Source organism: Humulus lupulus, chromosome 4 (assembly GCF_963169125.1).
Source record: "Humulus lupulus chromosome 4, drHumLupu1.1, whole genome shotgun sequence".
In the NCBI taxonomy this organism is placed as follows: Eukaryota; Viridiplantae; Streptophyta; class Magnoliopsida; order Rosales; family Cannabaceae; genus Humulus; species Humulus lupulus.
This window is the reverse complement of record NC_084796.1, coordinates 242,574,425-242,646,513: the sequence shown is the minus strand read 5'-3', so window position 1 is coordinate 242,646,513 and position 72,089 is coordinate 242,574,425. Positions and strand designations below refer to the sequence as shown.

The 72,089-nt window shown below is 37.1% G+C and overlaps 2 protein-coding genes across 4 annotated transcripts; both read right to left on the bottom strand.

Moving 5' to 3' along the window:
- Window positions 1–33,810: 33,810 nt before the first annotated feature.
- On the bottom strand, window positions 33,811–36,070 carry LOC133833086 (exopolygalacturonase-like). The gene is made up of 4 exons (XM_062263344.1): window positions 35,933–36,070; window positions 35,528–35,839; window positions 34,288–34,803; window positions 33,811–34,166 (listed from the first exon to the last, which is right to left on the bottom strand). Exons 1-4 carry the CDS (start codon window positions 36,068–36,070, stop codon window positions 33,939–33,941), a joined length of 1,194 nt encoding a protein of 397 aa, XP_062119328.1. The 3' UTR covers window positions 33,811–33,938.
- A 754-nt stretch (window positions 36,071–36,824) lies between these two features.
- LOC133831459 (pentatricopeptide repeat-containing protein At2g41720) lies at window positions 36,825–47,557 on the bottom strand. 3 transcript variants are annotated; one of them, XM_062261759.1, is made up of 10 exons: window positions 47,123–47,557; window positions 46,880–47,052; window positions 46,232–46,337; window positions 44,476–45,585; window positions 44,285–44,390; window positions 43,989–44,193; window positions 43,728–43,860; window positions 43,422–43,526; window positions 37,857–37,977; window positions 36,825–37,692 (listed from the first exon to the last, which is right to left on the bottom strand). In XM_062261759.1, the coding sequence occupies exons 1-10, from the start codon at window positions 47,471–47,473 to the stop codon at window positions 37,610–37,612; spliced, it is 2,493 nt and encodes an 830-aa protein (XP_062117743.1). In that variant the 5' UTR covers window positions 47,474–47,557; the 3' UTR covers window positions 36,825–37,609. The 3 variants fall into 3 exon arrangements, with proteins under 3 accessions (XP_062117743.1, XP_062117744.1, XP_062117745.1); XM_062261760.1 differs by lacking the exons at window positions 46,880–47,052; window positions 47,123–47,557 and adding an exon at window positions 46,489–46,836 and having other exon boundaries at window positions 46,186–46,337; XM_062261761.1 differs by lacking the exons at window positions 46,880–47,052; window positions 47,123–47,557 and adding an exon at window positions 46,489–46,836 and having other exon boundaries at window positions 46,222–46,337.
- Window positions 47,558–72,089: the final 24,532 nt, after the last annotated feature.

The following is a 72,089-nucleotide window of genomic DNA, read 5'->3' as shown; positions in this document are numbered from 1 at the left end:
CACATGTCCATATAAAGAACATGTTGTACGAGTAGGTTGAAAAAGAATCCATGTCGTAGCATTTTCCTAAAAAGTATTTTAAAATATGTATATTTTTTAATAATTACAAAATACTGCGCGAAGCGCGGTTATGTTTTCTAGTTTTTTAAATAAATGAGAGCTTTAAGGAGATGATGTGACACTCTAAAATTACTCCAAACTATTTTTTCTATTTTCTCATTTAATCTAATTTTTTTTATTCATTTTTAATATTAATTATTTAAACTTTATTTTTTTAAATATTTAAATAAGATACTTTTTAATTAAATACCTAATAAACTAACAAAAAATAAAATAAAACAACAACTACATTAAACGTTATTTTTTTTAGATATTTAAATAAGATATTTTTTGAATTAAATACCTAATAAACTAACAAAAAATAAAATAATAAAAAAAACTACAAATATATACTATATAATATACTAATAAAATAAAATCTTTGAAGCGATATATAAAAGATTATATGGTGTGGTGATATATAATTAGTTTGGAAAAAACAATAGACACTCTATTATGTTAATCTATATCTATATATTATGCGTAATGATCTATATATATATAAATGAGAGCTTTAAGGAGATGATGTGGCATTCTAAAATTACTCAAAACTATTTTTTCTATTTTCTCCTTTAATCTAATTTTTTTTATTCATTTTTAATGTTAATTATTTAAACTTTATTTTTTTTAAATATTTAAATAAGATATTTTTTAAATAAATGAGAGCTTTAAGGAGATGATGTGGCACTCTAAAATTACTCCAAACTATTTTTTCTATTTTCTCCTTTAATCTAATTTTTTTATTCATTTTTAATATTAATTATTTAAACTTTATTTTTTTAAATATTTAAATAAGATATTTTTTAATTAAATACCTAATAAACTAACAAAAAATAAAATAAAACAACAACTACATTAAACGTTATTTTTTTAGATATTTAAATAAGATATTTTTTTAATTAAATACCTAATAAACTAACAAAAAATAAAATAATAAAAAAAAACTACAAATATATACTATATAATATACTAATAAAATAAAATATTTGAAGCGGTATATAAAATATTATATGGTGTGGTGATATATAATTAGTTTGAAAAAAAAATAGACACTCTATTATGTTAATCTATATCTATATATTATGCATAATGATCTATATATATATATAAATGAGAGCTTTAAGGAGATGATGTGGCATTCTAAAATTACTCAAAACTATTTTTTCTATTTTCTCCTTTAATCTAATTTTTTTTATTCATTTTTAATGTTAATTATTTAAACTTTATTTTTTAAAAATATTTAAATAAGATATTTTTTAAATAAAGGAGAGCTTTAAGGAGATGATGTGGCACTCTAAAATTACTCCAAATTATTTTTTCTATTTTCTCCTTTAATCTAATTTTTTTATTCATTTTTAATATTAATAATTTAAACTTTATTTTTTTAAATATTTAAATAAGATATTTTTTAATTAAATACCTAATAAACTAACAAAAAATAAAATAAAACAACAACTACATTAAACGTTATTTTTTTAGATATTTAAATAAGATATTTTTTGAATTAAATACCTAATAAACTAACAAAAAATAAAATAATAAAAAAAAACTACAAATATATACTATATAATATACTAATAAAATAAAATCTTTGAAGCGGTATATAAAAGATTATATGGTGTGGTGATATATAATTAGTTTGAAAAAAAAATAGACACTCTATTATGTTAATCTATATCTATATATTATGCGTAATGATTGGAACACACTTAAATTGCACACAATTTTTACACACAATGATATATATTTAATCTCAACCACATAATCAAAAGTGATGCGTCCCCACTTAAGAATATCTATGACTAAAATTGAATATACATCATAGTGTGTAAAAAGTGTGTGCAATTAGAGTGTATATATAACATTACTTGTATATTATATAAGGGAGAGCTTCAATGAGATAATGTGGCACTCTAAAATTTGTTTTAAAATACTCTATCTATTTTATCATTTAATCTAATTTTATATTCATTTTATAGATTATAATAATCTATATATTATATAAATGAGAGCTTCAAGGAGATGATGTGACACTCTAAAATTGCTCTAAAACACTCTATCTATTTTCTCTTTTAATCTAAATTATATTCATTTTATAGATTATAATAATATAGTAATTTAAAAAATTGTAAGTAGTTACATATTTTTTAATTTTAAATAAGATATTTACAAGATATTATTATTAACTCTATCTATTTTACACATTTAGAAAACTAAAATTGCTCCAAAACACTTTATCTATTTTCTCATTTGATTTAATTTTTTATTCATTTTATAGATTATAATAATATAGTAATTCAAAAAAATTGTAAGTAGTTACATCTTTTTTAAAATTTAAATAAGATATTTACAAGATATTATTATTTACTATATATTTTAATCGTTTAAAAAACTAAAATTGCTCCAAAGCACTCTATTTATTTTCTCATTTAATCTAATTTTTTATTCATTTTATAGATTATAATAATGTAGTAATTTAAAAAATAATGTACCATGCACGTTTTAAAAATTATGTAGTTACATATTTTTTTAAATTTAAATAAGATATTTACACGATATATTATTTACTCTATCTATTTTACACATTTAAAAAATATAGTAATAAAAAAAACATAACTACTAACTACGCCTATATATAAATTAATACATTAATAAATTAATGAAGTAATGTATTTTACGTAAATATTGTTTTATTTTAGATATATGTGTTTTAAAAATGTAGTTTAAAAATAGCATATATCTATAGATAAAAAAAACATAAAGAACTATTAATTAATACTTAAATATCTAAGTTTTAAAAAAATTAAAAAACAAAAAGGTAAAATTTCAAATTCCAAACCAAAATATATTAACAATTAAAAATATCAATAAATATACACATCAATATATATATACATGATATTAATTTGATTAAAAATTTATTTAAAGAGCTGTTAAAACGTAAAAAAATTCAAATTCAAAACCAAAATATATTAACAATTAAAAATATCAATACATATTTACATAATATTAATTTGCTTAAGCATTTATTTAGCTTCATGACTTGGCTCTCAATTAGTCAAGTGAGTAATAATCAATCATTTAAGTTTCAAGGTATTCAATCTCACACTCTCTCTCTATATATATATGAATATATGTGTATATATATAAATTGTATATCTAAAATTGTTAGTTTATGTATATATATATCATATTAGTATATATAAACAAATATAGAATTACGTTAAATATATATAGTTAAATTACAAAATGTATAAATTCAAATTATAATATTTATCAAACAAATATAAAATTATCTTAAATATATATTTAAAATTATTATAAAAAAAATTACGTGAAGGCGGGAATATTTTCTAATATATTTATATGATGTGACATTCTAAAATTGCTCTAAAGTGCACTTTCTATTTTCTTAGTTTTTCACATTTTTTAATTTGAATTCAAATTTTATTAGATATTTAGTTACAACAACTGTTTAATTAAATTATAAATATAAATAACTGTGAACTTTTCTTATTTTTTATTTTAATTTCCTAATTTATGGCTATTAATTAATTAATAAAAAAACTTTATCTATTTTCCCTCTTTTTTCTCATTTTTATTTTAATAATAATAAAAATAGATGTCAATTAAAAATATCTATATATAATAATAAATAAATAATCTATCTATTTTTATTTATAACTTGTTGACAAAATATGAGATCCAAATGTCAATTTTTAACAATAAATTATCAAAACGAGTAAACACAAGGTCCACGAGTTAATTTTAAAAAATAAAGGGTCCAAACATGTAATCGGCTAAAATACAAAGTTCAAAATGGTGTGAATCCTTAAGTAAAACATAAATTATATATATTTATATAATTTACTTTCTATAAAGAATTTTTAACACTTTGAATAAATACATAATCCAAAGGTTAATTTTTAAAAATAAAGAGTCAAAACGAGTAATCGGCCAAAGTATTGTATTCAGATAATCGATCTATCTATTCATATTTTTAACATTTTGACAAAACTTGAGGTCCACAAGTTAATTTTTAAAAATAAAGGTCCCAACGGGTAATCGGCTAAAATACAAGGTTCAAAATTATGTAAATCCTTACAAAAAACATAAATTATATATAATTTAATTTTTATAAAGAATTTTTAACCTTTTGAATAAATATATGATCCAAATGTTAAATTTTAAAAATAAAGGGTCAAAACGGGCAATCGGCCAAAATATAATGTTCAAATAATCGATCTATCCAATGTTGTATTTAACCTTTTGACAAAATACGAGTTCTAAAAGTTAATTTTTAAAACTAAATGGTTCAAACAGGTAATTGCCCAAAATAAGTCTTACACAAAATATAAATTTCCATATACATAATTTAGATTTTTTATAAAAAAAATCACGCAATGCGTATAATAATGATAATAATAATAAAACATAAAAGCACAAGTACAACAAATTTTTTGAACTTTGTTTTCGGTACTTTAATTATTCAGAATTTTTCAAAAACTTGCAAGAGGTTTGATATACAATGGACACAATTATGGAAAAAAAATTGTGGTCAGTACGCCATTACGTGTCCATATAAAGAACATGTTGTACGAGTATGGTGAAAAAGAATCCATGTCGTAACAATCTCCTAAAAGTATTTTAAAATATGTATATTTTTTAATAATTACAAAAGACTGCGCGAAGCGCGGTTATGTTTTCTAGTATTTAATATTACATTAAACATATAGTATATAATCTCTTGACACTCCCAAATTCAAAAACTAGAACAAACATAAACTTAAACAAAAATAACTAAATTATTTAATTAAAATATGATATTTATTTCAAAATTTATATGACATTAATATAAAATTAATAAATTCTATAAATAAAACTAAGCAAACGTACATATTGCACGTTGCTTGTATCTAGTATATATATATATATTTAGTTATTAATTGGTTGTCAATTTAAAAATAACTTTAATTTTTGTAATACAATTTGAATGCTTAAATATAATATGCTTGGTTGATTTATTCGTTGATAAAAATTAACGATACAAATTCATACATGACTAAAAAATATATATATGAAAAAAAAGATTTAGATTATAAGATTATCTTAAATTTAATAATAAAAGTTGATATTAAAAAGAACAATATATAAGAGGAGTATAGCATGATTTAATTTTTATATTAGATAATAATAAAGTAAGAATATTCATTAAACTTCATTTAAATTGTGTAATACGCAAACATTTAACTTTCTAAGCAAGTATTATAGTTTGCGTGAGCTTGCTTTACACATTGCAGTTATAAGCCTTCTGCTCGCATAAAAGAAAACTAACACACTAAAATATGATTCTAAGGGTATAAAATTGTTTACTTTATCTTAAAAATATATGTAGGATCTATACAAATTATTAATTTCAACTCCAAAAAAATTGAACAAAATATGAGAACTATTTTATAGATTTTCATTCCCACATTCACTTTACCCCATACCAAACACCACTTTTTTGGTTGTGTGAAAGTTTTCTTCTTTCTATTGTTCTTGTTCTTACTGTTTTGAGTTTTTAATTTTCTTCTACATCTTTCTATTATTTATATTTTTAGTAATTAAGTTGTAATATTTATCTTAATCAAACACATTATTTATTGTATTTTTGCATAGAATTGTATTTTGATTTTACTTATTACCATTGAATAATATATATTCTCTAACATTTTTTACGAACACATCCCAAATAGATGAGTCACCCCCATGCAACAGTGTCAAATCATCTCCACACTACTATGCATTTTTTTAGCCACCTTATGTTAAATTTTTTTGCCTCGTTTATAAAAAGTAGGGCATGATTGTAAAGCAAGAACAAAATCCCTATAAATAAGAAAGAATCCCATAGAGGATGGTGTTCGAATTTTGGGAGAAATTGTAAAAGGAATAAATAATTTTTATTGTCTTTCAACTCTTTCTATTATCGTATTTCATATTTATTTTTAAAAGAACATTCCAATCCAAATTAATCTGCTTAACGAAAAATTTGCATTAACCGTTATTAACTAGATCAAAAAAGTATACAATCTTTGGTGTGCATTTATTTTTAAATTTATAATTAAATAATATTTGATGAAAGAAAATTATAAATAAGATAGATGATTAGTTAATTCATCTCATACCTATACTTATTATAGCACATAAGCAACATCTTTCCTTCTCTATTACTACCAAACGATTAGTAAGAAATCTAGCTTGACTATTAACTGTAAAACCTCCAATTACTGCATCCAGAGAAAGGCTCCATGAATACCTATAAGTACATTAATTGTTTCTGATAAGTTTGTAAATAGACAAAGAATATTTGTGAGATAATCAAAAGGAATGCTAGATTTTTATTATGTCAAAAAAGATGATAATAAGAGTACAAAAGCAACAAAATATATAACCAAAATTATAAGAAACTAAAAGACTAAACTACTTTTACAAATTAATAAAACTTATATTATTAACAGTTTCATCTTCAAAGCTACTGCATGTTATAACATACCATTGTTCTATCCACTTTTGCACTAATATGTATTGCATTATAAAAAAATAAAAAATAAAGGAAACTTAAATCAAATTTAAATATTGCTATATTTTATATTGATAAACTAAGAGTGTCTAACATACTAAATGGGCAAATTGAAACAACTTGTCACTTCTTGTACAGATTGTTCATGAAGAATGTTGGATGTTAGTGTGTGTATATTCAAGTAGGTATAACCAACCTAAAGGAAGGTTAATACTTAGATGAATTGCACACATACCTATAATGATTATGAGGTTAACATGAAAATAAAAAGTTAATCCAAAGATAAACTTATTAATCTAACATGAATTATTTGTTAATGTTTGCTCATTACAATAAAAGTACCACTTGCGGTCAATAATATTCACTAATGATATGTGCATACAAAATATGTACCAAAATATTATACTCAATGATATGACATTTCTTTCCAACCAATTATATTTGATAAAAAAGAACCCACAATTTTAACATACAATGCCACGTGTCATTACTTTTGTCTAAACACTACTACAAAAATACTATTTTAGGACACTCACCTAGATGCGAGTCTTAAAAAAATTTATTTTAGGGCTCCCACAACGAGTCCTAAAAACTATGTGTGTCCTAAAAGTTTGATTTTTTTTTAACAAACACCTTCTAGACATTTTAGGACACTCATTGCGAGTCCTTAAATATTTTTTTAGGACATGCGGTGCAAGCTCTAAAAACTTATGTGTGTCCTAAAAGTTTGAATTTTAAAAAATCATAAATTCCCTCCAATCCCTCAATATTATAAAAAAAAAATACAAAAATAACTCAAATCACTCTCTCTCCTCAGTTTTCTCTCTCTCTCCCGAAGCTCCCTCTCTCTCTCTCTCTCAAGCTTGTCTCTACCGTGGCCAAACGGCCGCCTGGTCGTCGCCGTCGAATGCCACGCACCGCCCCCCGAAACCTCTAACCCCCAGAGCTCAGCCCCTCATGCGCCGCCTAAGACCCTCAAAGTGCTCGTCAAAGTTTATGCGATTTTGGGTTTTCCCAAACTTTCCGACCACCTCGAGCCACCACGAGATGAACCACCACCACCACTATATTTCTTGCATCTTGGGCTTCAAAATCCACTAAAAAATTAGACCCAATGGCCACCGTGGAGTGGTGGCGCCACCACTTATTCCGACCATTCTTTTAGGGCTCGCAATGCAAGTCCTAAAAAATCTCAGTTTTTAAGGCTCTCAAATAGAGGACTCGCGTCCCGCGAATCCTAAAAACTTTTTTAGGGCTCGCTAGTGGAATATTTGATAACCTTTGATACCAACCTCCATCATAATTTCTTTGAAAATTATACTTTAAAAACTAGAAAATCTTATTTAAGATTTCATAGCTTACTTACCTCGAGTTTCATTAACTGTTATTATAAGAGAATTTTGTGAAAATGACCTCTTTTTTTAAGTGATTTTGCACTCTGGCCTACTTTTGATAATTTTTTACAAAATGACATCTGTCTAAAATTCAACCAGTTGTCTAAAATTATTGACTGACTGTTTTAATTTTTCGACCACCTGTCTAAATTTTTGACCAGCTATTTAAATTATGAGAGGTCATTTTGCAAATAATTATTAAAACTAGGCTTGAGTACAAAATGACTTTAAAAAATAGATCATTTTACCAAATGACCCATATAATAATAAATAAATAAAAACACCCAAACAAAACTCATAGAGTATGTCTATGTTTGGTCCCCTAAATATCCATAAATACTTAAAATTTATTGTCAAACTTGCATAATAATCTCTATCTTTGGATTGTGAAGATAGTTTGAGATATTTGACCCCAAAATAAATTATTTTTGTTTTCTTCAAGATGGGAAAAAATTATAAGGCAAATCTAATCCACATAAAATAATGGATAAAGAATGTGATAATATTAAGAATACAAGCGCATCAATCGTAGTAATCAATTTCTAAACTAGAGGCATAAGTATGATGTTTAGTGAAAATCGACAGGGCCAAAATAATATTCTTCCTCTAATTTTTGGATAAAATATTGAAATATAAGTAATTAGCCGCTTTTCAGTTTTGGTTTATATAATTGTGTGTGCAATGAAACATGGTGGGGTATGTAGCATATAATAACTTGCAAAAAATATTGCAATATTTAACATATATTAAATATAACATGAGGTAGATCACACTCTAAGAATCATAAATAGAATTATTTTACCTAAAAACTAACGTGATGATATGGCATAAAATATCGACACGAGACAGACAAAGAAGAACAAAACGACATCAACACTGCAGATGCTAGTTGAGCTTCAACCAGATCATATGGAGAAATTAAAGTCTCGACACACATTGATTGATTAGGAATTAGTCAAAGCTACATTTCAAATGGGTAGTGCTGCTCAGCTTGGTGGTAGGATCGAACAGCTTGGCCGGGTGCTTCGACAAAAACACACTGAACGACCAACTTACTTGGATAGAGTTACAGAGTGTACTAATATATCTTAATGTTAATACAGAATTAGTCCTACTTATTGTGTATAGAAAAGTCTAGAATTCAACGTGTCCTAGGCTGTTATAGAGTGACAGGTGCAAACCTTTTGGTTTATAACAACCTTGCTACGTGTCGACATGTGATACGTCTTGGAATATTCTGTACTGTTCTATTGATTCATTAATATACAGAGGGCTCTCTCCAGACTCCAATTGAGCTGGATATTTTTCATTCACACCATCTGCATTTTCTTTACTTGGTATCAGAGCACGCGTTAGGCCCAAGCCATGGCGGACTCAGCTTCAGCTCCTCAGACGATGGAAAGCACAGGTGCGACGCCCACATCGGCAACTCCGACCTTGGTCGCAGTCCCTGCTTCTTCGACTACCTTGATGGCGACTACCGCAGTTAACTCAGTTCCAGCTGCGACACCGTTCAGCACGTTGAGCCAACCATTCGCGATGAAGCTCGACAGAAACAATTACCCACTGTGGAAGACAATGGTGTCCACAATCATTCGTGGGCATCGACTAGAAGGATACATTACTGGTCAGAAAGTGTGTCCTCCAGAATTCTTGAACTCAGGTACTCCTGATTCCTCTGAATCTTCAGTTGTTTTGAACCCTGACTATGAGACTTGGCTAGTTCATGACCAGCTCTTGATGGGCTGGCTGTATGGCTCTATGACTGAGGCCATTGCCTCAGAACTAATGGGATCCCAGACATCTCAAGCTCTCTGGACAGCTCTTGAAAAATTGTATGGGGCATACTCCCAGGCACACACAGATGATTCGAGGAACAAACTACAAACTACCAAGAAGGGTTCAATGAGTATGGCCGATTACCTCAGACAGAAAAGAATGTGGGCCGATACTCTTGCAATTGCAGGGGACCCATATCTTGAAAATTACCTAGTTGCTAACATTCTATCTGGATTAGATAGTACAGACTATCTGTCTATCATTGTGCAGGTTGAGGCAAAACCCAATATAACATGGCAGGAACTGCAGAACTTGCTTCTAAGATTTGATAGTAGGCTTGATAGACTCACAAACACTGGATCTGCAATCAAACAAGCGGCATTAGGTGGTCCATCAGCAAACTTTGCCCAGAAACCACCCAACAATTTTGGATTTCATCGACCTTACTCAAGCTCATTCACTGGACGAGGCCATTCGAACTATTCTGGCCAACCAAGAGGTGGTGGAAATCGATTTAGAGGTCGTGGAGGTCGTGGAAGTGGCTCGAAGCCAACATGCCAGATCTGTGGAAGATATGGTCATTTAGCCACTCACTGTTACAGCAGATATGATGAGTCATATATGGGTCAGCAGCAGACTAAAGATCACACTCAAGACAAACAACTCACAGCAATGGTTGCCACACCAGAGATACTTAATGATGAGAGTTGGTATGTTGATAGTGGTGCGAGCAACCACTTAACTTCAGAAGGGGACAAGATAGCTAACAAAGCTGACTATGGTGGTAAGGAAAAAATTACTATTGGTGATGGTCATCAATTACATATCTCTCATATTGGAACTAGTGCACTAAAAACTAATTCTCATTCTTCGTTTCTATTGAATGATCTGTTATATGTGCCACAAATTACTAAAAATCTGATAAGTGTGTCAAAGCTAACGGCTGACAATAACGTCTCTGTTGAATTCTTTTGTGACTCATGTTATGTGAAGGATCGAACATCAGGAATGGTGGTACTCAGAGGGGAGCTTAAAGATGGTTTATATCGGCTTAACACAACACTTTTGCCTCAGCTAAACTCAACACAAGTAGCAACTGGGAGAACTGTCTTTACTGGAATATCAACTAAGAAGGAGCATAATAAGAGTGCATCATGTGGGTCGTTGATAGATGTTTGGCATAGAAAATTGGGACATCCTTCTGTTAATGTACTCAATCAGATTTTGAAAATGTCTAATGTAAAGACTAGAATGAATGAAAAACTACAGTTTTGTGATGCCTGTCAGTTTGGGAAATCCCACTCTTTGCCATTTAAGAATTCCAATAGTAGAGCCACGGCAGTACTTGATTTAATCCACACGGATCTTTGTGGTCCAGCACCTACAACCTCTCACACAAGCTTCAAATTCTATATTCACTTTCTAGATGATTACAGCAGACATATCTGGTTTTTCCCATTAAAATCTAAATCTGATGCACTAACAGCTTTTACACAGTTCAAGGCACTAGTTGAAAATCGATTTAACAAGAAAATTAAAACACTAAGATCGGATATGGGTGGAGAGTATCAAGCATTTACTGAACTGCTTCATAACAGTGGCATTGAGTTCCAACATTCCTGCCCACACACTTCAGCACAGAATGGAAGAGCGGAGAGAAAGCATCGACATATTGTCGAAACTGGGCTTACGTTACTTGCTCAAGCGCATATGCCTCTTAAATACTGGTCGGATGCATTTCAAACTGCCACATACTTGATTAACAGGTTGCCAACACCAGTATTGCAGGGAAAATCACCATACAAAATTCTAAATAGCAAAGTGCCAGACTGTAGAGAGCTGAAAGTCTTCGGAGCAGCCTGCTTTCCTTGTCTGAGGGCATACCAGCCACTCAAATTCAGCTTTTGTCCATTAAATGTGTAAATCTGGGATTTAGTGAAGTATATAAAGGCTACAAGTGTCTAAGTCCTCATGGGCGAATTTTTATCTCCAGGAATGTAGGTTTTAACGAAAATGAGTTCCCATTCTTAACAGGTTTTTTGAACAACTATGAGGCAGAAAAAGAAGTTGAACTGACTATGCCCCAATCGTGGTTCACACTGCCTGTTGATGTACAGCCAATAATAGATCATCAAATGTCAAGCTCAACACCTTCACAAGTCAATCAGGAGAGTCCAATCTCAACTACTGGATCTGTACAAGCTGAACAAGAGAGTGAGTCAAATAACCTCACAGGCACACCAACAAGTGCAGTGCCTGATATGTCTATTGAAAGCTGCTGTTTTGGAGATCAAATGTCTGAGGTCAGTAAGGATTTTGCGACAGCAGAGGAAAATATTCCACCATAGACAGGCCTTGAAAGTAACACCACAACCTAGGTTGGTGAGATCAATCAACATAATGAACATCACATGATAACTAGATCAAAGGTAGGAGTTTTCAAACCAAAAGCATATGTCAGCATCACACCACCAACTGAGCCATATACAGCTACTGAAGCACTACAACATGAAGGCTGGAAAAGTGCAATGGAAAAGGAATTCATGGCACTAAAAGAGAATGATACATGGGAATTGGTCCCATCATCAGCTGATTATAATATAGTAGGAAGTAAATGGGTGTTTAAAAGGAAGTGCAACTCAGATGGGTCCTTTCAACGGTATAAAGCGATGCTAGTGGCAAAGGGATTTCATCAAAGACCTGAAGTAGATTTCAGTGAGACTTTTAGTCCTGTAATCAAGGCATCAACAGTGAGGGTTGTGTTAACCATTGCAGTGAGTCAAGGTTGGGATATTCGGCAACTCAACATCAACAATGCATTTTTAAATGGCACCTTGGAAGAAGAAGTATATATGCTTCAACCTCAAGGTTTTGAAGACTCAACAAGGCCTCATCACATGTGCAAATTGAAGAAATCAATTTATGGGCTAAGACAAGCTCTGAGATCGTGGTATGACAAATTAAAGAAGACGTTATTGGACTGGAACTTCCAAGGCTCAAAGGCAGATACCTCATTGTTTATGCTCAAGACAACTAAATATGTGATAGTGGTACTCATCTATGTAGATGACATAATCGTGACTGGGAATAAGCCAAATGAAGTCAGAAAGTTCATTGATAAATTGAATGCTGAGTTCACTCTCAAAGATCTTGGACCTCTGCACTACTTCCTTGGGATAGAAGTATATAGAGATGCTTCTGGTGTATACCTCTCACAGGGACGATATGTAGCTGAATTCCTACAAAAAATGAACATGGCAAACCTGAAATCCTGTCCTACACCCATGACAGCAGGCAGACCACTTTCTGCACATGATGGAGTTTTACTGGAGAATCCTACAACCTACAGAAGTGTTATTGGAGCACTACAGTACTTGAACCACACCATACCAGACATCTCTTTCTCAGTTAATAAATTGAGCCAATTTCTCAAAGCACCCACAACAGTGCACTGGAGTGCAGTAAAAAGAATCCTGAGATATCTAAAAGGAACAATGCATCACGGCCTACACATATCACCAAGTAATCATCTAACCTTGACATGTTTTTCTGATGCCGATTGGGCATGTTGCCCAGATGATAGAAGATCCGTGGGAGGTTACTGCGTTTTTCTTGGTGAGACACTCGTGCCATGGTCGTCTAAGAAACAACCAGTTGTGGCAAGGTCTAGTACAGAGTCCGAATACAGGGCTCTAGCACATCTAGCTGCTGAAATCTCTTGGCTGCAGGAACTACTACATGAGATGAGATTCAAAATGCCATCCGTACCAATTATTTGGTGTGACAATATGGGAGCAAGTGCCTTAGCATCTAATCCGGTCTTTCATGCACGAACAAAGCATATAGAGATTGATGTGCACTTTATCAGAGACAAAATAATACAGAAACAGATGGAGATAAGATATGTGCCCTCACATGACCAAATAGCTGACTGTTTAACAAAAGGACTTAGCCACACCAGGTTCAAGTTCTTAACTGACAAGCTCGGAGTGATTACATCCCCCTTTCGCTTGAGGGGAGGAGTTATAGAGTGTACTAATATATCTTAATGTTAATACAGAATTAGTCCTACTCATTGTGTATAGAAAAGTCTAGAATTCAACGTGTCCTAGGCTGTTATAGAGTGACAGGTGCAAACCTTTTGGTTTATAACAACCTTGCTACGTGTCGACATGTGATACGTCTTGGAATATTCTGTACTATTCTATTGATTCATTAATATACAGAGGGCTCTCTCTAGACTCCAATTGAGCTGGATATTTTTCATTCACACCATCTGCATTTTCTTTACTGATAGTTATTATTTAATATGTAATATATATTATTTAGCCATTATTTTATTATTACTTGACAAACAAGCTTCATTATGCCTAAGGTACATCTTGTAAAATCCTTAAGCCTATAAATATAGGGCTTAGCACATCATTATTTCTCATGTGAGCATTTGGTGCATTTACACAGACCAAATTTTGTATTATCTCACATTTACCAAATTTCGTTGGATCTTGTTTATCTGATCGTGTGTTTGGGATTTTTTATACTCAATAAAAGTATAAGTATACGTAAGTCATTACCAATACTTGGGACCGAACTTTTAGTTCAGCTCTTATATTTCATATCATTTATTTGACTTATTATCGTTGGTCAAATATGTGGTCAACAAGAATGAAATCTTCTCTTGTACATAGACCAATAAAAAATAAATAAACAATTTTACCTTTTCTAGTGTGCTTCTTTATCAATTGTCTTTCAAACTATGTATTTAATATTGTTAAGAATATGATTCATACAATACATAATATATTTCTCAATATATTAGAGCGTGTGATTCATCCATACTATTGGTAAGGAAATAATTTACCCAATACATATTATTTTTCTCAACATATTAGGTTGTGTATGATTTATGAATGTTCTAATTATTACTTTTTTTTTAATAAAATTATTACTCTTTTTATATTTATAAAAGAACAAAGTTTTTCTCTCTTTCATTAAGTCACTACCAACTACAATTTAATTTTTAATTAATTATCCAATAATACTATTTTATTGTTAATGTACGCCCTGATTTTCCCACGGGCTGATTAGCAGGTCGAGTTACTGACTAATCACGATTAGTCCATGAACATCCCCAAGACCGGAGCTCCCGTTTCGAGGTCGTACCTTCTTAGCTCGAGCAATCTCTAAGGACACGCCAAGGTTGCCCAGGATTGGGGGAAAGAACCTGAAGGCCGAAGATCGGGTCAAGGGAGCAGCTCGTGGCACGAGCTATGTACGGAGCTCTGACCCTCTGTAAAGTCAACACACGCAAGATAAACGTGCATATATCTGACATCACGTGTCCGATATCCCCTGACTTCTCGGACACGCAGCAGGAACGTGCATGTTCAGAAACTCTCGGCTGGGTTGGGCTGTGCGGCCCATTATCTCCTTACCTATCGATTTGACCATACTTATGTGTCAGGTTTAGGAATTAATCATGAATGTCATAGAGTTGATATGACAAATAATAAGGTCACGGGATGACCTCCTTACCAACTTCAAGGTGCCTTCTCCTATAAATGTGGAGAACCTGGGAGTTGATAAGGGTTGGGAAAAATAGTCTCTGAAGGGATATATGCTTTGTAACCAAATACCCAGAATATATCAATAATATCGACTAGTGGAGTAGAAGGATTGTAACCTTCGAACCACTTAAAAAACGTGTATTGAGTCACCTAGTTCATTCTCTAAGATTCTATATCTGCGACGGTTCTATATTCAGCACTAATCCCTTTCTCTTTTTCTCTTAATTACCTGTTGGCGAAGAACCGCGTCAACAGTTTGGTGCTTTCATTAAGAGCAAGTTCGATTAGTGCTGCTACAAACATCCAACTATGGTGACCACTTGATCCAGGCATGGCAACGAGACAGAACAGCATGATGGGCAGGAGGCTAATCATATCGCCATCCCTGATGAACAAATTCCTGAAGTCCAGCAGCGGCCAGGAAAGCAGCCAGCGGGCCAAGGCGATACTGGTAGTTCGGCGCCCCGGCCACCTAATCCGAACCTGTGTTATTATACTGCGGTGGAGATGGAAAACGCTCAGCTGAGGAGCCAGTTAGCAACTACTAGTCGACAAATCCAGGATATCCTGGCCCGATTACTCCCTCTCACAACCAACACTAACGTCGGAGAGAGGTAAGGTGAGGCTCCTAAGTCTCGCCGGGGTAGTCGGTCCAGGCATAACCGTTCGGATAGACTTCCAGCAGCCAACTCCACCCCTTCATCGCACCATCGAGACGCAAACTTCGGGGAAATGCTTGGGACCAGACAACAACAATACAGCCGCTCGGTTAGGACGTCGACTCCTAGCTCTCAACCATCCACGAGGACGCCCAGGAGAGTTCGAGGAAATTCCCGGAGGAGATCCGAGGAGGGCCAAAGACGTCAGCCCGTCCCCGAAGACCGTCCTGCGCCTCACCCAGTTCGCCCGGCGCGGGACCAGCAAGCTGGCAGGGCCGAAAGGCCCCCACCAAATTTGATCCATCCAGACGGAACCAGGATAGCTTCTCCAGTCAGGCATCCTCCATCTCCGATCAGATATCCGTCTCCTCCTCGGCCCGTCCGAGACATCCCAGCTTACGGGAGTAGTAGGAGAAATCCACCATCAGCGGGACCTTCCGGGCGTAGCAGGGCGCCGGAAGAAAGCCCGGGTCCTCACCACCAAAGACGGACTCCAAGTCTATCCAGCAGGAGTCATTGGACAGGTAGTCTCCGGAGTGATCTCTCGAGAGGAGATCTACGTCAGCGACTAAGTTCGGCACAAAGCCACCAGACCACCCAGGGAGGCGACCTTCGAGATCACCTCAACTCTCACAGAGAGGACCGGGCTAGAGATGGTAGTCAGGCTCGCTCGGGGGGGGGGGGGGGGGGGGCGATCCGAAGTACGTAACGGAGGGAATGTCCCAAATAACCTATCTCAAGATAAGGAGGGGCAATAACCCACCTAATATGTACAATGGATCCGGAGCTGCTGAACAGCCCCGGAATAACCAAGGATCTCAGGATCAAACCCTCGAGCGCCTCACTCAGATGGAGGAACTGATGAAGAAGCTCTTATCAGAAAAGGAAAAAGACGAATATGATTCGGGAGATGAGATGGAACTCTTCACCCCCAACATAGCAGCGACAACATACCCACCTGGTTTCCGTATGCCTCATTTATCAAAGTTCAACGGGGACAGAGATCCGTCGGACCATTTAGGGATGTTCAACACCCTAATGATGGCCCATAATATTGGCCCGGAGCTGAGATGCTTGATCTTCCCCTCCACACTGACCGGACCTGCCCGACAGTGGTTCAAACAAAGTAAAAAACAGTCAATCAGCTCCTGGAAGGCCTTCTCAGCTGACTTCAAAAGGGCATTCCGCGCCTCCCAAGCCGCCCGTGTTCAAGCCGACTCCCTGGCCAATGTGAGACAGCAGCTCGGCGAGACGCTGAAGGCCTACCTGAGCAGATTCGCGAACTTCGCTGCCCGAGCTAGGGACGCGGATGATAGCTCCAAGCTCATGGCCATGAGAACCGGAATCCTTGTCGGAGGAGACCTATGGAAGGATATACAGAGGAAGGGAGTCAGCTTGGTTAACGAATTCCTTAACAGAGCCCAAGAATGGATAAACTTGGAAGAAGCAGAAGCCTCGGCCGCGGGAACCAGCCAGGTTCCCGAGCAGCCCACCGGAGTAGGGACGGAGGTCGTGGCGGCGACCCCAGGCGTCATACAGAACAACCAGCCGGGTGGAGGCAAAAGAAAGGGAAATGGCGAAAACAATCAGCAAGGTCAAAAGAAGAATAAGTCTGCAGACAAGTTTAAGCCCGTGTTCGCGACATATACCGAACTCACCCAGTCCAGGGAAATTATCTTCCTGGCCAACTTTACTCGGGTCCCCTGGAAGAGGCCAGAACCATTGAAACACCACAAGGGAAAGAGAGACACTTCCAAGTTCTGCCGTTTTCATAATGACGTCGACCACAATACCGACGATTGCAGGCATCTCAAAGATGAGATAGAGACTCTCAGCCGAGCCGGCCCCTTGGCTCAATACTCACGGAACAGGGTCCCAGCAAGTCGACCTGCTCCAGACGGCCCAGCCGGTCAGCCTGGGGCTCGGATAGATCAGGACGTCCCTCCTCCCGTGATCGGAGGAGAGATATCCACCATCTCTGGAGGACCGCATATGGCTGGCACGAGCAGAGGTGCCCAGAAGAGATACGTGAACGAACTAAAATCTCACAACGGAGTGGAGTTCGTCCCGGAGCAGCGTCAGTCAAAACAGCAACGATTAGAGAAGCAACCGATCACTTTCACGGAGGAAGATGCAGGCCATGTCCAGCTCCCTCACAATGATCCCTTGGTTGTAACAGTCCCGCTCGCCAATCAGAAAGTCAGAAGGGTGCTGGTGGACAACGGGAGTTCGGTGAACCTTTTATTCTGATCCACCTTAGAGAAGATGGGTCTAACTGTCGCCGATCTAAAGGCAACCTCCATGGTGCTGTATGGCTTTTCGGGAGAAGGATCGACAGCAATAGGGACGATCGAGCTGGTGATCACCCTAGGGGAAGAATCTCGGACAGTCTCTAAACTACTTGAGTTCGTGGTCATTGACTTCTCCGCTGCCTACAATGCCATTTTGGGCCGACCTACGCTCATAGCTTTCGAGGCTATCACTTCCATTCGACATCTCGCCATAAAATTCCCTACTTCAACAGGAATCTGCACCATCAAGGGCGATCAGCTCGCTGCCAGGGAATGCTACAGCATTTCCATGAAGGGAGAATCTAAACCCGGGCAGCTGGCTATGGCCATTATGAGTGAAGAGGAATCCCAGGAGCCCTTGGCGGCTCCTGAGATTGAAAAACCTCAAAACGCCCGAGGGGAAAGTGTCGCCCTAAGTGAGGACATTGACCCCCGAATAGGCGAAGACAGGTCCGAGCTCCAGGCTATTGAGGAGCTCGAGGAGGTGAACCTTGATCCACAAAATCCGTCACGGACGGTCAAGCTCGGGAAAAACCTCTGTAGCAAGAGGAAGGCGGAGCTGATTACTGTAATGCCCCAAATTCCCTAATGAGGTTTAAGACCTTGATTAGGAGGCCGGGAGGGCCATAATTGATTTATTATAGTATTTAATGATTATATGCATGTTTACGTGACTTATATTATTATATGATGGTGAATGCATGCATATGGGAGAATTTATTATTGTGAGGGTATTCTGGTAATTTGGCCGCTGTGGGCGTAATTGCATAATTTGGGTGCATGATTGTGATTAATTAATATAGCCACATTTTAAGGTGGATTGGTTCGAGCTAGTCGACATGAGACGATCATGAGATGCGAGAGTTCGGTCTGGTCATAACAGGTATAAGTTCGGGGCTCGGGGTGAGTCTCGGGGTGAATTTAATGATTAGAGCATTACCGGGAATTAAAGGGTAATGGGATATGGCTTATTGGTGTTTGAGAATATTGGGAATGGCGGGAATTGGAGGATGTTAATTGTGATTAATGAAATAGGTGCGAAAGGACGGTTTTGCCCTTGGTGGTTGCTAAGGTTTTATTTTAGACCTAAGGGTATTTAGGTCTTTTTACCCTAAGAGATATATCAACTTTTAAGTGTTAGAAAGCTGTGGAATTCAGGGGAAAAACAGAGCTTCTCTTCCTTCTCTCCCGATGGATTCTCTTCCTCTTTTCTCTTTGGATTTTCAAGCTTAGTTTGAGGAATTAAGCCAAGGAACCAAGCTTAGCCAAGATAGGGTTGTGCTCCACCATTGAAGAGGGTGTGTTGCCAAGATTGAGGTGAGTTTCTAGCCACTAGAACTCTTGGTTTTGCTCTGTTTTCTATGTTAAGTTTCTGCTGGTTTTTGAGTTGGAAACTTGGGAATTGGTTGGAGTTTTGGCTAGGGTTCTTGGGGTTGTGGTCCTTAGGACATGTGGGGATGGTTTTTGGGTTCATTTGGCACCAAAAATGGTATTTGGAAGCATTGGAATCGAGTTAGAATTGAGGAAGTCGAAGAAGGAAGTTTCTGGGGTGGTGCTGTCTGGGGGTAGTGCTACAGCGCCCATCAGAGGGCGCTATAGCGCTACACAGGGTTTCAGTAGGGCGGTTGTGTTTCTGTCTTGAGCGCTGGGGCGCTAGAAGGGCAGCGCTATAGCGCTACCCTGTTCCTTCAGAACCCTGTTTTGGGTGTTTTTAAGGGTTTTTGACTTGGGGTTTCAATCTTTAAGGCCCGGGATCGAATCTACTCACTATGTGGGCATGTTTCGAGGTCCCGAGAGTGAGATTTAGGTTAAGACCCTATCTTTGGTGATTTTTATTAATTGGAGGTTGTTTTGGTTATGACTAGGTGACCGTCAAAGGATTGAGGATCGATCGTTCTCAGGGGTCGTTCTTACTCTAACTCTCACTCGAACCGGAGGTAAGAAAACTGCACCCTGTGTATATGTGACATGCATGGCTATTATGATGCATGTTGATTGTCTACTGGGCATGACATGCGTGGTTATTATAGATGCATGACATGCGTGGTTATTATAGATGCATGACGGTTGATTATTATGTATGACATGCATGGCTATTCTTGATGCATGTTGGTTGGCTATTAAACGTGACATGCATGGCCGTTGTTGGTGCATGTTGGATTGTTGAATATGTTGCACATGATGCATAAGAAACATGCGATTGGGACATGCTTTATATACTGAGTATGATATTGTTCAGAGCTTGAGCCTCTGTGGTTGCGCATGGTCCTACTTGTACTGGTATCTGTTAGTAAGCATGCTAAATACCTTGTTATGGATATTGGACATGTGATATGTGTTTGGTGGCATGGCTTACTTGTGTATGGCGCTGGCTTATTAGTCAGAATCGACAATAGTGTCAGATCCGTCTGTGAAGCTGTGACTTATTAGTTAAGTTCACCACGGGCTGAGCACTGGTCGTGCTTTACTGACCCAAGGGTCAGAGGTGGCAGTGCGTTGTGAACGCCGGGCCAAATAAAGATTAGATCTAATCGAGGTCGGCATTGAATGACTCATATGGGGTATTAATGCTGGACTGACCGGAAGGTAAATGAGAACTATAAGCGCTTGCCTGGTCTATGACCAGATGTTTATGGCCAAGGTATATGACCCCGGTGACTGTTTGTCACATGGCCAAGGGACGCTGTCCATTGCACGACTCTAGGGTCGGGAGGAAGGTTATGTTGGTGACCATTCACCATGCACCTGTCCTAATCAAACTTATGAAAGGATCACTTGTCGGTTAAGCCCTGGTGACCCTATCGTCACATGGCTAGAAGGAGCGATGCTCATTATTGTGACTTTTGGCTATTGACACCTATCTGGATGGACCGTTGGTTCCAAATGGTTACCATGGTTATAGTTGACATCATATCATGTTATATTGTGTTTTCTTGCTGGGCTTCGGCTCACAGGTGCTATGTGGTGCAGGTAAAGGCAAGAGGAAGCTGGACCATCCTTGAGTTGGAGAGCTTAGGTGATGACGTGTACATATGCAGCTGCTCGTCCGCCACGGCCGAGGTTTAAAGTGGAACTAGGGTTGAACCCTGTTTTGCCGCTTAGAACGGCCTGTTGTAAATATTTTCTGTAATAAACTCTGAAACTTTATTTTCGGGATCCCAATGTAAATGCTAAACGTTCTAGTGAAACGTTACCTCTTAACCAAAATGTTTAATCCCTAAACCGCTAATCATACTTAGTTCACGATTTTGGCCAAATGACTCGGTTAGCGAGTTTAGCACTGTTTACAAGGCACACCGTAACGGTCCCTGGAGTTTGGGGCGTTACAATTACGTTCCTCCGGGCTAGTTTAGATGTATTCGCATGGTCGCACGAAGACATGGTAGGGATCAGCCCGAGTGTCATCATGCACACGCTCCATCTGGACAAAAGCGTTCCTGCCAAGTCTCAGAAGCAAAGACGTCTAGGAACAACCCGAGCTGAAGCCCTTGAAGAAGAAGTGGCCCGACTCAAAAAATGTGGTTTCATCCGAGAAGCGAAATTCCCTATTTGGGTCGCCAACCCCGTGCTAGTTCCAAAGCCCAACGGGAAATGGAGGACCTGCGTTGATTTCTCCGATCTGAATAAAGCCTACCCCAAGGATTGTTTTCCCCTCCCAAGGATCGATCAGCTGGTGGATGCCACGGCGGGACACGAGCTCATGTCCTTTATGGACGCGTATTCAGGCTACAATTAGATCGCGATGAATCCGGCGGACCAGGAACACTATAGCTTCATGACCCCAACTAATGTCTATTGCTACAAGGTCATGCCGTTCGGTCTGAAGAACGCCGGCGCTACCTACCAAAGGCTAGTAAACAGAATGTTTTCGGACCAGATCGGAAAAAACATGGAAGTGTATGTCGATGACATGCTCGTCAAGTCAAAGACTGCCAACAACCATGTTTCCGACCTGGAAGAATGTTTTAAAATACTACGAGAATATGGCATGACGCTCAATCCCCAGAAATGCACTTTTGGTGTCGCATCCGGGAAATTCCTAGGGTTCATAGTTAATACCCGGGGAATCGAAGCAAACCCCGACAAGATCAGGTCATTGTTCGAGCTTCCTTCGCCTAGGTCGCGAAAAGATGTCCAGGGCCAGACAGGAAGAGTGGCCGCGCTGAACCGGTTTATTTCCAAGTCAACCGATAAGTGTTTGCCCTTCTACAACCTGCTCCGCGGAAACAAGAAGTTTGAATGGACAATAGAATGCGAAAGCGCATTCCTCGACTTGAAGGCGCGTCTGGCTGAACCGCCCGTGCTATCCAAGCCCAAGGTGGGAGAGCCTCTTTTCCTCTACCTGGCCGTCACTGAGGACGCGGCTAACGCCGTACTAGTACGAGAAGAGGGCCAAGTTCAGAAGCCAGTCTATTACATCAGCAAGAGACTCCTAGGGGCAGAATCACGATACCCACTGATGGAAAAACTGGCATTCTGCCTAATCACGGCCTCGCGAAAGCTCAGGCCGTACTTCCAATCCCACTCGATACACGTCATGACCGATCAACCATTAAGGCAAGTTTTGCAAAAGCCTGAAGCATCGGGACGTTTGTTAAAGTGGGCAGTCGAACTCAGTCAGTTCGAGATGTTCTATACTCCACGAACTGCCATAAAAAGTCAGGCCTTGGCCGACTTTGTGGCAGAGTGCACGAGATTCCAAGAAAATCCAGCGGAGGATTCATCTCAGCTCACTTCGCTCCAATCATTATGGAAGATCTTTGTAGATGGTTCATCCAACGAAAACGGCTCCGGGGCCGGAATCATCCTGATATCCCTCGAGGGACATAGGTTCCACTCGGTGCTAAGGTTCGGGTTCAAGGCCTCCAACAACGAGGCGGAATACGAAGCTTTGCTGGCTGGCCTAAGGATAGCCAGGGAGTTAAAGGCGAGCTCAGTCCAGTGCTTCAGTGACTCCCAGCTCGTGGTTAACCAGGTCTTGGGCGAATATCAGGCACGAGGACCAAAGATGGCCGCCTATCTGTCGAAGGTAAAAGCCGAGCTGTCCGTGTTTGGGCGAGGATCGATCGAACAGATACCTCGAGAACAGAATACCGATGCAGATGCTCTTGCCAAGCTCGCCACCTCGGGAGAGACAGATACCCTGGGGCTGGTACCAGTAGAATTCTTGGAAAAGCCAAATAGAAGGATATCGGGTAGAGATCGAGATGGTCGACGCCAGGCCGACCTGGATGACCCCTATACTTGAATATCTCGCCGAGGGCAAGCTGCCCAAGGGACTTAACGACGCGCGGTGAGTCCTATATCAAGCTCCGAGATATACGACAATCGATGGAGTGTTGTACCGACGTAGGCACTCTTTACCTCTCCTCCGATGCATTCTTCCAAATGAAGCGAGGGCCATCCTGCAGGAAATTCACGAAGGATTCTGCGGAGATCACACTGGGGGGCAAAGCTTGGCCTTAAAGGTTCTCAGGCAAGGTTATTACTGGCCAACTCTGTCCAAAGACGCGATCTCATACGTGAAGAAGTGCGACAAGTGCTAGCGATTCGCTGCAGTTGCCCGAGCTCCTCCAGTCGAGCTAAGGATGATCTCGGCTCCTTGGCCATTTGCTGTTTGGGGAATAGACCTAGTGGGCGCCCTGCCCACTGGAAAGGGTGGAGTCCGTTATGCCGTAGTAGCCATCGACTACTTTACCAAGTGGGCCGAGGCCGAGCCGTTGGCAACCATCACGTCTAAAAAGGTGCTTGACTTCGTGATTAAAAGCATCATCTGTCGCTTCGGCCTGCCCAAGAAGATCGTCTCCGACAACGGCACTCAGTTCGACAGCGACCTATTCACCGAGTTTTGTGAAAGGCATGGAATTGTGAAAAGCTTCTCCTCCGTGGCCTATCCTCAGACGAACGGCCAGGTCGAGGCTGTCAACAAGACTCTAAAGGCGAGCCTCAAGAAAAGATTAGATGAAGCAAAGGGAGTCTGGCCGGAACAGCTCCCCCAGGTCCTGTGGGCATACCAGACCTCGCATCTGACTCCTACAGGTCATACTCCTTTCTCCCTAACCTTCGGGAGTGAAGCAGTCCTCCCCGTGGAAGTTAAGGTTCTGTCGCATAGAGTCCAGTCCTACGACCAAGATCGGAACTCCGAGCTCCTATGCCATTCCTTAGACCTCGTTGATGAAAGGCGAGAGGATTCGCAACTCCAGCTCGCCCATTATCAGCAGAAGATCACTCGCTATTTCAACTCTAAAGTCAAAAAACGCGCCTTTAGCGTTGGCGACTTGGTCCTAAGGAGAGTTTTCCTAGCCGGGAAAGATCCCAAAGATGGAGTCTTGGGACCGAACTGGGAAGGACCATACCAGGTCATCGAAGTCATCAAGGAAGGAACTTATAAATTATCTCGACCTGATGGAGGGGCGGTCCCGCGGACCTGGAACGCCATCCACTTAAAGAAATATTATCAATGATCCGCTTGTAAGGCCTGGAAGGCCACTTTCTATATATTAATAAAAAATCAGCTTTTTACGCACATTTGCAATTGTAATCTTAAAGTAACCACGAAAGACCCTTTCCCAGTTACTTGGGGGGCATATGGTACCTGGATATAACCAGGTCACCTTAACGACTTAGATGTTGATTTTTATCTATGGATTGATGCTCGTCCTAAAGAGCTCGAGACACGGATAAGGGTTAACGCCAACTAAGTCCTATCCTGGTTTTAACTGGGTCATAAAAAACTTGAAAGTTAACTTAAATTTATTGATCGTGGTTCTTCTTAAAGAGCTCGAGATATGGATAAAAGTTAACACGAACTAAGTTTTCAAAATAAGCTCCTGGTTTTAACTGGGTCATAAAACTTGGAAGTTAACTTAAATTTATTGATCGTGGTTCTTCTTAAAGAGCTCGAAATATGGATAAAAGTTAACACGAACTAAGTTTTCAAAATAAGCTCCTGGTTTTAATTGGGTCATAAAACTTGGAAGTTAACTTAAATTTATTGATCGTGGTTCTTCTTAAAGAGCTCGAGATATGGATAAAAGTTAACACGAACTAAGTTTTCAAAATAAGCTCCTGGTTTTAACTGGGTCATAAAACTTAGAAGTTGATTTAAATCTATTTTTCGTTGTTCTTCTTAAAGAGTGCAAGATATGGATAAAAGTTAACACGAACTAAGTTTTGTCAAAAAAAATATATATATATATATAATGTAGCCAGAAGCATGAAAAAAGCCTAAGTTAAAAAGTGTGAATTAAAGGCAAAGCGTCTCGAGGTGAAAACACCTCATGCAAAGGTTCCACAAAAAACTTAAAAATATCCGAAGGTAAAAAAGGAAAAAGCGTCCTAAGCCCCATCGATTGGCCCCTTGGAGGTCACTGTCTCACCATGCTCCGCCGCGCCAGAGGCTTCCCCAGTCTCCGAGGGCGGTGCCTCTTTGTCGAGGCGAGCTTGGAACTTCACCAGCAGGCGCGCCCAGAGATTCGGTGGCATGAAAGAGAAGTCAGCCTCCGGGTTGTGGGCCCAGCAGTGGTAGAACAAATCATGCATGGACTGCTCCGAGGTGGCCCGTTCAGCTTCCAGGGCGGCCTGGGCCTCAGTTTTCGCTGCCTCGAGGTCTTTCCGCGAGGTGGCAAGGGAGGTCTCGAGCTCTTGGACCTTCGAGCGTGTCCTCTCCAACTCGGCCTTCGAGGTCGCCAACGCATCCTTTGCCGCCTGAGCCTCCTGGAGAGCGGCTTGGTGCTCGGTCCTCATTTCCTCGAGCTGAGCTCTGGCCCTGGTGATGCTCCGGTGAATTGCAGCGACGCCCTACGAGAAATGAAAGATAAATTGGCTGAGTGAAAAAATAAGGCGATATGCAAAGGTAAAAGCTTTAAAAGAACGGGGCAGCTTAACGTTAGGGTCATGCCCATTGAAGACTCTATTACGTCAACCGGGCTCATTGTCTCAATAGCCCGGAGCTCCTTCTCTTTGAACTTGTAAAAATGGCTAACGACGTAGTTCGCCGATTCATACACCGTTCCCCGGAAGGCCTCTGGGATCTTCTCCAGGTCCTGGGGATCGACCGGGATGCGTACCTCGGGGACTACCACGACCGAAGTCCCGATCTCCATTCCTCCGTCCTGGGGAACTCGCTGAGGCGGTGGAGGCATTTGTCCTGCTCCGGCAGCTGGAAGGATCGCCCCTAAGACCTGGGCTGGCGGGGTTTTCTCCTTCTCCTTTGCTGGAGATTTCGTGGAGACCCCGGCAGAGCTCTTGGAACCCCGGAGCCTTTTCAGTCTTGGCCCGGCTGGGGTGTTCCCCCCGAAGACTATGCCCCGCAAGCTATCCTCGGGTTGAGACATCTCTTCTGTCAAACAAAAAACATGGTTATTACAAGTTAGCAATCATACAAAGATAAAGACAAAAGTTTGAAGCTAAAAAGCATGTGAATACTGAGAGAGCCCTACCCCCCGAGCTGGAAGAACCTAAGACGATTATTTCATGAACTGGCGCAGGTTCTAGGTCCGGTTCTGACTCAAGGCTAGACTCTTCTACATAATGCCTAAGCCCCGGAGCATAGATAACCCTCTGGAGTGATGGCCATGTGCGTAGGTTGGTCCCATACTCCTCGAATAAGATCGACCTAAAAGCTAGAGTGTTATCTACTACTACGGTACCCCTAGGTCGGCTCTCTTGGTGATCCAGCACGAGCCGGTCAACACAATGGAGCAGGAGTATGTTCAGGTCCGGGTCCCTTCGGTGACGGTGGACGATCTGCCTAGGATTGAACCTAACCAGCCGGGGGTCTGCAGTGGCCCTATCTAGATGCTTAAGCAAGTAAGGGTTACCTTGGCCGGAAGGACCCCCGGCTGCGCCGGATTGGATCCTCTCCTCGCCCATCCTCTGGGCGACCTCCAAGGTCCTCTTCCTATTCATCACAAGCGGAACTTCGGCCGCCTCGTCCTCCTCGTCTTCCTCTACCGCGACCTCCTCCACGATGATAGGTCTGTTGTCGCGGGCTGGGGGCGGCCCCCGGGGCCTCTTCAGGTTCAGGGTCTGATTTGGGAAAATCAGCTCGCAGAACACCATCGTCTCGTCCGTCACAAGCACGCGATAGTCCTTCTCACTGGGGGGCAAGCCTGCCAGTGTTTCATATTGGCCCCCGAGGGTCGCAGACTTTTCGATCCTCGCGTAGATGGCTGCAAGATTGGCGAAAATCAGAATGGAATACGGGAGGAGCTAAGATAAAGTAACACTTAAAAGGCGAGCTAAGATCGGAGATTACTTACGAGGACGATTGAAGTAGTGGTGGTCGCAGTTCCGGAACCCAGTTGACATGAAGAACTGGTCCTTGAAGTCATTTGGGTGGCTGGGCAGCTCGATGACCGCCGCCGTATTGGGAAAACGGGTTAAATAGTAAAACCCGTCACCTCGCCCCGGCTGATCCGGGCTGGCTTTGAGGCAAAAGAAATATAAAATATCAGCAGGGGTAGGGACCTCCCACTCCTGCTTCTTGAATAAATACCTCAACCCTGCCAGCAGACGGTAGGAGTTGGGGGGGAGCTGAAAAGGGGCCAACCCCACGTAGTTCAGGAAATCAGCGAAGTACTGATCCAGGGGAAGGAAGGCCCCTGCCTTGAAGTGTTCACCGCTCCAGGCCGCGAACGATTCATCGAGCGGCGTGCAGCTCCGCTCGCCATCCGAGGCAGGTCGGGCAGTCACGGAGGCTTTCCCCAGTGGAATATTGTGACTGGGGAAGAGTTTGTTGATCTTCGTCTGGTCGGTTATCTTTGAAACGATTCTCTCCGCCTCAAAAAATGCGTCGGGGGCCACCTCGACCTCCTTCTCCATGGCCGGCCCGAAGCGGGGGATCGGGGAGCTGGGCATCACTGCCTTTCCCTTTTCCTGCTAGGAGGCCGAGCTTCCAACGTTCTTCTGGGGGAGGTTCTTTTTTGGAGCCATCTGGTCGCCTAGCGAACAAAAGAAAACACTTTAGAAAAGGCGACCCAAGCAGGAGAAGGAAGCAAGTATTATTTGCACGAGCTGAGGTAAGCCCAGCTCGTGGAGAGTGGAACCACGCGGTTCAGTGAACACGCGCGTATACTCCCAACAGATCCCAGATTACTCGGAATTCGCGTGTCAGGGGGTTCAGAATAGAATTTGCCTTGGGGGGGAAAGTTTCAATAGGCAGAAAATTACAAAACCGCTTAAAGGCGTGTTCCTTAAGCTACCTGGTTTTGTACCCAAAAATTCTCAAAACTCCTACCCAGAAATTTTTCCAGAAAAAGCATCCTGAAACCCATACTCTAAAGCGATTTCCTACCACAAATGTGCCCTAACCTAAAAAGGGCTGTCACCCCCCATATTCACACAACCCAGAAAACCCTTGCATGCGGCTACAGTGAAATTTTTTACCTAAGCTACAGTAGCATGTTTTCAAAGTGAACAGGGTCAGGAAACTTACAGTGTATGGCTGGGAGGTAGACGAGGGTGTTGCGTTGGTAGGAACTTCATCGGTGTAGTAGCTTCCAAAGCTTCGGAGAAATTCGTGCGCCTAAGCTTCGTGAACGATGAAAATGGCAGCAATAGGGTTGGGGGTTTCGTTCTTCTGAAATATGGAGAGGGAAGAAGAAAGGAGATTTGGAAAATTTCGAATGAAAGGGTGGCCCGTGCGTAGGGTGGCCACCCCCTTTTTATATACGTGAAGGATCACGTGTAGAAGGCTCTTGGATGACCCTGGTGAGGGATCTGAGGCCTTCCACTCGAAATACGAAACGACGGCTGGGCATAGGCTAGGCCATTAAATGCGGTTCTCGTAAGACGTACCGTCACCACCCACGACGTTCCACGTATCAGACGCCTGCGTAAGGAGTGGAATGCGAAGAGTTTATGGGGAAGTCTAAAAGCCCCTACTGTGGTCTTATATACGACGTCATGTACCATGAGCAGGAGCTTGGGGGGCAGATGTACGCCCTGATTTTCCCACGGGCTGATTAGCAGGCCGAGTTACTGACTAATCACGATTAGTCCATGAACATCCCCAAGACCGGAGCTCCCGTTTCGAGTTCGTACCTTCTTAGCTCGAGCAATCTCTAAGGACACGCCAAGGTTGCCCAGGATTGGGGGAAAGAACCTGAAGGCCGAAGATCGGGTCAGGGGAGCAGCTCGTGGCACGAGCTATGTACGGAGCTTTGACCCTCTGTAAAGTCAACACACGCAAGATAAACGTGCATATATCTGAAATCACGTGTCTGATATCCCCCTGACTTCTCGGACACGCAGCAGGAGCGTGCATGTTCAGAAACTCTCGGCTGGGTTGGGCCGTGCGGCCCATTATCTCCTTACCTATCGATTTGACCATACTTGTCAGGTTTAGGAATTAATCATGAATGTCATAGAGTTGATATGACAAATAATAAGGTCACGGGATGACCTCCTTATCAACTTCCAGGTGCCTTCTCCTATAAATGTGGAGAACCTGGGAGTTGATAAGGGTTGGGAAAAATAGTCTCTGAAGGGATATATGCTTTGTAACCAAATACCCATAATATATCAATAATATCGACTAGTGGAGTAGAAGGATTGTAACCTTCGAACCACTTAAAAAACGTGTCTTGAGTCACCTAGTTCATTATCTAAGATTCTATATCTGCGACGGTTCTATATTCAGCACTAATCCCTTTCTCTTCTTCTCTTAATTACCTATTGGCGAAGAACCGCGTCAACAGTTAAATTATTTTTTTAAATAGATATCTATATACTTTTCACTGAGAAAATTTTCAACTAATATTATTTTACAAAAAAAAAAAATATTTTATGTATTTAGAAATAATACAATATTATTTTTATTAACTTATTTGTTAGTATTATCAAGCTAGTTGGGGATAATATGTAATTGTAATTCTAAGCTCCAAAAAATTGATTTGTACTAAAATTCCATAAATGCAATATCAAAATTAGAGTACTATTTGATTAAAATATTTGACTAGAGTTCAAGCTAAGCATTAATATCCGTTAATCATTTTAATTATATTTTTATTATTTAGTAGTATTCATCCTCTAGTGACATTATATCTATAAATAGTTTATAAATAATTAAAAAAAAATCTCAGACTATGTTTACTCTTCGAGTCAACATTAAAATGAATAATTAATGTACTTCATAGCCAGGAATAATGGCTTCTATATATCAGAGTTTTTTTTTTTGAATAAATTTATTTTATTCAAAATGCATAATATAGAAAGTACAAATTAGGAGAGGGATTTCCTCTAGCCAACAAAACTCATTGTCTAGTCAAAGAACATGTAAATATACTCTTGAAAATTAGATAAAAGAATTTTTATATCAAAATGATTAATACCCAAATAATTTAATAGGTTGAACTATTGTTTTAAACCAAAATCAATTGAAGAAAAATCAAAGAAACAGCCGCAAGAAGAATATCAAATGTTGAGCATAGAAAAATCTCTTTCAGTTTCACCAGAACTTATGCTTGAAAAGTTGATAAGTAAACTTGTAACACAAACAAACAAATATAGGTAACTTCTTAAAAGTAAAATAAAAAAAAATCTTTTAAAATATAAGAAATCAAGCCAAAGTTCAATCCTTTGGTTTTCCCTCTATTCAAATTTTAGAAATAAAATTAGTTTTAAAGTTTAGGGGTCTAATACCCCATTAATTTTGTCTAGTGATTGAGAGTAATAAAATAACAAATCAACCACATCCAATAATTAAAAATAATTAATTAAAATAGCTAAAATTCATTTTTACCCAAAGTGAATTGAATGAAATTACTAGCAACCTGATTATAGTTTTATAATAGTCAATCTTATGTGTTGACTACCAATTCATCCAGCCTATAATCAGGCACAACAAGCCTACAAACAGGCACAAAAAACAAGCCTAGTCATCTCCAACCCATAACACCATATATGGTGTTGCACAAACACCAAAACTAATGAATCTTAGCACCATATTTTTTTTTCATTCCAACCACAACACCAAAAAGTATATTATTTATTATTTTACTATTTTATCTTATATATAATATAATATACATATATATTTATTATTAAATACTAATATAAAAAGCAAAATAGTATTGCTTTTTGTTTTTGCAGTTGCTACAGTATCCCACCATATTTGGTGGGGTTTTGTAGCTTGACATCATAATGGTGGGATAAATGGAGTTGGGTTGGATTTGATTTTGTGTATTTTTAGCACTATATTTGTTGTTTTGCAATCTCGTTGGAGCTGCCCTAAACATGCACAAACAAGCTTACAAATAGGCACAAGATATGTGAGAGATATCATATACTTAATTTAGAACTTAAGGAGATACATACATTTTGGCTTTAACAATATCCAAGAGAAAAACTAAGATTCTTGTACAATGTACCTATATAATTGAAATAAAGAAACTATAGAAAACATAATTATAAAATAATCACTCTTAATAATAAAAATGAAAAAACAATATTAGGTTATATATAAAATACCATTTAACTTCCAAATATAAAAACAAAATATTGTAACAAGAATATTAATAGGTTAAAATAATTTTAATTACATATTACCATTTAATTAATATAAAGGAGCAATTAAAATTTTAATTAAAAATTAATTTAATTTCCATATTATACGTTTTTTCAACTAAAATTTGAAAATTTTCTCAATTAATTAACCAGAATGATTATAATAAATGAAAAATTTTAACTATTGAATTAAAATTCCTCGGTAGAAAAAACGAATTAATATTAAAAAGTAATCAATGTTATAGAATAAATGTCATTTACTATTAGAAAAAAATTATAAATGCCAAAACTGATTGAGACAAACTAAAAGTGTAATATATATATAAACCGTTAAATAAGCGTAAATTAAGATAATAATCTTTTGACTTATATCAATAAATAGCAATTTATGTTTAATGCTAATTTATTCCTATTTTACGTACTAAACATATCTAATAAAAACAAATTGAATAAAAAAATTAAAAACTGTATTTACAAAATCATGAAACACAAAAATTATGCCATACATCTGTTGACCATTCTTATATATCTTCGATATGCAATTGTCATATGCAGAATAAGTAATCAATTTTAAATCAGATAAAAAAGTAATAAATTTTAAGAATCAATGCAATAATGTGCTAAATGTTATTACTCTTTGAAAATAGATTGTTACAAAAAAGTCATCGTAAAACTTGATACATCGTAATACAGTGTTGTAAATTAATACAATAATATTTTAAATGGATTTACATACAATATGCTACAATATTGGAAAAGGAAAAATCACATAATAAAATGATAAAAGAGTAATTAATGGAATTTATTCAATAAACAAAAGGTAACGAATAGAGAATTAAATTGCTCCCTAAAACATAGTGAGAGAATTATAAATGAAATAATGTGTGTGTAACGTGTAATAATGCCAAAAGACGTATAGTTAGAAGAGAAAGAATAAGGCTTAATCAAACGTACGAAGATATAAAAGCTAATAATGAACTAAATTAAATACATACATAGTAATAATATGTTATTGATATAAGAAGAGGAAAATGATGGGTTCTTCAATTCATTTCAAAACATATTTTCTCAAATGAGAGTTAATATACGTACCCAGACATATAATATTATAAGAAGAAGAAGACCAAGACTAAAAGTAAAGCAAAATTGGCACAAAAAATAGACATTACAAAATAAAAATGCATCACAAACAAAGAGCAGTACTATATTATACCAATTCATAAACTCTTTGGAATAAAATTGATTTCTAACCTAAGCCAATTTCTAATACAAGATTACTCGGAAGATATAAAGAAAACATCTCTGCAAGTCACTGAGGAATAAAGCTTCACAATAAATTAAAATTTGCCAATTCGCTAGAAAAAATACAACTTTCAAGCCATAGAATTAAAGGAAATGAAACCAGTAACAAATCTACCTTATAGACAACCCATAATAGCAAACAAAATCTAAATTAAGCAAGCCCAGTAAACCACTATTGCATGCAACAAATTTTGATCTTATAGCCATCAATAAAAAATCACATAAACTAGCACACATATTAGATTTAACCAAGACCCAATTGGAAGGTTGATTTGGTGAAATTATTTACCTCTGTCTAAAAGTACAAGATCAACAACAATAATAAAACCAAGAAGCTAAAACATTAATTAAAAGCTAGAAAAAAGAAATATCATGGGAGCCCACAAAATGACCAAAAATCAGCGCAGAGAAAAACAACTGGACCAAGGATCTTACAAATAAAGGTAAAGAAAACCAATCTATAAATAAAGAGCAACAATAAAGGGGAGAAGACAAATCTGTTTTAGGGCCAGATTGAAGGAGATAAGAGCTTGAAGATGAAAATCGATGCTTAAAATAGCTTTGAACCCTCACAAAGAGTAAATAAAAAAAAATTACATTTGTATTATTATTATTTTTGGCAAATGCAATTGTATTATTATTAAATATTATGAAACAAGGGGCCGAGTAGGCATCTAAGACAAGTACACAACAGTTGCACTAATAACAGTGTAGTTGTCAGTTTTCAAACTCGTATAGACTAATAAAAACAAGATGATTTGTAAAGTATAATTAGTCTATAAGCAAGAGGGAGGTTCTTGACGGCCTCTAGCAATTCCACGAGCATTAGAACACGAAGAAGTAGCAGCTCCATCTTGGCCATTATAAATCAGATCTATGTCTGTTAAATCGATCTTTTGGCAAGGTTTACTAGGGCTGCAATTCAGATTTACTGCAACTTTGTTTTTGGAAGTGCCGAAAATATTTTTTAACTTTACACCCGTTATTTGAACTTGGGACGAAGCCTGCCCGTGCAAGTTCACAAACAAATTAATAATTATACTTTAGAAAAAACATACATGTATGTTATGTGATTTTGTGTTATAATTAGTATATGTGATCAATTTTGAAGACATACATACGTACCTGAGTACCACAATTTCCAGATGGACAATATTGCTGGTCAATAATAATGGGATTGCCGACATCTTTCATGTTGATATTCTCAAAGGTGACATTATAAACAATACTTGGAGGAGAAGGAGCCCAAGTTTTGATCCTCACTCCATTGTCAGTACCAGTCAAGTTACAATTTTGTATGACCAAATTTTTAACATCAGCTTCATTAGCATATTTTCCAAGGCTTCCGATGCTGATTCCATGGCCAGGACCACATGTCACACCACTCACTTCTAGGTTCTCCGTCCCTGGACCGATCGAGATACAGTCGTCGCCGGTGGCTATCAAGGAGTCGAAGATCTTGATGCTGGTGGATGAACCAATGTGGATTCCATCAGTGTTGGGGCTTGTGGCTGGAGCTGTTATTTGAATGCGTTCAATGGTTGTGCGAAGACACCCAAAAACCTTCATGTTGAAGTTCTTGCTGTTGATTAATTTTATGTCGTGGATCCGTGAATCGTTCACAAAATCAAGTCCAATGGACTATATATGCATTTAAAGCATGTATAACAACAAAGGAAATTTTGTTAGAACTAGAAACACACATTTTTTACATATAAAATTATAAAATAATATGTTTATTAGGTGGTTGAAAAACACTCATGAGTGCTATGCATTTTGGACAGAAATGTGGATGAACAACGATGCGGACCGCGTAACCTTCAAATACAAAATCAAGTATTTTTTAATATATATTTATATAATAAGATTTATTATATGTATTAAAGTATATACTGGCTTCCTCCTCTATTATTATTATTATTATTCTTATTAAGGGACAAAATAAACCATGGTGTCATGTGACAAGTATAGCTAAGAGCACTCTTATCTGGTGCTTTAATTCATTTTTTAAAATACTTTCCTTATTTTACCACTAAGTTTTACATCTTAGTATACATCAGATTCTCTATTTTTTTTTCTATATCATTTAAATATTATATTTTCAAATATTTTTTATAACTATCAATAATATCCTTATATATTTTAATGTTATAATATTGAATTGAAGGATGAATAATGTACATTAGATATAACTTTGTACTGTAACTTTATCTAAAAATATTTGTAAAATACATCATCCAATGGATACCCATTATTCTTAATTTTAGCTATTTTTTTACAAATTTTGGTAATATACCTCGCCCGGATGGAAGTACTTTAATAGATATAAATTTCATATGGAGATAAAAGATCGTATAAGACTTACAATGGGAAGTTGCACACAATTTGGGTTAGTATTGCAATCATTGTAGGGCCAAGCAGAAGGTCCTTGGCCATCAAAAGAGCCTCCTCCACTAATCTCCAAGTTAATAATGTTTCTAAAACTAATCCAACTTTCAGTACCAGCCCAAGCTTTTTTATCAGTTGGAGCCTTAAGGTTACCATTAATGGAGAAAAGGGTTTGGCCCTTGCATGGTCCGGTGAACACCATAGAGCTCGCATAGTATGTCCCTTTTGGGATCAACACCACACCTCGTCCACTATATGAACAAGCTTGGTTCCATACATCAACAAAAGCCTATCAAAGATAAATATATATATATATATTATATGTAATTAAGATAAATATATAACACTAAACATGTTGAGCACAAGAAGAAGAATAAATTACCTTGCTGTTGTCAGTTTTTCCATCAGCAATAACACCAAAATTGATTACATTGAAAACTTTCTGATCGGATTGGACTTTGGTGATTACTACAAACAAAAGAATTAAGAATGCAAAGTGACCAGCTAATCTAGAAGCCATTTTATTTGGCTTTGAAAAAAAATTTAAGAAGTTTTTCTCTCTTCTAAGTTATTTTGGTTAGCGTTAGCTACTGTGTTATCATATATATATATATATATTATGTTTTTTTTTGGGACAAATATAGAATGTCATAAAACTACAAAATTTTCTCTTTTTGTTTTTTATTCAAAAAATCAATTGATCTAATTAGCTTCTTTTAAGGGATTGAAAGGGTATCCAGTAATTTTAAATATATTGACAAATGATGGAGGCAATATTAGAATATAGCATTAATTAGAGATTTTAGGAGTGTGTAAAACTAGCATAATTCACAAAAATAGAATGTCATATATATAACCAAGATTTTCTTTAATTTTTATTTTTTTTAAATAATAAGAATTTGATCTAATTACCTTATCTAAAGGTATTAAAAGGATATCCGATAATTTTTAATATATTGACAATCGCAAGAGGTAATTAGAGTGAAGCATTTATTAGATATTTCTAAAGGTGTCCCAAAACAGGCATAATATATTTTCAAAACTTAATGCTACTAGTGTATTTCATATAATAAAAAATCACAAATATATCACTTCAATGGTTTAATTTATTTTTGAGATTGTTTTCATAAATGTTTTTTTTCTTATGATATTTTTTTTTATCTTTTATATGTTCCTATTTTTATTTTTCAAAATTATGACTTTATTTTTCAAAAATGAGGTTTTCATAATTTTTTTTTCAATTTTATGGTTTGGCTGTGAAAAGTTGATATTACTAGATCAAAGTTTATATTTTTCTGTACATTAATTAATATCCTTGATGTTCAACTTTTCTAGTAAAGTGTTTCTAAAAAAAATAATGTTTTGCATGAAAAAAAAAATTACTCAACTAAAATTCGATATATATCAACATCCACTAAAAAAATAGCTACAAACTTAACAATAACCAAATCAACTAAACAAAAAATAACATCAACCAATTTTGCCTGATGACGGAAACGAGTCATCTTTGACCTTCAGCCGAGTCAGTTTTATCTGGTCAGTGCCCTATCAAAAGCCAAATACACCCAACATCCAATTGGAACTGTGGTTCTGGGACATCATAGACCATGCAATAGAACTCCCGTAGTCTGAGTTTCCTACTTCATTCATTCTTATTGCATAAAACGACTTGTGCTTTTGAAAAACGACAATATCAAATAGTTGGTCTGTCATATAGAGACGGACGACGAGTTGTCCATCAACTCCTGTTATTATAGTACGACTTGTCGTTAGTCTTCCGTTACTAAGTACAACCATGAATACCCTCGAAAAAATAGCAATGAATTCACTTCTTTTTTTTATATTCCATCTATGGACTCCAACTATCAGCATTAGCCATCAAAATTTACAACATTCTCCCTCGAAAAAGAATAAGCTCAACTACTGTACAGATCATACTTGATATCCTACATGTCAGGCTTCCATCGTGTCCACGTATTCGAAATCCAATGTGCTTGATGGCCTCGGATAATGACATTGTTGATTCTACAAGGTTGTGAAAACTGTAGATTGGTTTCGCTCAGCAATCAAACAGGAGCCGAGTAGAATCACGCAACATAGTAGTATCTGAACCTTGGCCGCTTGCTTTCCCTCTGAAGGATTCTGTTAAAAATAATACAACTCAAAGCATTTTACTAGTCTAGAACTGAAATTCTGATCAATTTTCAGTACTAAGAGAAGGAAAAGCCCTTGTCTTCTATAAAAGAGAAAGCAGACAGGTTGAAACAAAAAAAATCCCATCAATGAAAAAAGAAGCATCTAAATACCAATTCTCTCTTTTATGACATCAGCATAATCAGCACCACCACTTCTCTGTGCATAGGTGGATATGTCGAGATACATGCTATTTGAAGGTTGAATTCCTGCATCCTCCATCCATTGAAGTACCTGCACGGAAAATTCGACTGAGTATCTAAACTACCACCACTACTTGTAAGCAAGGATTATGATGGTGTATCAGAGAAGTCTACGCAGAGAAGCCAAAGCGACAAACTGCTTGACAGGGAAAATGTTTATCATTGTCTAATTACTTAATTATGCATCAAGAGAGCTAATCGAAGACTTCTGATCCTAAGAAAAGTGCCACAGCCAGCAGTTTGATAGGTCCCAATCAAAGCTGTAAATGAATATATATATATATATAGATATTGTTATTCTCTTCGGGTGAGAACAGACCACACTATTAGGATTCAAAAGCTGCCTTTCTTTATTCATGAAATGAGTTTAAATACACCCAACGTCTAACAACTTTTCCTACTGTTAAGACTAAGAAAAATAAATATTATAAATAAATAACTTCCCATACGTTGCATGACTAACTTATTCCCTGACGACTAGGACTCTGGTAAAAATAAGACTAAGACTTTATTAAAAGGCCATGTGCTTAGGACTCAGTCTATATACTTCTGATTTGGCCGAATGATGCGTTGGGTTCTTCTTGGTTTATCAATACTCCCCTGTTTCACTGGAACCTTGTCCTCAAGGTTCATTTCAGGAAATTTTTCTGCCAAAGTAGATGTCGATTCCCACGTGGCATTTTCACGAGAAAGATGCTTCCATTTCATCAAATATTCTGTGATGAATGTTCCACCTTTTCGGAGCCAACGAGTGTCCAGGATAGCTTCAGGTTCGAGATCGATTGAACCGTCATCGGTCAGTGGCGGTAGTTCACTACAGCTTGCACTTGTTTCACCAATTTTTTTCTTGAGCAGAGAAACGTGGAAAACCGGGTGGATGTGAGAACCCTCTGGAAGTTTGAGTTGATAAGCTACCTTGCCAATGCGTTTCATAATTTCAAAGGGTCCATAAAACTTATTAGCTAACTTCTGAGACGCTCGTTTAAAGACCGTTTGCTGGCGATAAGGCTGTAGTTTAAGGAAAACATGATCGCCTTCACTAAATTCAATGTCTCGTCGTTTCGAATCCGCATACTGCTTCATGCGGTTGGTAGCGGTGTGTAAGTTCAATTTGAGCTGTTTGAGAAGAGCATCTCGGGAAGCTAAGTTGTGATCAATCTCTTGCACAGGAGAAGAGCCAAGCTGATAGTGCGGAATCATTGGTGGTAGTCGACCGTACAAAGCTTGAAACGGTGACATGCCGGTGGAAGCATGATAGGATGTATTGTACCAAAACTCTGCCCATGGAAGAAAGGAATGCCATTTGCGTGGTTGTTGGTGAGTAAAGCAGCGTAAATATTGCTCCAAGCATCGATTTACGACCTCGGACTGCCCGTCAGTTTGCGGATGGTATGCTGTGCTCAATTTCAATTCGGTCCCAGATAGTCTTAAGAATTCTCGCCAAAAATTGCTTATGAAAACAGGGTCGCGATCACTGATTACTGACTGAGGTATGCCATGTAGTTTGATGACACCATCGACAAACTTTTCTGCTACAATCTTGGCTGAAAAAGGGTGAGTCAAGGCCATGAAATGAGCGTACTTTGTGAGTCGATCCACAACCACAAATATGGTGTTTTTGCCTTGAGATGGTGGTAAGCCTTCAATGAAGTCCATAGTGACGTCATCCCATACTTGACAAGGAATGGGCAACGGTTGTAAGAGACCCGCAGGAGACAACATAGACGCCTTAGCTCGTTGGCACACATCACAAGCGGAAACATAGTCGTGCACCTGGCGATACATGGAGGGCCAATAGAATTGTTGAGCGATACGTTTATAAGTGCGCAATACGCCGGAGTGGCCACCAATGGGAGAATCATGAAATTCTCGCAAAAGTTGTTGTGGAATATGAGACTTTGGAGGGATCACAACTCTATTTTTGTATAAGACTAGCCCATTTTTGTGTGTATACGGAAGGCCAGGTGAGGCAGTAGCTTGTGTTTGAATTCGTTCCATATATGCATCTCCCACAGCGGCATTTTTTATATCATCCCAAATGCTAGCCTGTGAAACTGAAAGAACATTGAGGAGTGGAGAGCCTGGTACGCGAGATAGTGCATCGACTGCTGAGTTTTGTTTGCCCGGTTTAAAAAGTATCTCATAATCATATCCAAGTAGCTTGGTAACCCATTTTTGTTGCTCAGTTGTGACCACTCGTTGTTCCAGTAAATACTTTAAGCTACGTTGATCAGTTTGAATGTAGAATTTTTGACCAAGAAGATAAGGTCTCCAAAGTTGAATTGCATAAATGATTGCCAACATCTCCTTAGCATAAGTGGACCATGATAATTTAGAAACGCCTAAGGCTCGACTCATAAACGCAATTGGCCTTCCCTGTTGGGTAAGCACAGCTCCAATACCTTCTCCAGAAGCATCACATTCGATAGTGAACGGCTGCTTAAAATTGGGCATGGCAAGGGTTGGAGTAGTGGTCATGGCTTGCTTGAGGGTTGTAAAGGCGTTGTCGGCTTCAGCGGTCCACCCAAATTGACCCTTTTTTAGAGGATTGGTGAGTGGCCGAGCTAACAGGCCATAGTGCCGAACAAACTTTCGATAATAACCTGTAAGGCCTAAAAAACCACGTAATTCAGAGATATTAGTAGGTCGAGGCCAATCAAGCATGGCTTGTATTTTTGTTTGGTCCACTTTGACCCCTGTAGTTGTTATGATATGTCCCAGATAACTCAATTCTTGTTGCCCAAATGCACATTTTTTGAAGTTCAAGAAGAATTTATGATGCCGTAAAATTTCAAAAGCTTGTTAAACATGTTCAAGATGCACGTTCCAATTGGGGCTATAAATTAGAATATCGTCAACAAATACGATAATGAATTTACGAAGGTAAGGACGAAAAATGGAATTCATGATAGCTTGGAAAGTAGATGGAGCATTACAAAGACCAAATGGCATAACAAGATATTCATAATGACCATTGTGTGTACAAAATGCAGTTTTATAGATATCGGTGTGTTTCATTCGTACCTGATGATAGCCAGCACGTAAATCAAGTTTGGTAAAATAGGTGGCTCCATGGAGCTCATCAAGCATATCATCAACATTAGGAATGGGAAAACGATCTTTTATGGTAGCAGCATTAAGGGCTCTATAGTCGGTACAGAAACGCCAAGTATCATCTTTTTTTTTAACAAGCAAAACAGGAGAGGAAAAAGGACTAGTACTTGGTCGTATTAGCCCCAATTTTAACATGTCAAGAACTTGTTTTTCAATTTCAGCTTTTTGGAAGTACGCATACCTATAAGGGCGTACATTGATTGGCTCAGCTCCTTCTTTAAGAGCAATACTGTGTGCCACCTCCCTAGCTGGTGGTAATTGTTTGGGCTCCTCAAAAAGGTCAGAAAAAGACTCCAGCAATGTTTGCATGTCCTTTTGAAGGGGCTGTTGTAGCTCTTCACTGGGTTGTATACAGATTGCAAAAAAAGAAGCATTGTGACTCATCTCCCTTGAGATAGCCTCCAACGATGCTTGCTGAAGGATTTGAGTGTTGGTCCCTTGTAACACTCGAACCTTGTTGGCCCATTTGAACTCCATTGTCATCTTCCTCCAATCACATATAACCGATCCTAGCTGTTCCAACCATTGAACACCCAAAACCAAATCTAAACCAGTTAGGGGTAAAGAATAAAGGTTAATGGTGAAGGGAATACCCTGTAGAAGTATGTTGACATTGTCTAATCTCCCTTGGCATTTTAATGGCGGTCCATTGGCAACGCGTACATGAAAAGGCTTGGTGGGCATTATAGGTAGCTGCAGAGATGAAACAACCTTGTCACTGATGAAATTATGTGTCGAATCGCTATCGATTAGTACCGTCACTTCACAAGTTCCAATTTTGGCTGTTACACGCATGGTTTTTGCTGCTGTCCATCCTGTTAGAGCGTGTAGTGAGATTTCGGGGTCCATCGGCAAGTCATATTTGGTTTCCATATTGTGTTCTTCAGCTTCCTCTTCAATATTCCCCTCCAGTAAAAGAAGTTGAGATCCCTTGCATTTATGTCCCACTGAGAATTTGTCATCACAGTTAAAGCACAACCCTTGTGCACGCCTTCTTTGCATCTCATCCCAAGACAGCTTCTTGATAGCTGAAGTCTTAGTGGCAGCGGAAGTAATGAGCGAAGGACGAGAAGTTGATGGTGGAGCGCAGTAGAACCTCTGTTGGCGTTGTAGTTGTTCGTCTTTCATGCGAGCTAAGCTTATGGCGTCCTTCAAGGTTTTTGGTTTGAACATACGAATAGCTTCCGAAATTTCCGATCGTAATCCTCCTATGAATGTTCCCACAAGAGCCTTCTGTGACCAGCCGTCAACACGATTACCCAGCCTCTCAAACTCTTTTTGGTAGTCACGAAGGGATCCAGTTTGGCGAATTTTGGACAGAGCTTCATCAAAATCTTCACAATCAGTTGGTCCAAAACGAGCCCACAATTCTTCCTTAAATGTGTCCCAAGTCACCATACGACCTTCCTCTTCGTACGCGCGTCGTAGCCATTGCCACCATTGATTTGCTTCTCCCTCAAGATGAAAAGAAGCTAGAGAAACCTTTTGATTGTCCACTGTGCCCTGAAATTCAAAAAACTGTGCAACCCGACTGAACCATTCCGTGGGATCGTCACCAGAGTATTTTAGAAACTCTAGTTTTGCCATTTTTGACGAAAACGTTTGCCGGCTGCCATCGCTCTCTTCCCGTTGTGTCCGAGTTGGTCCACGTCCGCTGGTGTTGTTGTTTGAACTGTCCGCATTGTTATGAATGAAGTCCGATAATCGGCCGACCGATTCCTCAAGTCTCTGCATTCCCGTGAGGACTCCAGCAAGTGCAGCTTCTAATGCTTCAATTCGCTCTTTATTGGTTGCCATTGAAACCAGCTCTGATACCACTGATAGGTCCCAATCAAAGCTGTAAATGAATATATATATATATAGATATTGTTATTCTCTTCGGGTGAGAACAGACCACACTATTAGGATTCAAAAGCTGCCTTTCTTTATTCATGAAATGAGTTTAAATACACCCAACGTCTAACAACTTTTCCTACTGTTAAGACTAAGAAAAATAAATATTATAAATAAATAACTTCCCATACGTTGCATGACTAACTTATTCCCTGACGACTAGGACTCTGGTAAAGATAAGACTAAGACTTTATTAAAAGACCATGTGCTTAGGACTCAGTCTATATACTTCTGATTTGGCCGAATGATGCGTTGGGTTCTTCTTGGTTTATCACAGTTCTATCATGGAAGATCAAAAATACAATTTCCCAAAATGGTTGAGGTTTTCTTGGTGGTCCCTACAGAATCAGTGTCATTTGGACATTACATGAGCAATCATGAGTACCTTATTCGAAACTCCATTTTGTGTTTGCATTTCTGACACAGAATCCAAAAGATACACACTAAAGATACTGACTGATATGTTACCTCAATATATTTTCTCCAGTTTCCAGCAGACAAAAGATTTTTCAACAAAATTGAGTAAGTGTTGATATTGATTTCAGCACCAGATGCCACTATCTTGTAGAACAACTGCATAAAGAGAAGAGAAAATAAAATAAACATAGTATACGAGACATCATAATTTCCAGCATTTTAATAAGATTTATTGTTGGTAAATAAAAAGTTTCAATATAGTTTACGCTGCTCAAGATATTTGTTTGGTCCACAATGAAGTCAGGATGGAAGTAAAAGCAAACTAGAGAAATCATTAACCATTTATGTACAATTTACCTTCATCATAGTATCAACCCTCCCACTTCGTCCAAGAAAAAGAAGGAGATGATTTATAACGCCACTTGAGACTACTGGGAGTGAGGGCTCCATCATCTTAATCAGGTCAATTGTTGTCTTCCAATCTCGTAATCTGTAGCCAAAGTTCCATTTGTCAATATCTTAAGTGAAATAATGACAAAAAAGCATCTAAGAAGGGAAACTGAACTTGGGCCTTTTGGAGTTATGAGAAACCAACCCAGGTAAGAAGGGAAAACTTACAGGCTACATGCGGATATAATTTCAAAGAAAATTGAATCACTGAAAGGAATTTCTTTTTCTTTCATATGTTCAGCGAGAATTAGAACTTTGGCTGATTGGCCTCCTTTATTAAGAGCTCTCATCGCAGTTGAACATGCAATAGAGTCTGGCTGGATACCATTTGTTTCCATTTCTTGAAATAGTGTAAAAGCCTTCTCCCAATTTTCTGATTTTGAAAGATGAAAAAAGAAATTATTTTGAATTAAATCTTACTGAAATAATGCAATCAAATTAGTACTTTAACACACATTTCTTACCAGTAGAAATATATGCATGCAGCATTGATGTGTATGCAACTACATCCGGAAAGCATCCATCTTCTTTCAGCAAGTTGAACACAGATTCTGCTTTTGTAAGTTGACCCTGGATTAATGTAAGAAGAAGGTGAATATGAGATTTAGCTCAAATCATGAGTCTATTCAGAGGCTACTCTGGTCATATTACTTGCCTGTTTGCTGTAGGCGCATATTGCAGATGAACAGACCTCTTTAGACAAAGGAACTTTCAGATCCATCATTTCATCAAAAAAACCAAGTGCCTCATTATATAGAGACATCCTACAACAACCACTTATCAACTGAGTGTAAGTAACAGAATCTGGTTTAATTCTCTTCTTCCTCATAGATCTATATAAATTTATAGCTTTCTCATTTTCCCCTATATTCATATAGCTTCCAATAGCTGAATTATATGCAATTGTGTTCAATTTGATGCCTCTGAGCTTAGCTGCTGAAAGCACAGTATCAATGTTCACCTTTTGACCACATCGCCCACAAGCAGCCAAAAGTGTGCATATTGACACAATGTTCGGGTATAGTCCATTCCTCTCCATTTCACGCAGCACTTCAACAGCTTTAGCTAACAAACCACTAAACCCATAGGCATCGATCAGTGCATTGTAGGTCACAAGATTTGGCTTACACTTGTTTTTTTTCATCATGTAAAATACTTCCAAGGCCTTTTGAGGTTTCTTTGATCTTCCATAAGCATTAAGTAGAGATGTATAAGACACAACGTCAGGGCAAAAACCTTTTCTTTTAATCTCATTAAAAACCGACAATGCCTCTTTATCCATACCTTGTGAAGCATATGCTCCTAATAATGCATTATATGACACAATATTTGGTTTCAATCCTTCTGCAAGCATTGTATCAAATGCAACCCTGCAATTTTCAATCTGGCCACACACAGAATACATATGAATGATGCCGGTGTATGTTACAATGTCAGGGATACATTCTGCTCTTCTGTCTCTCATAGAATTGAAAATTTCAACCGCCTTCTCATACTGTCCAAGCTTTATCAAGCAATGTATCACAATATTGAGGGTGATTGTATCGGGGCGGATGTTCGTCCCCTTCATTAGTTCAAAATACGATAATGCTTTTGAATACTCAGCCCCAGTTTTGTAGGCAGATAATACAATATTGTGAGTGACAAGATCTGGCCCAACTCCATTATCTGTCATTTGCTTGCAAACTTTAAGAGCTTCTCTCCAATTTCCACTAGACCCACAAGCATTTATTAGGTTGTTATAGGTCGAACGACTAGGAGGAATCTGCAATCATAAGATAAATATCATGAAGCTCTCTTGCTGAAGTGATATTAAATTCTCAGACGCTAAGTTGCAATAAAAGCACAAAAGAACTGGAACAAGTATATTGGTTATGGAGAGTAAATTCAATTGATTAATTTATAGACATAAAGTTCGATTATGCTGGCAGGAAGTCAAGTAGATATGAGTTGTTTGGTTATCTAGGATTTAAAATACAAAGATCAGGCCCACCTGTATTATTCTTTTTAAAAACTGATGGTTTGTATCGAATTGATTAAAAATGCATCACTAAGAAAAAGTTAAATATAATTATCAAGTAGTTACAAGATTCTGAAGGCATAACTCATAAGAAACATCTCATGACTCAAAATCAGCAAAATTAAAGTTCATACCTACTTGTAATTCATGTGCACCCACAACGACTTTACCATTGAAAATATGTTTTGAAAAGTTAGAAAGAAAATTGCACACAGCCAATAACAACAAGACGGATTATTGTGATTATTATTTTGGTGAACATATTAACACAAAATGCTTATTTCATGAAGTGATTTTGCAAACGTTTATCCTCAAGTATTCAAGACAAAAAAGAGTATTGCTCACATCAACACTAAATACTTGATTAAGGAAGAAGAATACAAATACACACAGCTGCACGTAGCATGTCTTCCATGATATTCTTAGCCCAACGCCATTGACCTGATCGACCATGTGCATTAATAAGAGCATTATAAGTCTCAGCGTCAGGTTTACACCTAGGGAAAACAATGACCATAAAAAGAAAAAGAAAGGTATTATTAATGACTAAAAATTAAAATAATAAGAAGAAAAGATAATTCATGACTAGCATAGATTCTTATAGTCAAGAAATGAAAGAGCCAAGATGATAAAAGAGAAGTAACGGACCATGGCTAACAAATGAATGTCCTGGCAGCATGTAAGATTTCAATCAGCTTACAAAACACAGCTCAAACCTATTATATGGCTGACCTCAAATTTAATAATTCAAATAAAATGGTGGGAGTAGTCTTCAACTACATACCAAAGTAACCAAACTTTCAGCTTGAAGAAATTTCCTTGATTGATATAAAGCCCGGGCAAAACTTTATTGCCAAAGTTTATTTTCTTGTATCAACCAATATTCAAATAGTGAGCTTTCAATAACAGAATACATGACAATACGTGTAGAGAAAAAGGAATTGTTTAGAATTCAAGCTCAATAGCATTCCAAATTTTATCAACTAAACAAAACCCAACGGTGATAATAAACATTAACACCTGAAAAGCTTAAGCTTACCTCCATTCTTGCATCTCAAAAAACAAACCGCGAGCTTGATCGATTTGATGATTCCTTGCGTATAACCTTATCATCATATTGTAAATATCAGTCCGAGCACAATAGTTCCTCTGATTCTTCATCCATCTAAACACTTCCGTACAATGCTCAAACGAACCTCTCCTCGTCATTTCCTAAATAAACCCAAAAAACTCAATTCAAATTCCGCATACAAACACCAAAACTATATTTTTTTAAAAATACCTTAATGAGAAGAGGGAAATTCTTCCTGGAAAATCGCCCGACCCAGTGATTCAAAACGCCATCGATATCTTCCCAACGTCGGAGCTGGTAGACCTTGTCGACGACCTCCGATAAGGCCCAGTCCTTTTCGAAGCGGTCACCCATAACACGCAAACGGTACCGTTTAGGGATGTCTTCCTTTCTAAAGCCACTGAGGTGAGTGGAGACCTCGTGTTTGCCCTGGTCGTAGTCCACGGAGACGTGCTTCTTCTCCAGGAAGATGGAGTCGTTCCCGGAGTTGTTGCAGCGGACTGAGAATCGAGCAGGAGTGGCGAGCTTCGGTAGTGCCGAATGAGATATGGTCGTCACCATTGGAATCGAAATTAGAGTGTGTGTGTGGGTGAGTGAGGTTTATGGAGGTGTGACAAGGGAAGTGGATAAACCCCCGGGAAATGAGGATGAGCAAGACTCAAATGGGATTCTAACGACTTTCTATGACTTAAATATTATTTTACTTTTTTTAATCTCTAAATATTATTTTACTTTCTTTCAAATGTTATTATTAAAAAATATATTTATAGAAAGCTTAGGTAAAGTCATTACTTTTTTCACGGGGGATAACGGGGGTGTTTAATTATAATCTAATTTTTCATATATGACATTATACAAAATTGTTATAGTAGTGCTACTACTCATTTTTAAGAAATTTTAATGAATTTACAATGTCATGATTAGAGTTCAAATAGACTCTTTTCTATGTGTATAAAAAAAAATCAGACACTCGTGTATATAAATATTTAAATATTGATTTCAGCATCGTAAATTATTCAAAATTTATCAAAAATTAGCGTAAAGTGTATTATAACTATAATGTACGTCACCGTGCAAAAAAAAAAAATTTAAGTATAATTTCTTTAAATATCAAAAATAGAAAACACTCGTACACATAAGTGATGCCCATATCTAAAAAAAAATCATATATTTATTATATATTTACATGTTAGTATCATTATTAAATGTAAATTAAAAGTCCTTTAAAAAAATAGTAAATTACAAGACTAATGATATAAGAACAACACAATAATATTTTTTTAAAATAGTTATATTTATTTGAAGATGAGATTCTTTATTTTTTTAAAATAATACTAATATTATTTTATGTGTACATACTATTCCTCATATAAAAAAGAATGCTAATAGTTACACTGAATGAAAAATTTCAAGGTATATGCCTTATAATATAGAATTTTTTTTTAAAATGATAATATAAGTTACTATCCCAAATATATGACACTTTCAAATTTTTGGACAAAAATACCCATAGTATTCAAATACTCCCTCTCTCTCTTAGTCCAAACTCGCTCTCTCTCTAACGTCTCTCACACTCTCACTATCTCTCTCATTTTAATCTTGTAGATCTCGAAAAAATACCAAAATTAAAAAAAATCATTTGAAACGTACATTTGAGTGAAAAAATATGATCCTCCAAAGTTTTCGTCAAATTTCAGTGCAGAGCATCTAAATTGCATTGAAAAAGTATCGTTTTGACCAAAGTCAAGTTTTCATGATTGCATCGTAAAAACATCGAAACACCATCGATTTTGCATCGAAAAAAGTTTTGACCAAAGTCAAGTTTTCATGATTGTATCACAAAAGCATCGAAACAACATCGATTTTGCATAAAAAAAAATCATCGTTTTGGCCAAAAATAAAATATTCATTATTGCATCGCAAAAGCATCGAAAATCATCGTTTTGGCCAAAAATCAAATTTTCATGATTGCATCGCAAAAGCATCAAAACACCATCGATTTTGCATCAAAAAAGCATCGTTTTCGATGGTGTTTTGATGTTCTTACGATGCAATCATGAAAACTTGATTTTTTTTTAAGGTCAAAATGATACTTTTTCGATGCAAAATCGATGGTGTTTCGATGCTCTTGCGATGCAATCATGAAACTTTATTTTTGACCAAAACGATGCTTTTTCGATGCAATTATTTCGATGTGACAAAAAATGCGGTCAGCGCCATATTAGTTTGAGAGGAGAATCGGGCGCAGAAATCGGTATACTACGTGAGTAAAAGACATCTAGGAGCTGAGTCTCGATATCCTTTAATAGAAAAACTCGCGTTCTGCTTGATTTTGGCCTCAAGAAAACTCAGACTGTACTTTCAGTCCCACACCATCCACGTCTTAACCAATCAACATTTAAGGCATGTCTTGTAAAAGCTTGAAACATCAAGACGTCTATTAAACTAGGCCATCAAATTCAGCCAGTTTGAGATATTGTATGTGCCACGCACGACGATCAAGAGTCAAGCGCTCGCTGACTTCGTGGCTGAATGCACATGTTTTCAGGACAAGCCGATGAGAGAACCAGTGCAGGAGTTGTGGAAAATATTCGTTGATGGATCCTTTAACGAGACCAAATCAAGAGCTGGGATAATTATGATCTCACCTGATGGGCATCGATTCCATACAGCTCTTAGGTTTGGGTTCGAAGCATCCAACAACGAGGTCGAGTACGAAGCCCTTATTGGCAAGAATAAAGGTGGCAAAAGAACTAAAGGCAAAGGAGATCCAATGTTATAGTGATTTCCAGCTCGTGGTTAATCAAATATTGGGGGAGTATCAAGCTTGCGGTATCAAGATGGCGGCTTATCTAGCTAAGGTTAAATGCAAGTTCTGTGAGTTTGAGTTCTGCTCCATCTAACAAGTACCCCGCGAACAGAATTCCAATGCAGATTGTAACGCCTCAACTCCAGGGACCGTTACGGTGCACATTGCAAATAGTGCTAAACTCGCTAATCGAGTCATTTGGCCATAAACGTGTAACTAAGTATGATTAGCGGTTTAGGGATTAAAAATTTCGGTTAAGATATAACGTTTCACTAGAACATTTACTGTATACATTGGGATCCCAAAAATATAATTTAAAGATTTATTACAACAAAATATTTACAACCAGCCGATCCAAGCGGCAAAACAGGGTTTAGCTCTAGTTCCTTTCCTTCAAACCTCGGTTGTGGCGGTCGAGCAACTGCATATGTACACATCGTCACCTAAGCTCTCCAACTCAAGGATGGTCCAGCTTTCTTTTGCCTTTACCTGCACCACATAGCACCCGTGAGCCGAAGCCCAGCAAGAAAACTCAACATTTCATATAAACATTATCAAATGATTATCATTAATAATCACACAGAGCTTATAGCTCTTAAACAGATGAGTGAATATCACTTTGAGGTTCTTGAAAACCATACTGGGTGACTGACAAGCAAGTCACTCATTTAAACAGAAGAGTGGCTGCTAGGTTAGCCACTAGCCTTAATCAGACAAGAGACTCATAGGTAAGTCTCTAACTTTAAACAGAAGAGTGGTTGCTAGGTAAGCCACTAGCCTTAAATAGACAAGAGACTAATAGGTAAGTCTCTAACTTTAAACAGAAGAGTGGCTGCTAGGTAAGCCACTAGCCTTAAACAGACAAGAGACTGATAGGTAAGTCTCTAACTTTAAACAGAAGAGTGGCTGCTAGGTAAGCCACTAGCCTTAAGAGATGAGTGACTAATAGGTAAGTCACACAAGCGCTTATAATATTCATCGAACTTGAGGCCGGTCCGGCATTAATGCTCTTTGAGTCTGTAGAGTCCAAGAACTTTACTTAGCTAAGTTAGATAGTAGTATAATAGTAGTAATAGTATTATCTTTATGACTGTGGATTTTGGTTCAGACCGGGATTTATTTGGACACTCATAGTAGTACTTGTAGATTTTCTAAGTTTAATCTATAGTTTAAGAATATTAATTTTAACCTAAGGTTTGATTAATATGACTGATATTGTGGATAATATTTATTATACTATAAGGTTTAGATAAGAACCAATGGGATTTTAGCACATGTTATGTATGGGTTATTAATGATTAAGTATTTTGAGGATTAAATTTATTTAGGTTAAAATTTGAATGCTCTAAGGTCAGTCAGCAGCTTTGAAAACGTGAAAGGGTTTAGTCAAGGTTGTTTACTCAATTCAAATTAAGCTAAAAATGTGTAATTTCGTGTTTAAATAATCAGTGTATGCCGATATATCGCAGCTATAGGGGGCGATATATCGCAGCACGTAGATACGGAAAACACGAAACGATGCACGTTTGCCTCGGGCATAATGGTCCAGGCGATATATCGCCTATAGGGGCGATATATCGCCTCCTTTAGCATATTTTGAATGTTTTCAAAATCGTTTCCCATTCAAACCTTCAACCTCTTGATAAGTCTAGCACCTTTCTGAACGAGTCTTCAGCCTCTGCTGAACGATAACTCAAATTATTTTCACTTAAAAAGCCATTATTTTTATTCAAGTTAAATGAGATATTTTCATTCCTAAACTCTATAAATAGGACCTAGTACCCAGCCATTATTCATCTTTTACTCTAAGTTCAGAGGCTGCAAGTTGCTAGGTGAGTGTGAGAGTGTAAACACTTGGGTTGGGAATCATAAGATTGATCATCATAAGCTTATCAAACACTTGGGAAGTAAGGTCTTATAGCATTTCGGTTCGAGGTTTAGATTGGTCTTACAAGTCTTCAAGGTATTTCCACACCTTAGTTCATTGGTATTATTTTATTTTAAGTTCTCATAGTCTTCTACTCAGCCTTCTAACCTTATTCTTTATTTTGATTAGGAAATCTAAGTTCTTGAGCACAAGGTTTTGGTAAGCATATTTTTATAGCATAGCTCCTTCATCTCTTTCATCTCTTTTCTTCAATAGACTCACCCTTTCATAAATGGTTTTTAGGAGTGTTCCAAAGTCCCAACTCTGTCCTCATATCCCGGTATTTTGGTAAGGAAAATAGGATAGAATTTATATGTTATATGCTTTTATATGTTATCTTATGTTCTTATGTTATGAAATATGTTATGTTATGTATGTTTGTAGGCTTGGGCATATGACCCATATGACTAACAAGCCCCAAATAGATTATGGGCATATGACCTGCTTAGCTAGTAGGACCCCACTAATCTAATGGGCATATGACTTGTTTAGTCTATGGGACCCCAAGTGATAATGGCCATTATAGTATGTATGTGATATAAGTGTTATGTTATGTTATGTTTTTATGTTTCTTATGAAATTTATGTATATGAACTATGTGTTAGATTTTCCTTGCTGGGCATTAGGCTCATTCCTTTTTGTTTATATGTGCAGGAAAATAGTCTTAGTGGCGGGAAAGGTTCTTGGAAGCTTGGAGAATGTGTATTGAGGCGGAATGGATTCAAGAGCCGAGCATTTCGATTCGAGGATGTAGTTTTGATTTTATGGTTTTTACATGTATTTTTCCGCACTTGTTATGTAATCCCTTTTTATTTTAAATTATGTTTTGTTTTGTTTTTTAAAACAATGGGATCCCATATCCTAACCTAAACTTTATGTAAGTTTAACTCTTATTTTTACAAGTTTCTTAATAAAGTTATGGTATTTTCACTTGTAAGTTTTATTAAAGATTAGTATGTATAGTTTTCGTTAATGGTTCAAAAGTCTAGAGTAGTTGGGTCATTACAGAGTCATCCAATGCAGATATCGATTAGATCTAATCTTTATTGGCTTGCGTTGAACACGCTAAGGTCGTCCTGACTTATGAGTCAGCACCGTGTGACCAGTGCCCATTACCACTGCCGAACCTGACTAATGAGTCACAACTTCACAATTGATACTAACACCTTTGCCAATTCTGACTGATGAATCAGTACCATGCACAAGTAAGCATTGCTACCAAACATATGTCATATGTCGAATATTCAAACGTAGGGCATTCAGCATGCTTACTTAACAGTTACTAGCATAATTATGATCATGCACAAACACAGAGACTCAAGCTCTGATCAATCTCACAGTCAATACTCATGGCATGCCCTAATCACATGTTTCTAGTGCATCACATGCATCACACTTAATCATCCAGCATGCCTCAATAATAACTATTTGCAAGTGAGCAAGATTGCCAAGCATTCAATATGCTATCAATGTTTACATTTAAACATCCAACATGCATCAAGAATAACCATGCATGTCACATATGGGGTGCAATTTTCTTACCTCAGGTTCGAACAAGAACTAGTAAAAGAACGACCCTTGAGAACGATCAATCATTTGATCCTTTAGCGGTCACCTAGTCATAACCAAATATGGAATCACATCAATAAAATAAATCATAAAAAGGTTTATAATCTAAAACCTCACTCCCGGGATGCATCCCGCACTCTCGGGATTCTCAATCTACCCAAACGGGGTAAAGGAGCCAACCCCCGAGCCTTAAAAGTCCTCCCGAGCCCTAAAAATAGGTTGCTGGAAAAATGCACTAGCGCTGAGGCGCTGCATAGTGGCGTTGCCCCAAAGTCAGAGAGGCCCAAAACCAGCCCTGCCTAGCGCTGGGGCGCCAACAGCAAACCAGAAACTTTTCTGGTCTTCTCCCCTGCGATTTCCCTTGAAAAACAAACCTCCAAACCAATCCCAAACATCATCAAAACATCAAATCCAACCCCTAAACTTCATCTACATCACACCTCATCAAAACCCAAGCAACCAAACTCAAGAACTTCCATTAATCCCCACCACTAACACCTCAAATTCTCAACTGAAAAACCATAAAGAAAAACAGAGTATAGCCTATATTCAAGGATGAATTCTTACCTCAAGCTTGATTTAGATTCCCCTTCAATGATTGAACCAAAGTCCTAAGCCCCCACCTTTGATCTCCTAGCTTGATACCTTAAGTTGGCTCTCAAAAATTGAAAGGAAGAAGGAGGAGAAATAGTGTACGGGAAGGAGAAAAGAAATGAAGATGAGGATGCTCTGTTTTCAACAATTCCACAGCCTTCTAAACTCAAGGGCTGATATAAATCTTAGGGGTGAAAAGACCATTTTGCCCCTAGGTCAAATAAAGGCTTTTAAAGGCTCCCAAGGGTAAAATCGACATTTCCCGCCTATCTCGTTAATTATAATTAACACTCTCCAATTCCGGTTATTCTCAATATTCTCAAACACCAATAATTCATATCTCGTTACCCTCTAATTCCCAGCAACGTTCTAATCACCAAATTACCCCGAGACTCACTCCGAGCCCTAAACTTAATCTCGTTATGACTAGACCGAAAACTTGCATTCCATGATCGTCTCATGCCGAATGGCTCAAAACAATCCACATATAATGTGGTATTATTTATAATTTACCCACATGCATTAAAATACACAATCACTCCCTCAACGGGCCAAATTACCAAAATGCCCTTATAATTAAAATTGAACCCATATGCATGCATTTACCATCATATAATAATATAATTCACACAAACATGCATATAATCATTAAATATCATAATAAATCAATTATGGACCTCCCGGGCTCCTAATCAAGGTCCTAAACCTTATTAGGAAATTTGGGGCATTACACAGATGCTTTTGCCCAACTTGCCACCACCGAAGAGGCGGATACACTGAACGTAGTCTTGGTGGAGTTCTCGGAACAACCAAGCATAGCGGCAAAATCGGTTGAGGTTAGAGTGATTGACACAGAACCGACCTAGATAACTGTAGAGTCCAAGAACTTTACTTAGCTAATTATTTAGTAGTATTATAGTATGTATAGTATTATCTTGGTAACTGTGGATTTTTGGTTCAGACCGGGAATTATTTGGACACTCATAGTAGTACTTATAGATATTCTAAGTTTAACCTATAGTTTAAGAATATTAATTTTAACCTAAGGTTTGATTATATAGCTGATATTAAGAATAATATTTATTATACTATAAGGTTTAGATGAGGACCAATAGGATTTTAAGCACATGTTATGAATGGATGATTAAGAATTAAGTATTTTGAGGATTAAATTTAATAAGGAGTAAAGTTTGAATGCTATAGGGTCAGTCAGCAGCTTTGAATACGTTGAGGGCTTAGTCAAGGTTGTTTACTCCATTCAAACTTAGCTAAAAATGTGTAATTTCGTGTTTAAATAATCAGCGAATGCCAATATATCACAGCTATAGGGGGCGATATATTGCAGCACGTAGATACGGAAAACACGAGACGATGCACGACTGCCTCGGGCATACTGGCCCAGGCGATATATCGCCTACAAGGGGCGATATATCGCCTCCTTCAGTATGTTTTTGAAAGTTTTTGAATTCTTTTCCATTCAGCCATTCAACCTCTTGATAAGTCCAGCATCTTTTTGAACGAGTCTTCAGCCTCTGCTGAACGATTATTCAAATTATTTTCACCTAAAAAGCTATTATTTTTATTCAAGTAAAATTAAGATTCCTTCATTCCCAAACTCTATAAATAGGACCTAGTACCCAGCCATTATTCACCTTTTACTCTAAGTTCAGAAGCTGCAAGTGCTAGGGGAGTGTGAGAGTTAAACACTTGGGTGGGGAAATCATAAGCTTAATCCTCTTAAGCTTATCAAACACTTTGGGAAGTAAGAATTCTTATTATTTCGGTTCGAGGGTTAGATTGATCTACAAGTCCTCAAGGTATTCAACACACTCTAGTTCATTGGTTTTATGTTATGTTTCCCTTCTCTTAGTCTTCTACTCAGTCTTCTAACCTCATTCTTATTTTGGTTAGGGAATCTAAGTTCTTGAGCACATAAGTTTTGGTAAGTGTGACTTTCAATGGTTTAGTCTTTCCATTCCTTTCATTTCATCTCTTTTTCTTCATTAGACTCACCCTGTTATATGTGGTTTTAGGAGTGTTCCAAAAAGTCCCAACGCTGTCCTCTTATCCCGGTAACTTTGGTAAGGAAAATAGGATAGAAATGCATATGTTATATGTCTTATATGTTATCTTATGTTTCTTATGTTATGATATATGTTATGATATGTATGTTGTAGGCTTGGGCATATGACCAATATGGCTAACAAGACCCCAATAGGTTATGGGCATATGACCTACTTAGCTAGTAGGACCCCACTAATCTCATGGGCATATGACTTGTCTAGTCTATGGGACCCCAAGTAATAATGACCATTATAATAAGTGTATGTAATAAGTGTATGATATGTCTTTATGATTATTATGAAATTCATGTTTATGACTATGTGTTAGATTTTCTTTGCTGGGCATTAGGCTCATTCCTTTTTGTTTTATGTGCAGGAAAATAGCTTTAGAGGCGGTAATATTCATGGACGCTTAGAGAATGTGTATCGATGGTGAATGGATTCAAGGGGTCGAGTGTTCGATTTCGAGGATGTAGTCCTTTCTTTATGGGTTTATATGTAATTTTTCCGCACTTTCTATGTAACTCTTTATTTTAAATTATGTTTTGTTTTTAAGACAATGGGATCCCATATCCTTCTTGATATTTTGTAAGTAACTCTTATTTTTACAAGTTACTTAATAAAATTATGGTATTTTCGCAAATGTAAGTTCTATTAAGGTTTTGTATGTATAGCTTCATTAATGGTCCAAAAGTCTAGAGTAGTGGGTCATTACAATAACCCCCATAGTGGAGTACCTCACAACCAGTACCAGACGATTGAAAGGATGCGAGAAAATTGATATACCAAACCCCACGGTATGTTATGGTCGAGGGAATTCTATATTGACGTGGGCATTCGCTACCCCTCCTGCGGTGTGTTGTGCCCAAGGAAGCACGTATATCTCTACAGGAGATACATGAAGGCTTCTACGGAGTCCATGCTAGGGGGCAAAATCTAGCTCTAAGGATATTGAGACGTGGATATTTTTGGACTATGGTAAAAAAGGACTCGAGTTGTGCCTGTTAACCATAATCTCACCCCCATGGCCATTTGCAGTATGGGGAATCGAATTGATTGGTTCATTACCAACGGGAAAAAGAGGAGTTTGTTATGTAGCTGTCACCATTGACTACTTTACGAAATGGGTCAAGGCCGAGCCCCTGGCGACCATAACCTCGAAGAGAGTCCTGGATTTCGTTGTAAAAAACATCATATGTCATTTTGGGCTCCCGAAGAAGATCGTGTCTGACAATGGAACTCAGTTCGATAAAGATCTCTTCTTAGACTTTTGTGAGAAAAATGGCATGATCAAGAGTTTCTCGTCAATGGCATACCTGCAAGCTAATGGGCTAGTCGAGGCCATAAACAAAACCCCAAAGGCGAGCTTAAAGAAGCGATTAGATGAAGCCAAGGAATTATGGCTCGAGCAGCTCCCACAAGTACTTTGGGCATATAAAACCTCACATCGCACCTCCACGGGGAATACTCATTTCTCTTTGACTTTCGGAAGTGAGGTTGTGCTCCCGATTAAAGCACTAGTGATGACACATAGACAGAAAACCTTCGATCAAGATCGAAACCACGATTTGGTCAGCTCATCTCTAGATTTGATCGAGGAAAAACGAGAAGAGTCACAATTGCAGCTCACCCATTATCATTAGAGAATCACTCGTTATGTTAACTTGAAGGTGAAAGGCCGCAAACTCGAACTCAGTGATTTAGTGCTTCGAAGAGTGTTTTTGGCGAGTAAAGATCCCTAGAATGATGTGTTAGGACCGAACTGGGAATGGTTGTACCAGATCGTGGAAATCCTACGTGAAGGAACCTTTAAACTAGCTCGGCTAAGTGGAGAGTTAATCCCACGAACTTGGAATGTCCTACATCTTAAAAAATACTATCAGTAATAGTTGACATGGTTAAATTTTCTGTGATGTTTTTTGGTATTTTTCCATGTAAGGCTTATTTATAAAAGTCATTATATTTAAATAACACTAATTTTTGCTTAGAACCAATATTTTCTTCTTATTCTTGTTATATTGTAATGACCCAACTATTTCTAAGACCTTGGACCATTAAAACTACTAGACTTAGTGCTACTTTGAAGAAAACATACATAAGAAATAATAATAACTTTATTAAAATTCCAAAGTAAATATTACAAAATAGAATGTAAAATATGGTATGGGTACCCATTATTTAAAACATAAAAACATAGTTTGATAAAACATAAAAACATTGTTTGATAAAACAAAAAAACATAAACTTTAAATACTAATTGCGGAATTACATCAAAACATAATTTAAAAGACTAAAATAAACGTCATCCTCGATCGACACGCAGTCCACTCAGTCCGTTCATCCTCAACACACATGCCAAGCTTCCAAGAATCCTTCCGCCCTCCATATTTAATTTCATGCATCACACTAAAAATAAAGGAATGAGCCTAATGTCCAGCAAGGAAAACCTACTAAAAACAAACATCACATACATGAGCATAAAACTACATCATATATTATAAAACATAATACTATCTAAAACATACATAATAAATCATAAGCATACACTAAAAACATATGACTATAAAAACATATATCATAAACATAGACATAAAATATGAGCATATGACTATAAAGACTTATACCATATAGTACTACACTATTAATAACCATAATGACATGTGATAAACCATCTACGTCCCATGTCTAATATCTGAGGTAGGTTAGATCACATGATAATATATGATAACCCATCTAGGTCCCTTGTAATATCTGAGGTAGGGTAGATCACATGATAGTATATGATAACCCTTCTAGGTCCCCTGTCTAATATCTGAGGTAGGGTAAATCATAACTATAAACATAAAAATGATAAACACTAGGGCACTAAGCAACTATGAGCCCCAGATAAACATAATATAGCGTACTATAGCATAAACATATTATACATAAACATACACATAAGCATATAGAAACTATCCTATTTTACTTACCAAAACCGGGATATGAGAACAAATGTGGGACTTGGAACACTCCTAAAACCAACAATAAAAATGGTGAGTATTTCTAAAGGAAAGAGATGTAAGAAATGTTAGAAAAAATAATATTGCCTCAATGGAAAAGGTAAGATAATGTTACAACTCTATGCAAAATATTACAATGAACAAGATTGATTGAATAAAGTGTTACAACTCTATAACTGAAAATACAAATAAAACAAAGGAAATGAAGAAGATGATGAAGAAGAAGAGAATAGTAAAGTACAACTCAAAACAAAAGTTACAAGTAAAATAAAGTGTTTGGACCAAATGAAGAGATTACAACTCTTAAACAAAATATACAAGTAAATAAAACAAGAGAATAAGAAGAAGAACAATAGAATAAAAGGAAGAACATAAACCACAAACAAACTCTCACTTGCACAACCTAAGTGAAGAGGATTGGGGATCACCAACTTGAACAAGGTTTAAAACCTTTGTCCAAAAGCTTATTTCCCCCTAACTCAAGCACTAAGGGATCTCTCTCAGATTTTGGAAATGCTTTCTGGAATAATCAAGCCTCAAGGTGTTTTTAGCCAAGTGCTCTAGTGGATAGAAAATGGTGTGTCTTACAAGTGAGCATTAGGCTCCTATTTATAGAGTTTAGAGACACCCTTTGAATTTCAAATTCCACCAACCCCCATGGCTGTTACCAATGATTAATTGGGTGTTTTATGGAATTAAAATAGAGAATTGGGAGTTACTAAGCTGTTGGAATCGTTCAAAGTTTGATAAAAAACTGAAATTATAGAAGCTGTCAGGCATTAGGGCCGCGGCGCTAGTTCCAGGCGCTGCGGCCCTCAGTCAATTTCAGCAACACATTTTTCAGTTTTTTTCAAAACGTTCCAATTTATTCCCACTTGATTTTGTAACTTCCATACACAATATGGGAGTTAAAATCACATCTCTATCAGCCATTTCTCATATGACTTTAAGAAATTCATCTCAATATTGTGTAACAACAAATCTACACAATAATGGGTGATATTTAGGAGTTACAAATTTGTGATGAATTTGTAACACCAAATATGTTACATGTTTGGATATTTCACATATATCCAAATAATGTAACTCTCTATTATATGTTACAATATGTGACACTCTATGTCACATTTATTTAATCTAAAACATTATATTATAAAATAATATAACATTCCCCCACTAGATTAAATAGTCATCTATTGTAACACTTATTTAATCAATCATTATATTTAAAAATATAACATATCCCCCACTTGATTAAATAAGAACTCTCTCTTATAGGAGTCATTACATTGATGCATAAAGTAAAGTGTTTTTCAACTTGAACTTTACTATAGTGTAATTATCACAAAATTTGTCGAAAATTTGGTTGCACTAGGCATTGAACCATCTTTTCATGGTGACAAATCGGTGATAATACACACACCTTTGCGATGTTCACTTGAGACCTCTATGTCTTGCTTTGCACCGTTAATGGCCATGTGCACTTTCCATTCATGGACGTTCTTGAGAATACTCCCAATTCTCATGAGAGGCGGCACCACCCCTAGATCCATATAGGTAGAATTCTTACAGTATTTTGTTACCAAAAATACTTGTCTTTACAAGACTGAATTCTATTAAAAAACCTTTCGATTTTAACCCTCCACTTGGTAACACACAAGTACTCAATATCTCAGATGGGACTTGTTTTGAGTACAACTAATATTCACTTGATTGACTTGTTATTACCTATTGAACCTAAAACTAGTTGAATAACTAGTGTTAAGATAGGTTGCCATCAATCGTGAATCTCTTTAGGGAGTTTAAGTCCCATCCCTCGAGATGATGCAGCCACTAAATCCCTCGTTAGTGGTTTAGTGAAAGGATCCGCCAGATTTTCACTTGTTCTCACATAGGATATTGAGATGACTCCTCTTTGAATCAATTCTCTTACATATCCATGTCTTAGACTAATATGTCTAGACTTCCCATTATACACTCCGCTGTATGCTCTAGCCAATGTTGCTTGGCTATCACAATGTATCGATATAGTAGATACATTATCTTTGATTAGGGGAATCTCTATCAACAGATCCCTTAACCATTCAGCCTCTTTGCCAGTAGCAGCTAGAGCTATGAACTCTGCTTCCATAGTGGAATGAGATATACAGGTTTGTTTCTTGGAACCCCAAAAAATTGCACCTCCACCAAGTGTAAATACCCAACCAGTTGTGGACAAGTTGTCCCAAAGATTGGATATCCAACTTGCATCTGTATATCCTTCTAATATCGAAGGAAATTTGGAGTAGTGAAGGCTTAGTCCTTTGGTTTTCTTGAGATAACCTAGGACCCTTCCAATTGCCTTCCAGTGATCCACACTTGGATTACTTGTAAACCTACTAAGTTTACTTACCGCAAATGCTATATCAGGTCTAGTACACTGGGCAGCGTACATTAGACTCCCTATAGCACTAGCGTACTCCAATTGAGCCACCGCTCTTCCTTCATTCTTCTCTAGTTTTACACTATGATCGAATGGAGTATTGGCATCTTTAACCTTGAGATGGTTAAATTTGTTCAATACTTTCTCAACATAGTGGGCTTGCCCTAACGCAAAACCCCCACTATGTTTCTTTACTTTGATACCGAGTATGGTATCAACTTCTCCAAGATCTTTCATCATGAAGGTTGATGATAGAAACCTCTTCGTTTCTTCTATCCCTTTCATGCTATTACTTAGAATAAGCATGTCATCCACATATAAGCAAACAATGATCACATATCCCTTACAAGTTTTGGAATACAAACACTTATCTCCATTGTTATGTCTAAAACCATTAGACATGATGGCTTGATCAAATTTCTCATGCCATTGCTTAGGAGCTTGTTTCAATCCATATAAGGATTTTACAAGTCTACAAACTTTATGTTCATATTTTGGTAGGACAAACCCTTCGGGTTGTTCCATATAGACCTCCTCATTGAGGTCACCATTAAGGAATGCCGTTTTGACATCCATTTGATGAACATACAAGTTGTGTATAGAAGCTAAGGCGAACAAAATTCTTATAGAAGTTGTTCTTGCAACAGGCGCATAGGTATCGAAATAATCGATACCCTCCTTTTGCCTAAACCCTTTAGCTACTAATCTAGCTTTAAAGGTTTGGATAGTGCCATCAGTGTGATATTTTCTCCTAAATACCCACTTACACCCAATTGGCTTAGACCCCGGTGGGAGGTCTACCAATTCCCAAGTGTTATTGGAAAGAATGGAATCCATCTCATCATTGATGGCTTCTTTCCAAAATGCACTATCTCTCGATTGCATAGCTTCTCTATAAGTCTTAGGATCATCCTCAACGAGAAGTACAGTAGGAATTTTCCTAATGACTTCCTCTCTATTTCCTTCTACCATGTAGAATGAAATTCGTTGAGAATCTATCTTATCCACTACTAGACTTTTGTGATTTTTAAGCCTTTGACTTCTTCTAGGTTCAAAGGGTTGCTTTACATCCTTTTGAGAATTCTCCTCTTGAGAATCAACTTTGGATGTAGAAGCTTGAGAGTTGTTCTCATATAACAAATTCTCCTTTAGAGATGTTGAAGCTTGAGAATTGTTGTCACATAACATATTCTCAAAGAATTCAACTTCTCTAGATTCAATCACAATATTAGACTCTAAGTCTAATAGCCTATAAGCTTTACTATTGTTGGCATAACCAACAAAAGCACACTTTATGGCTCTTGAACCTAACTTTGTTCTATTAGGTTCGGTTTTCTTGCAATATGCAAGACACCCCCACACTTTGAAGTACCCTATGTTGGGTTTTCTTCCTTTCCATAACTCATATGGAGATATCTCATTTTTCTTCATCGGTATTCGATTAAGAATGTGACAAGCGGTTAAAAGTGCTTCACCCCATAAGTTGAAGTTCAACTTAGAAAACACCAACATAGAATTTATCATCTCTAGATAAGTCCTATTTTTCTTTTCGGCAACACCATTATGTTGTGGTGTATAAGGTGCAGTGCACTCATGAATTATACCATTTTCTTCACAAAATGTATTGAATTCATTAGAGAAGTACTCTCCTCCTCTATCACTTCTTAGCATCTTAATCTTTTTATTTAGTTGGTTTTCAACTTCTAATTTATACAATTTAAAAGCATCAAAAGTCTCATCTTTATGCTTTAAAAGAAACACATAGGTATATCTACTAAAATCATCTATAAAAGTAAGAAAATACCTTTTACCACCTCTAGTTAAAACACCATTTAATTCACAAAGATCACTATGGATTAAATCTAGTAAATTAGATGATCTTTCTACACTAGGAAATGGTTTCTTAATCATTTTTGCCTTAACACATGTTTCACATTTACCATAGTTTTTAATATTGCATGCAATCATACCACATTTTACTACTCTTTTCATGGTTGAAAAACCTATATGCGATAGTCTAAGATGCCACAAAAATAAAGAATCATACTCAACAATATAGGCGGAATTAGCATTTTTATTGATAACATTGAAAGTTACATCATTGGTGCACAATTTAACCATACCCTCACAAGAGTACCCCTTTCCCAAAAATACATTTGATTTGGTAAGTATAAGTTTACCGGACTCAAAAACGGCTTTAATGCCGGGCTTGCCAAGCAAATTACCACTTACCAAGTTTCTACTCATTTCGGGAACATAAAGTACATTCACTAATGTAACTTTCTTGCCGGAGGTGAAGTAGACATCAATAGTACCTTTGCCAAGTACCTTGGATTTGCCCTCATTGCCCATTTGTATCTCATGGTTGCCCTTTGACTCTTCAAAGGTCTTGAACAATGATTTGTCATAGGTGACATGGACGGTGGCACATGTGTCATACCACCACCCTTTCACCTTGCCTTGGACCGCATTCACCTCACTAAGGGTAACAACTATGTTTTCCTCTTGAGTTGCGTTCACCTTAGGTCCTTGTTGGTCTTTTCTATGTCTACACTCTCTAGCATAGTGACCCTTTTTCCCACACACAAAGCAAGGACCTTTCTCGCCCTTAAACTTGTTTGGGTTGGTTTTTGGACCCAAAGGTTTCTCATTACCCTTTTTCCCTTTGTTTTTGGGATGTTTTGGTTGTGACACCGCATTTGCTTTGGAAGTCTCTCCATTAGACCCCTCCACAAGTTTATCTCTACATATCGATTCCTCTTCGATTCGAATATGCTTTTGGATCTCCTCCAAAGAATAATCCTCATTTTTATGAAGGATTCTTTTCCTATAGCTCTTCCAAGTTGGTGGTAATTTAGCCACTATAGCACCAACTTGAAAGGCCTCGGGAAGCTCAATCTTTAACACTTTCAATTTATTAACAATAATTTGCAATTCATGAATTTGAGGAAGAATAGGTTTATCACCAAAAAATTTGAAATCGAAGTATTGAGATATCAAAAACTTTTTGGTACCTTCCTCTTCCGCCTTAAACTTTTTCTTAAGTGCATCCCATATCTCCTTTGCCGATTTGGTCTCGGTGTAGAGGTCATAGAGCCTATCGGAAAGAGCGTTGAGGATATGACCCCTACAAAGAAGATTGTCCTCCTCCCTCTTCCTTCTCTTCTCCACCTCCTCGGGAGTGTCTTTGTCGGATGGCTCAGCTAGAGGTGCCAAGGAAGACTCAAGGATGTAGGCGATTTGAGAGTGGTTAAAAGAAACTTCACCTTGTCTTGCCACCTAGTAAAATTGGATCCATCAAACCTATCCAATCTCACTAGGTCTTGGTTCATGATTTTGATTGTCTTCCCTTCCATTGAAACAAAAAGGGATAAGCTTTTGAATGTTAGAAAAAATAATATTGCCTCAATGGAAAAGGTAAGATAATGTTACAACTCTATGCAAAATATTACAATGGACAAGATTGATTGAATAAAGTGTTACAACTCTATAACTGAAAATACAAATAAAACAAAGGAAATGAAGAAGATGATGAAGAAGAAGAGAATAGTAAAGTACAACTCAAAACAAAAGTTACAAGTAAAATAAAGTGTTTGGACCAAATGAAGAGATTACAACTCTTAAACAAAATATACAAGTAAATAAAACAAGAGAATAAGAAGAAGAACAATAGAATAAAAGGAAGAACATAAACCACAAACAAACTCTCACTTGCACAACCTAAGTGAAGAGGATTGGGGATCACCAACTTGAACAAGGTTTAAAACCTTTGTCCAAAAGCTTATTTCCCCCTAACTCAAGCACTAAGGGATCTCTCTCAGATTTTGGAAATGCTTTCTGGAATAATCAAGCCTCAAGGTGTTTTTAGCCAAGTGCTCTAGTGGATAGAAAATGGTGTGTCTTACAAGTGAGCATTAGGCTCCTATTTATAGAGTTTAGAGACACCCTTTGAATTTCAAATTCCACCAACCCCCATGGCTGTTACCAATGATTAATTGGGTGTTTTATGGAATTAAAATAGAGAATTGGGAGTTACTAAGCTGTTGGAATCGTTCAAAGTTTGATAAAAAACTGAAATTATAGAAGCTGTCAGGCATTAGGGCCGCGGCGCTAGTTCCAGGCGCCGCGGCCCTCAGTCAATTTCAGCAACACATTTTTCAGTTTTTTTCAAAACGTTCCAATTTATTCCCACTTGATTTTGTAACTTCCATACACAATATGGGAGTTAAAATCACATCTCTATCAGCCATTTCTCATATGACTTTAAGAAATTCATCTCAATATTGTGTAACAACAAATCTACACAATAATGGGTGATATTTAGGAGTTACAAATTTGTGATGAATTTGTAACACCAAATATATTACATGTTTGGATATTTCACAAATATCCAAATAATGTAACTCTCTATTATATGTTACAATATGTGACACTCTATGTTACATTTATTTAATCTAAAACATTATATTATAAAATAATATAATATTACATTATATTATAAAATAATATAACAAGAAATAGAACTAAACCACCAAGAGAAACTTACCGAAAAGACACCTTAAGTTTAAAGAACTTAAAAACCTAACCACAAAACCATAACAAAAGTTAGAACCTGAATGAAAACTAAAGAAACTAAGGAATCAAACAGAATTGAACTTAAGAATAAGGGTACCTTAGTTGACCTTATGGATTAGTCTAACTCTAATACTGAAATACTCTAATCCTCATTTCCCAAGTGTTTGATAAAGCTTAAGAATGGTAAAGCTTTTTTTTTTCCTTTCCCACCCAAGTGTATCACTCTTATGTTCTCACTAACACCTTGGAGTATGATCACAGCTGAAGAGTGAGGAGAAGGGTTGGGTTCTAATAGCTATTTATAGAGTTATAGGAATAAAAATCTTCTTAACATAACTGGAGCTATAAGACTCTGATTTAGACCATCTTTATACCGTTAGAAAGTTAACTCAATTATCTACAACTTTCTAGAAATACTATTTTTCAAAATTCATAACATAACTGGGTCAAAAATAGGTCAGAAGTTACAATACCCTAAAGTTACGGGAAAATCTATTTAATTGTCTAAATAACAACCTAATCCACAAATTAACAAGATTGTGACAAATGTCATGCTCCTAATGGTCTTGGAAGATTCTAGAGCTTTCTTGAACTTTCTTTTATTTAAACTATAATTAAATCATTAAATAAACATGCACACGACAAGTGTCATGATCTTATTAATTCTATCGAAACCTTAGGAATAACCATACTCATGACAAGTGTCATATTCTTATTGGTTCTAATAATTATCATATTAATAACCAGCAATATTAATTATAATTAATATTCTTGAACAATAGGTTAAACTTATAAAATTCATAACTATTGCTAGGAGTTTCCAACTAAGTCCCAGTTTGAACCAAAATCCACGAAATATAACATACTACAAACTAATACTAGATATTGCTACTACTACTACTACTATCTAACTAGCTAAGTAAAATTCAGAGACTCTACATATTTGTCGCGGACTCATTTTGTAAAAGCAACCTAGAATATGCATAAATCACTACTACAAAAACACCATTTTAGGACACTTTTTTAGGGCACTCACCAGATGCGAGTCCTAAAAATAACTCCTGGACTTTTTAAGACTCGCGTTGCGAGCCTTAAAAAACTATGTGTGTCCTAAAAGTTTGAGTTTTTTTTTCTAAACAAACACCTCGCGAGTCCTAAAAACTTATGTGTGTCCTAAAAGTTTGAATTTTAAAAAATTTCAAATTTCCTCCAATATTTTTAACTAAAATTGAGAGTCCTAAAAACTTATGTATGTCTTAAAAATTTGAATTTTAAAAAATTTCAAATTCCCTCCAATTTTTTAACTAAAATTACGATAATGTTTTTAGGATTCGCATTGCGAGTCCTAAAAACTTGTGTGTGTTCTAAAAATTTGAATTTTAAAAATTTTCAAATTCCCTTCCATTTTTTTAACTAAAATTTTACTATTTATTACTTCACAAAGAAAAATATAACACAACAATCCATTCTTTCTCTTTCTCTCCTTGCTCTCTTCCCCCATTTCTCTCTCTATCTCTCTCTCTCACAAACTCCACAACCAAGCCACGGACGGCAGTGCTCCGGCCACCCCCCTCCTACACGCGCCGGCGCAATGGATGCAGAAGGTCGGCGACCTTCGACCCCTGCGAGCCCAGCCCCTCACGCGCCGACCTCCGCCGCCTAAAGTCGTTCGAAGTCGCGGTGGTGCTATTTTTCCCAAACTCTTTCGAGTGTTTTTCAACCACCTCGAGCCACTCCGACCCAAACTAACACCACCAATGCATTCCTTGTGCTTTGGGCATCAAAATCCACTAAAGGATTGATCATTTTCCCAAAGCACCACCGTGGGGTGGTGGCGCCGCCGTTAATGTTGGAGCTCCGGCGGGAGCTTTGGCTATAAATTAATTTTTTAAAAATTAAAAATAAGACTTTTTTGAACTCGCAAGCACTCAATGGAATTTTTTAGGACTCGCAATGCGAGTCCTAAAAAACTTGAGTTTTTAAAGTTCGCAAATAGAAGACTCGCGCCCCGCGAGTCCTAAAAACTTTTTTAGGACTCACAATGCTAGTCCTAAAAAGCATTTTTTGTAGTAGTGAATTCAGGTCACTTAGGGGGCATATAACCCTCGAATAGCTTTTAAAAAGAGTTTAGCATATTTGGATAAAATTTGAAACTTATAATTTAGAAAATTGATTATTCAACGACTTTTTAAAGCTCGAATTTTCAAAACAATTCTAAATACGAACTAAGTTTGGAAAATTAAAAAAACAAAACAAAACCTAGAAGTCAACTAGGAAATCCTGGATATAACCAGGTCCGAGGCCTAATTCCTAATATGTATAATGATATTAAGCGGATAAACCCATGGGCATAACCAGTCCGAGGCCTGACTCCTAATAGGTACAACGCTACTAGACGGACAAATTTTGGGGTATAACCAAGATATCAACTAAAATGGTTTAGTCAAGCCATCAAAAACCTATCTCGATCTAAAGATAACCCCTACGATTTCGAGTGTGGAAGAATTCAAAATTTATAAGCATGAGAAGATAAAAATTAAGGGGAACAGAAATAGATCACAAAATCACGAACATGTACTAAAAAATATATGATTATCTCAAGGAAAAATAACCTCAATCTAAGCCCGAAGGCAATTGTTTTAGTTCGTGATAACTTAGGTATAGGAAAAAGAAAACAAAATAAATGGAATAAAAACATCACTGAGCTTCGGCAACTTGCTCATGTGATGACACCTCTTTGTTGTCCCCTTTGACAGCTCCGGAAGCATCCACGATCTCAGAAGGATCTTGCGAGAATCAGCTTTGAAACTTGGCGAGATAACGCCCCCAAAGCTCTAGCTCTATAAAGGAGAAATCCCTTTCCTAGTTGTAAGCCCAACACCGGTAGAGCATCTCCTTTAGAGCATTCGTTGAGTCCGCAATCTCCAGCCTTGCTTTATCAGCCTCTTCCTTAGCTTTGGAATCGACCTCATATAGCTTGTTCTTGAGCGCATCAACCTCCTCAAGTTTCTTATTAAGGTTGTCAACCTCGGCCTGCAGCTGATCCCATCGCTGGCTCACCTCTGTAACCTTGTCCTTAGTGATTCGCTCATTCTCCTGGGAGGTGGCCAGGGCGGCCTTAGCAATCTGCTCATTCTCCTGGGATACAACCAGAGCGATCTTGAGCTCCTCTTTCCTAGCTCGAGACCGGGTGATGCCGCAGATTTGAGCCAAGACAGACTACAAAGGAAAAACACAGGCCAGGGTTAGTTCGCAAAAGTAAAAAAAAAAGAAGGAAGTATTGTAGGGGGAACAAAGATGACTCAAAGTCAAGCTCATTCCTAGAGCGGACTCCAGAACATCCTCAGGGGAACGCTCCTCTATGGCCCTCGGATCCTTAACGTTTGTTCAATAAGCGTGACCCGCCATATGGCTCGCCATGTCATAGACAGTCCCTCGGAGTTCTTATAGGATCCTTGCCAGCTCGAGGGATTTGATTGGGATCTGAATGGCGGGGAATTCGCTCTGAACAACCTGGGAAACCAGAGCAGGATAATCACGTGGAAGAGGTGGTGGAACCTCAAGAATGATAACCGTAGTTACTGGAGTTGAGGCAGCGTTTTTTGTTGTTGTTTCTGTGCGGAATTGGCACATTTATTGTTAGGAACAAGTTTCCTAATACGCAGCGGAATTGAGTGATAGAGTGGCCCAGTGTACAACAAAAAATTTGTAACATATTTAAACTACTTTTAAATATGCAGATCCATTAATATACATACATTAATCATAAACAATAAAAGAATTAAGAGCATACATCTTGATGCCTATCAAGTGTCCTTGCTATCTTTTCGTAAAATAAACGATCTTCCAATCCAAACTGCTCCAAAGTACTTACACCAAGATCTTCTACAATGTTCTTTATACCTCAAGAAGTGTGTGGGCACTTAGAGAATAAAGGATGGTATATTTCTGATTCAACTTGATGTACTCAACACATGAGATCAAGAGAATCGGCCTGAGATTGGTTCTGTATCTTTTTCAAGGAGAGATTGAAAAATATCATTATTTTCTTTTAGAGCGAATAATTTATGTATCTTTTATTTTCTGACAAGTCTAACTTAAATAGAAAATATTTAAATTTAAAAAAAAATATATATGTAACCAATTACAATTTATCTTTTAATTAATTAATTATCTTATTAATTAAAATATCAAGAACTAAACTTTTGAAATTTTCATTAATTAACTAATTAAATAAATAAAAGTGAAATTTTATCCATGATTTTTCATGTAACTCACACCACACATAGTCCAGGGATTGTGTGTGTTGTGAAGCTCCCTATAAATTAGGGATATGAGATTTTTCTACAATTATTTAATTATTTATTCAAACTACTTTATCAGATAAAATCCAACAATCTAATAATTAATTTAAATTTGAATCTATTATCTTTTTAACTAATTATCATGCATAATTAATTATTTGAATAAATATCAATCTTTTAAATTCAAATCTAATTTGAACTTATAATATTATTATCTCCCACTCAAATAAAAATATTTAATTAATTCTACTAATTAATTAAAACCAATTTTAATTAAATATCAATTTCAAAATTTTGATATTTATTTTATTATAATTTCGAAAATTATAATAAATTAATTATTTATATAATTTCGAAAATTATACAATAATTAATTATGATAATTACAACTAATTTGTAATTAATTAATCACTATTATCACGTAATTACATATTTGGCCCGAATAACAAATTTCTTCTTAAATATGTCTTTTTACCATTTTACCATTTATATCAACTCTTGCCTTGAATAGTGCTGATAGAGTCGTTGTGGGGACCTATGGACCTATAATTCCAAGCTCCAATAAATTTGTGATTATTAATTAAACTATTTAATTAAATAATCTTCATTTATTAATCTCGTGATTACACCACTATAAATATGAGACTGCGCTATTATAATTATAGACATTTCATTTACTGAGTACTTTATAACAATAAAGCGTCCATTAATATAATCATTACATACAAATTAACCCTCTAATAATGGTTCATAATTAACCAGGAATAAAATTACAGTTTTACCCATTTAATTATATATTGTTTACCATTGACTTTACTAGTGAAGGTTAATTCATAACTAAATTATGAATTTGAGCTCAATAACCTTTTAGTCCCAAAAGTCAACCCTTAAGAGAACCATTGTTCAATTTCGTACGAGAAGGTATAGATTCCTTATCTGTATACTATGTGTAACGCCCTCGTTACCCCAGAACAGTTACGGTGAACGGTGGACCGGAAATTTGACCCACTGCCCGAGTCCTTTGGTAAAAAACGTGCTCTAAGTGTAATTAACAGGTTAAGGTGAAAAACTAATAAAAATGAAATTGATATTTTCATTACAAACTGCTCTGCAGAGCTAATCAAAACAATTACAAGCTGTTCTCAGTACAAAATGTGTTAGGAAAATATGTATTGCCTCAATGGAAATGGTAAGAAAATATTACAACTTTATGCAAAATATTACAATAGACAAGGATTGATTAAATAAAGTGTTACAACTCTATAACTGAAAAATACAAATAAAACAAAGGAAATGATGAAGAAGAAGAGAATAGTAAAATACAACTCAAATCAAAAGGTTACAAATAAAATAAAGTGTTTGGACCAAATAAAAAGATTACAACTCTTAAACAGAATATACAAGTAAATAGAACAAGAGAATAAAAAGAAGAACAATAGAATAAAGAGAAGAATAGAAACACAAGAAAAACTCTCACTTACACAACCTAAGTGAAGAGGATTGGGGATCACCAACTTGAACAAGGTTTAAAACCTTTGTCCAAAAGCTTATTTCCCCCTAACTCAAGCACTAAGGGATCTCTCTCAGATATTGGAAAAGTTTTCTGGAATTATCAAGCCTCAAGGTGTTTCTAGCCAAGTGCTCTAATGGATAGAAATGTTGTGTCTTACGAGTGAGCATTAGGCTCCTATTTATAGAGTTTAGAGACACCCTTTGAATTTCAAATTCCACCAACCCCCATGGCTATTACCCATGATTAATTGGATGTTTAATAGAATTAAAATAGAGATTTGGGAGTTACTTGGCTTTTGGAAACGTTCAAAATTGGATAAAAACCAAAGTTGGAAGAGGCTGTCAGGCACTAGGGCCGCGGCGCTTGCTACCAGGCGCCGCGGCCCTCAGTCAGTTCCAG

Excerpts from the sequence above, each read along its gene's own strand:
- LOC133833086 (XM_062263344.1), bottom strand. The coding sequence starts at position 36,070 with ATGGCTTCTAGATTAGCTGGTCACTTTGCATTCTTAATTCTTTTGTTT. Across the intron at positions 34,804-35,527 it reads ATTGTGTGCAACTTCCCATT|TCCATTGGACTTGATTTTGT; the intron begins GTAAGTCTTATA and ends ATGCATATATAG. Across the intron at positions 34,167-34,287 it reads CTGGAAATTGTGGTACTCAG|GCTTCGTCCCAAGTTCAAAT; the intron begins GTACGTATGTAT and ends TTGCACGGGCAG.
- LOC133831459 (XM_062261759.1), bottom strand. The coding sequence starts at position 47,473 with ATGGTGACGACCATATCTCATTCGGCACTACCGAAGCTCGCCACTCCT. Across the intron at positions 43,861-43,988 it reads ATTATATCCGCATGTAGCCT|ATTACGAGATTGGAAGACAA; the intron begins GTAAGTTTTCCC and ends CTTTGGCTACAG. Across the intron at positions 43,527-43,727 it reads GGGTTGATACTATGATGAAG|TTGTTCTACAAGATAGTGGC; the intron begins GTAAATTGTACA and ends CTCTTTATGCAG.